Source organism: Neovison vison, chromosome 5 (assembly GCF_020171115.1).
Source record: "Neovison vison isolate M4711 chromosome 5, ASM_NN_V1, whole genome shotgun sequence".
Classification (NCBI taxonomy): Eukaryota; Metazoa; Chordata; class Mammalia; order Carnivora; family Mustelidae; genus Neogale; species Neogale vison.
In genome coordinates, this window is record NC_058095.1 from 163124876 (window position 1) to 163196964 (window position 72089).

At 45.0% G+C, this 72089-nt stretch overlaps 1 protein-coding gene across 1 annotated transcript; it reads left to right on the forward strand.

Annotated features, from left to right (window-relative positions):
* Positions 1-295: 295 nt before the first annotated feature.
* Positions 296-32976, forward strand: TNFSF13B (TNF superfamily member 13b). Its single transcript, XM_044250699.1, has 6 exons — positions 296-646; positions 762-849; positions 17093-17149; positions 28509-28621; positions 28705-28855; positions 32636-32976. The coding sequence occupies exons 1-6, from the start codon at positions 296-298 to the stop codon at positions 32746-32748; spliced, it is 873 nt and encodes a 290-aa protein (XP_044106634.1). The 3' UTR covers positions 32749-32976.
* The last annotated feature ends 39113 nt before the right edge of the window (positions 32977-72089 follow it).

The following is a 72089-nucleotide window of genomic DNA, read 5'->3' on the forward strand; positions in this document are numbered from 1 at the left end:
TGTGTGTGTGTGTGTCTTGAGATGCCATTGAAATTCTTACAAAAACTGAAAGTGAAATGAGGAAATGATTGGGCAATCGGATTGAAGCGCCGGTGCCGGGAAGACCTATCCTGCGGCGGGGCCAGGACGCGGCCGGGCGGGCGGAGGGGAGCGCAGGCGAGCTGTCCTGAGGGCGACCGCAGGGCCAGGCCCCCGAGTCAGTGTAGGACACCAGCGAGCACAGCTCACAGGAAATGAGCCATTCCCTGCGCTTGCTTACTCGAAAGGCCCGAACCTTCAAAGTTCCAGGAGGGCCATGGCTGGCTGCGCAGGCCGGCAGTCACGCCTCGCTCCCTGCCTGGAGAGGGGAGAAGAAATGAAACTGGAGGAGTGTGTCTCCATCCTCCCCCTGAAGGAAAGCCCCTCTGTCCCAGTCTCCAAAGATGGAACGCTGCTGGCCGTGACCTTGCTGCTGGCCCTGGCGGCCAGCTGCCTCTCGGTGCTGGCGTTCTGCAGGGTGGCCGCCCTCCAGGCCGAGCTGGGGAGCCTCCGGGCGGAGCTGCGGGAACTCCACCGGGCTGAGCGGCTGCCGGGCGCCCCCCAGGCCGGAGCCGCAGCCCCCAGGGCAGCCGTGCGGGAGGCCCCAGCTGTCCCCTCGGCTCTCAAAGTGAGTTTGCAGCAGCTGCCTCCTCCGACCTCCGGCCGTGGGTGGGCTCGCCCCGCACAGCTGCCTCCCGCACCTCAGCTGTCTTTGCAGTAACTTGGGGTTTTTCTCTTCTTAGGGGATCTTCGCACCACCCGCTGCAGGAGGGGGCAACTCCAGCCAAAGCCGCAGGAACACGCGTGCCCTTCAGGGTCCAGAAGAAGCAGGTAGGTTTCCGGCACAGGAGCATCTGGGAGTCAGGGAGCCCGTGTCCACAGGTGTGGAGGACGGTCTTTGCTCTGGGGCCCGGGAGCCGGCCCCGGGCACGGAGACCGTGGAAGTTGCATCTAAACCAGGGAGGCTTTTAGGCACAACTGGTGCACAGCACGTCTGTCCTCCAATGAGCAGGGTGTGAGGGCTGAGCTGTCCCGTGAGCAGAGAGGAGGAGGCACGAGCCGCGTAGTCCTCCTCGTAGATCATGCCTGTGTCAGAAACTGGGTCCAGCCCTGCGGGGAGAAAGCGCCGCGTGTTAGTGCAGATTCTGTATACCTGAGTCCAGAAAGCCAGGGCAAGGAGAACACTTCCTGAGGGCGCATGGCGGTCCTGCAGCCCAGGGAAGCTCCAACCACAGCAGGTGTGTGTTTGTGATTTCTTTCATTGCCTTCATTTTTTTTTTTTTTAAAAGTTCATTTTACACACACACACACACACACACATTTTAAAGCTTCTCTTTAAGGCTTTTCCAGGAAATCCACACATTTATAATCTTGTAAGAGTTCTCCAGTGATTCCTGCCTTTGTTCATGTCCCACTTATTCCCAGAGTCCCAGAGTCCCAAGCCTCGGATTGGGCAGGGCCTCCCAAAATGCTCGATTCTAGTTCCTGCACTTCAGAGATGAAAAAGAGCATTTGCATTACATTCAGTAGCATCACTACTTAGGAAATCCGTGGTATCGTTTCCCGTGTCTGGAGCACACAGTGTGTCGGACAGGTATGTGCTACCATAGCCATTGTCACGGCTACTGTGTCCTTAAACACTTACCCTGTGTCACGGCTACTGTGTCCTTAAACACTCACCCTGTGTCACGGCTACTGTGTCCTTAAACACTCACCCTGTGTCACGGCTACTGTGTCCTTAAACACACCCTGCCCGTGAGGCCGCAGGACAGGTGTAGCTGTGTGGGTACAGGTGTGTGTTTGGGGAGGGAAGGGCCCTGACTTACCCACCAAGTGCTTCTCCGTCAGACTACACACTCATACACACTCACACACACTCACACACATACATACATTAGATGCTCTGGCTGGAAACTCTTTTCACTACCTGCCTTGTTCATGGGCAAAATTCTTAACCTATAAAACCATGATTTTTATGTCTTATCAAAAGCAGATGGGTTGAAACATATATAAACTAGGAAGCACTAATATTTTTATTATACTTTAATAAATGAATTACTTTCATACTTTGCATTTTACCTGTATTTCCTACATAATTGAAAAAATACAACATAAACTGTGGTATATTTTTGTGTTTACTTATCATACAATAAGCCTTTTCCCTACTTCTAAGTAATTCCATATTAGTTTGCTATATCATACAGTTATTTAATGTGACCACTTCCCAAATTTGGTGCAGGTCTCTTGTTTCTGAATTACATGTTTCACTTAAATTCTGTAGATAGACTATCAGAGCTAAAAGAGGATGAACGTCTTTACCACCCTTGCTGCCTCTCGCCCTTTAGCTTTCAAAATGACTTATGAATGTACACAGTCAGAAATGTCGTGGACGGGTTCTCCACATTCTTACAGCATCTTATCTGTTAAATTTTATTTTAGCTAATTTAGTGGTTATAAAACTATCTCAAATGTAATTTGTTGCTTGCTTACAAAGAAGAATTTCTTTCTGCATATTTGGATAATTTCTAATTTTATGTCCTGCTAATTTTTATTCATAACTTCCCTCATTTGTCCTAATTTTTCTTTGTAATTTTGAAGAAACTATGTTAGACATACTGCTTATCAAAATTTTGCTGTAAATATTTTCACAATATTTTACTTCTTTTTTTAAATTGTATAGAGATTTTGTCTGTGTATTTAATATGATAAAATTTCCCTTTTCATCTTCTCTAATACATTAAAGCTAAATACATTAAAGTTAAAATTGTATTTATTCAAAATCTCTTACGTAGCCTATTCTTTTTGCTGCTACTTTGACTTTTTTATAACTTGGTGTTTAAGTTTGGTTTTTAACTCCTTAATCCTCCTGGCATTCATTTGGTAGATCATGTCTACTAGCTTTAACTTCCCCTTTTTTCTTTTATTTTCTCCTTCCAAATTACTGCTAAATATCTCAACTAAATTTATTGGATGATTTTTCTAACTTGTTTGCATTGGGCAGCTTACTGTATTGTATTAAGTTTCTCATATATAGTTGAATCTATTTTGGACTGTCTTTTCATTGATTTATTATTCTATTTATCTGTATTAAATAAAATACTCAAGTATTTTGTCATATAATGAGCTTTATATCTAGTACCTCAGTCTTCTTCAACCTCTATGTTAGTATTCCCAGCCTCCGCACATTAGTTTTACAAATAAACCTTAACTTGACCATCTCAAAGAGGGTATGGGGTCTTTATAGCAGATTGAAGAAGAAAGGATATTGAGTAAGAAATTAATTAACTTCCAGAGTTCCACTTCCCCCAAATACCCTCTGTTCTATTTTAAAATTTCCTCCCATGTGCAGATTTTTACAAATTTGTGATTTTATGGCATCCAAAAATTAAGTACTGGTTAAAAATTTCCCTAAATAATTTGTAATTGTTAGAAAGTTTGGAAAGTAATACAAAATTCTATCGAGTGAATGAGAATTTACCCAGTTTCCCAAGTCCAGATGGAATTGCTATTGTCATTATCGTGGTTTGCCTGAGCTGTTTTTTAGACCTTTCATAAAATGCATGTATCTGCATGGTATATGTGTGTACAGTATGTATAAGAATTCATCATATATATGTATGGTTAATGTAGCAGTAAATAGTATCTCTCTCTCTCTACACACGCACACACACACACACACACACACACACTCAACATTCATAGATCCGAGATGGAAGGCTTGAAGAGGAGAACCTCGGGGACAGTCAGATTTACTTTTCCTCATTCATGAAACTGGGTGGAATGCTGTTTTAGACACTATCGTTTTGTGCAGGGAAAATAAATTTTGTTTAGCACGACCAAATTAATGTATCTATAACCAACAGGTTGATCCAAAACTCCTTGATTTTTTTTTCCTCTGTTCAGTACGGTCCTTTTTTGGAATTGAGGAAATTCTGAATCTATGCAGCTTTCTTTGTTTTTTGTTTGTTTGTTTCTATTCTAGTTCTAATTTATTTTTTAAAGATACTTGTTAATTTATTTATTTGAGAGAGAGAGAAAGAGAGACAGACCATGAGCTGGAGGGGTGGGGTCAGAGAGAGAGACACAAGCAAACTCACCGCTGAGCTGGGTGCCCAACTCAGACTCGGGGCTCAATCCCAGGACCCTGAGGTCACGACCTGAGCCAAAACCAAGAGTTGGATGCTTAGCCCTGAGCCACCCAGGTGCCCCTAGTTCTGTTTGTTTGTTTGTTTGTTTTAGTATTTTATTTTATTTTTTTTAATTTATTTATTTTCAGAAAAAACAGTATTCATTATTTTTTCACCACACCCAGTGCTCCATGCAATCTGTGCCCTCTATAATACCCACCACCTGGTACCCCAACCTCCCACCCCCCCACCACTTCAAACCCCTCAGATTGTTTTTCAGAGTCCATAGTCTCTCATGATTCACCTCCCCTTCCAATTTACCCCAACTCCCTTCTACTTTCAAAGTATCCATTCATGTGCTTATTTATTAGTTTTCTATATACATTCTAGAACCATTGACATTTTTTGTTGGAACTTTATAAAAATTGTAACTCTGAAGAAGAAAATGAATTTTCACACTGTTTAATTGCTTAGCCATCTCTTTATTAAATATCAAATTTTAAATTTCCTAATTAGATAGAATTTTCCTTGTATAGGTTTTATTATTCTTTCATAGTTAATTATAAAAGAGGTTTTGTTGTGATTTCAAAGTCCTGGGATTTTCAAATAGGTTGTTAAACTCTTTGAGAAGGTACAGAATTGTCAAGAAATAATGCAGCATCCGATCTCATTGTTAGTTTTAAGCCACATCCACACACTTATTGGATTTATACTTAATAGAATTACAGTATTTTTTCAGATTTTGTTTTTAGGATCCTCTGCTTTCTATACTCAGTATCACTGTGCTGTCACTTTGTGTCAGAAAGGTTCAGAGCTAAGTACTGCTCAGTAATATGCCAGACTGCTGTGCATTTTTACTTCTCTGTAAATCCAACCTTGATGTCAGCAGGCACTACGGCTTTATCGCGTGTCTATCTAATTTGTAAGTAAACTCCGGCGTGTCGGGCTAGAAAGCTGCAGGTCGTCAGCACTCAGCACTCCTGGCGTCACGTATCACCTGCGGGAGGTTTGTACATGTCCTGTCTGTCCAGCTAGAGACCAGAGGCTCCTGTGCTCTGGGTCCTGTGTCTCTGGCGCATTCGTCATGATACTTGCACACAGAGGTGTTCTGTGAATATTTGCTGATGGATTTTGGGCTCGTGAAGCAGTAAGATGCAATGATTTGGCGTCCCTGGAAGGGGGGGGTTTCCCCATATTTCTTCATTTCTCAGGTTTTGATCAGAGGCTGTGTTATGCAGTTCTTTAACTTGACATTTGAAACAGCCGACTCACCGAAGGATGAGTCTGACAGCAAGGCTGGAGTTGCAGGGGGCACCTGGGGACCCCTTGCCCCAGACCTTCTTGGTTTACCAGATAGAGGCACAATTAGGGCTCGCTGAAGAAACTTTCATATTCAACAACCTGTGTGACTAATTTTGTGGATTTCTGTCCTTATTTAATGCTTTGGTTCTAATTGAAATATTATTTACGTACGGAAAAGGGCACAGATCGTAAGGGTACGTCCTGGGGAGAGTTCCCGGAATAAACGTGAGGTGGAGGGCGGACATCACCGTCAGCCCCCAGGCCCCCCAAGGGCGAATTCTGCTCTTCTGTAGTTGTACTGTTTGGGTGCTTGGCTCCGGTTTTGTTTTCCTTAATTGTGTTGTTTCAAATGGAGGCCTTACTAGGTTTCTGTATTTCATAAGATAATTCCTGATTGTAATATAACAAACAGAAATGTGGGGAAATCCAGGATCAAAGAATTGCCAAATGGCTCAGATTAGCCCAAAGTTCACTTTTCAGCCCCTAAGTGTATTTGGAGATATTCCCAATTAAAACTATTAACTAAAGTTATCTAGCTTTGAAATATTCCTGTTAGTTTCTTCACAAATGGAATCATCATGATACCTGTAGTCAGCTCTCATCTAACGGTCCCGTCCACTCAGAGAACGTGGAGATGACCATACTAGGAGCCATCAAGAGAAAGGGTTCTTGCCAATGGGTCGCTACTGAGCTAAAACCAGGTTTTATTAATAAAATCAGGTAACCTTTATATCTTCCCCTTGTTATTCAGGAGGGAATTTAAAAGTTATTAGAATTGCATGTGTTTTAGATTATAGAAATACAGAATGTATTTTTATTGATTGTGTGTATCATACTCATCTCAAGTTATAAGACTAAAACGGTGTTGAAAACATGAACAAAATGTAAAACCAAGAATAGGGAAAAATTATCCATATTTCATCTTGTAAATATCTGTTGTAAGATTTTGGCCAATCTACTTTCAGTTATTTTTCTCCATTTTCAACCCACTGAGCCACCCAGGTATTTTTCTCCATTTTTAAATAAATGGTTCTTGGTTTGGAAGTATTTTAGAATAAAAAAAAAGTTGCAGATAATACAAAGAGTATTACAGAGAGTTACCATATACCTCCCATCGAGAATCTCCTTTAATTTATATTACTATACTTTGTCACAACTAAGAAACCAACACTGGTATTTAACAAGTAACTGAACTGCATATTTGAGGGTTTTTTCTTTAACCATAGTCCATCTCCTTTGCAAGGAAAGATGGGAGATCTGATGGGTCTATAACATCGAGTCTTTGTTTCATTGACATTTCTGGGTTGGCTGGATCTTACAAGACTATAGAAAGAAATTCGAAAGTATATTCAATATAGAACTCAATCATCCAGGCCACCTGGGTAGCTCAGTCATTAAGTGTCTGCCTTCAGCTCAGGTCATGATCCCAGAGTCCTGGGATCGAGCCTCCCATCGGGCTCCCTGTTTGGTTGGACGTCTGTTTCTCCCTCTCCCACTTTCCCTGCTTGTGTGTGCTCTCTCACTGTCTCTCTCTCTCTCTCTCTCTCTCTCTGTCAAATAAGTAAATAAAATCTTAAAAAAAAAAAAAGAACTCAATCAACCACTTTGTACCAGAATCAGGTTAACTGGTGCCTCTTCCCCAGTAAGGGTGTGTTCCCTCCTAGAACAGAAACAGCTGGCTGCTGTCTTGGTGATCTTTGACCAAAATCTTCCCTGAGTGCTATTTCCCCCCACCCCCCCCCCCCCGCTTCAATAGTGACTTCTTTTTCAGTGTTGCAAGAGCTGGCTTCTGTTCAGTTTCCAAAAAAGTAATAAAATAAAATAGTGATCTCATAACCAAATCTCTGAACCCTGTTCTTGTCAAGTTTAAAGTTTTGGGAAACAGAAGAGCCAGGAAGTGAGTCAATCAAATCAGCCAGAAGCGATGTCTCATACCTTCCATGCAGGCCACAGGCCCGTTAGGTCTCAAGCACTGTTCTAGGTGTGGGTGTTGATCAGAAAACACAACAGTTTCCTGCCCACTGGAGATTACGTTATAGCGAGGTAGAAAGACACAGAAAGTAGTCAATAGACACAATTAATGAATAGATTACTAGATACCAGAAAATGGCACAGATCATGGGAAAGTACAGTATCTTGGGCAGGGGTTCATGGAACGGGCAGCATGAAGGGTGGGGAGGAGGGAGAGTGTGCATCAGGGAGGCCGGGATAAGTCTTTCTGTTTCTCCTCGAAGGTTCATTAATTCTTTATACTTTCAACTTTAAAAAGAATTGCAGAAATGGGTTGATATTTTAAAAATAAATTCATAATCTTGGGGAATAAGGTCTCATTAATAATGCTGTAGGATAGGATAATGTTAGTTTCGATGTTTATTATTTTTATGAGTCAAGTCCTATTTAAAAGAATGGTATCAAACAGCTGCACTTTTGTTGTGGTTGGATTTTCTTTTAAAAGGGATTCTTGGGGATCCTCCGTGGCTGTCACTTAACTTTGGGCTTCCGCTCAGATCATGATCTCAGGGTCATGAGATCGAGTCCCACTTCAGGCTCCACGTTCAATGCGGAGTCTGCTTGAGATAATGTCTCTCCCTCTCTTTCGGCCTCTGCCTCCACTTGCATGCACACACTCTCTTTTTCTCTCTCAAATAAATAAAATCTTTTTTAAAATTTTAAAAGAAAACAAAAGATATTCTCATTTCTTAGAAAAGAAACAGGTTTTGCTCAAAACTAGAGGAAACATCCACTGTGCCAAGGTCTGAGGTGGGCACTCCAGAAATACAGAAAAGGGGAGGGAGAATCTAAGTTATTGGGTGTGTTGCACTCACACACTCTGGGTTGGGCTCTGTGGGTCTATGACACCGCGTACCATTCACCTTCTCGGTAACCCCTGTTAGGTTGGCGTTACTGTCTTCATTGTAGGTGAGAGAATTGAAGCCAAGACATCACCAGTCCCTTACCTTCACAAGCTAAATACTGAGTTGGATAAATTTTAAAAAATTAACGTAAATTTTAAAACACAGTAATCAATAAGCTCTTTACCTTTTACAAAGCACATGTAAAGTACGACTCCTGTTGGTTCTCACAGCAACGCAATGAAGTAGATATTTTTATTCTTATTACACAGAGAAGAAAAAATATTTTAACGTTAAGTGTTAATCTCATGATTAAACAGCTAAGTTGGTTTGAGAACTAACATTTGAATCCATTATATACTGACTACTAAGTCTGAGTTTTTTTTTTCCATTGTGCGAGTGGTATGTCTTAACATTCAAGTAATATAACAGATTTGACAAAAAAAAAACAAAACAAAACAAAAAAAAAAAAACTGTTGGGCCCCCAAGAGGCCTAGACTGTTACTAACATGAGTACCAACAGGAGGCCATTAAGCTATGGTATACTAGGATGTGAGATCAGACCACAGACTGACCGATGATGGACACCATGATGGATAAGAGCTGAGCTGAGTTTTGAAGTATGAGTCAATTGGGGGAAGGGGAGACAGTATCCCAGGGAAAGGGATCAGGGATGGCTCAGGCAGAATATAGGCCAGCATCTTGACATTGCTCCTTTGCTTGGATTTTTGCAAAGGAACACTGATGGAAGTGTTTTCACACGTTCAGGTTTCCTCCTCCTCCTCCTATGGCTGGGCCTTTTGGGGTAGACAGGGAGACTACCACAGGTGACTGCGCAGTGACAGCTTCTGACACTGGCTGAGAAGTCACTCTTCACAGCTCATTCTGTTTCTCTTCTGTCTGCCACACTAGGACTTCTTCTGGGAAATAGAGAGTGAGAAATTTTAGAGAAATACTACACAACCATTTGCTTCAAAAAATATTATAGTGTACTATGATTCTACAAAAGAAAATTCAAAATCTTTATTATTGAGGATTATTTGTTATGGAAAATGTTTTTTGTATAACCCTGGGATTATAACCAAGGATTTATTGTTAGATGGTCCAGATGTCAGTGGTTGTTTCTCTTTTATGAAATCTATTTTCCCTAAGCATTAATTTAGTTTGATATAATGTATATTATAAAGTTGGATGTAAGGATGAAGTTTCAAAGAACCATTTGGAAAAGGTGGATATTATTATAATGTCTATTTTTGTTCTAAATGTTTGAACAATATTCTGGTTTCTCTTCAGATAGTATAAATTTTTTTGCCTTTTACTAAATTGTTGCATGGGTTTTCTTTCATTTTTTCTAGTCTGACATAAGCCAGACCCCGTGCAGATTTGTAAATGGTGCTCCTTAACATCAAGTGTCAGCCTAGGGAGAGAGACAGTAATAGAAACAATTAGGATGTATAGTGAAATGTTATTTCAGTAGATGTTTGCGCAAAGTGTAGTGGGATCCAATATTTAGCAGGAAGAATGAGGGAAAGAATGGATATTTTGTCTGAGCCCTGAAGGATGGATGGGTTTCTCCAGATGCCAAGGTGAGGAGTGTGTAGCCAAGGGAATGGCAGACACATAGTCGCAGTTGGAGCTCCGTTCTGCAAGGGGTGGAGGTGCTAAGGTCCTGGGGTCATGAAGGTTCTTGGGTTTGTGTACAAGGGAATCCCACTGAAGGAGTTAGAAACGTTGGAAGGACAAGATCAAATTCAGGCTTAGGAAGGCCAATCTGGAAGAAACGCAAGAAATGGAGTGGAAATGGCAGAAAAGAGAAGAGGCCCAGCTCAGTGGGCAGGTGCTGTCGTCCAGAGCAGTGAGGGTGGAGTTCTGCACCACCTGCCATGCTTGTCCTGTCCTTGCTTATCATCCCCTCCCTGTCTCTGTCTCTGTCTCTCCCCCTTCAGCCATACTAGCTGTGCCCCTCCAACCTCAGCCTTTACGTATACTCATGACGATTAGTTTCGACTGGAATGTTCCTACCCCCTTCTTTCTTCTGACTTCAGTTTAACCACCCCATTCTGAGAAACCTTCCTTATCTCTCTTGAAACTTCAATTCTATATTTGTGACGCTGCTCATACCTGTTCTCCATGGACATAGGGATGCTCCATGGGTATAGGGATTGTGTCTCCTCTGTTTCTTTCCTTTTCCTTTTCCTTATCCCTTTCCTCTCCTCTCCTCTCTTTTCCTTTCCTTCCTTTTCTTTCTTTCTTTCTTTCTTTCTTTCTTTCTTTTTTCTATCTGGAGCACAACATGTGGCCTAAATTTAGTGTTCAGTAAAATTATTGAATGAGATAAATAACAGACAGAATCCAAACTGAGCAAAACTTGAAAATTCAAACCATTAGAACTGGGTTATTTTCTGGGTTTCAAGATGGCAAGGGAAGGACTCAGCATGTTTACAAAGTGTCTCGTTTGGGCAGCTCAGAGGATAGTCATAAGCACTAAGAGAAAACAGAAGAGTGAGAGGTGTGTGTGTGAGGAACATAAAGAAATAGATTTGGGTCATGTTGAGTTTGAATCGTCACTGTGATATCCAGACAGAAGTGTCCAAAGGGGAGTCAAAGGTGTAAGAGCCAATTGGGCAACTCTCCGGTATCTTTCTTCAAACACTCATGTATATTTCTATCTTGGTTTTGAACTTCCTTGACTTCAAGTATGTTTGCGTGTTATGTCATGAAATTAATTTTCTTCTCTGGTAAGTTACTGATATCCAGTGCTTTATGCGTAGACACCATTAATAATGAGAAATATTCTAATAATTCAAAGAAGTCATGGCAAAAGAAAAAAAAATACCCTGTGGAGATGAGGACTCAACTACAAAATTAGTAATTTTAAATTAAAATAGTTCATCAATTGTAAAATGAAATAACCTATGAAGATGGCATTTTGTTTTCCTGGGTTTTGTTTTGTTCTGTTTGTGTTTTTACTCTTGGTGTTTATGAGGCAAGTCAGAGGGCTCCCATTTTACATATCTTACAGTTGCTTTAGACATAAAAGATGCTCACATTCTAAATGGTGTGTGACAATGTTAGTGCTTAGGACTCTGTACACACTCACACATACACACACGTTCCATTCAGATATCTTTATTTACTCCCGTTGACTATCGTGATTTCTGTGTTATTTTATCCACCTCTTTCCAAAACCCCCAAAGAACACCCCCCCCCACTTTGGTACTGCCTGAGGGCCACTGTAATGCTACCTACCATCTTTCTGAATTATCCAGAATGGAAAACTCGTTTTCATTATTAGCTTTTAATTCTCCTACAGACACACAATCGTTAGTCACAGACCTTTAATTCTTTTCCCCACAATCTATCTTGGACGCCATATTTATGGAACTGCTTCTGGGACCCGATCATCCACATATTACTTACTACCACTCAACAGCTGAACCTTCGCTTTCATTCTGTCTGCCTGACAATTGATTCTACACGAGAACGCGTGTATGACCTTCCTAAAGCACAACATGTATCAGATGGGCCCCCTCAAGTTTAAAAATTCCTGATTTAAAAAAAAAATTTCTATAAGGCAAATACATGCTTCTCAATTTAGCTCCCTAGAAATACTTTTAAAACTCCGCCTACTTCCAGTCCCGTCCATATTGCTACAAAAGTTGGGTATTCATCCTTTCTGATGGAGGCATAATACTCCATAGTGTATATGAGATTATGCTGAGTGAAATAAGTCAAGCAGAGAGAGTCAATTATCATATGGTTTCACTTATTTGTGGAGCATAACAAATATCATGGAGGACAAGGGGCATTAGAGAGGAGTAGGGAATTTGGGTAAATTGGAAGGGGAGGTGAACCATGAGAGACTATGGACTCTGAAAAACAATCTGAGGGGTTTGAAGTGGCGGGGGGGTGGGAGGTTGGGGTACCAGGTGGTGGGTATTATAGAGGGCACGGCTTGCATGGAGCACTGGGTGTGGTGAAAAAATAATGAATAATGTTTTTCTGAAAATAAATAAATTGGAAAAAAAAAAACTCCACCTACTTGTGTTGGCAAACTGTTTATCACTGGTCCACTAAAACTCTATAATCCAGTTTTTTTACCCCTAAATTCTTGTTTTCCCATTTCAGTGGAAATGTTTATCCCAAAATCATGCTTTCTTCAATTTCTTCATAAATCTATGTCCCTCATTAGGTCAATATTTAGATCTTTATGGGATTTCTCCTGGTTAGAATTTTCTAGCCACTGATTAATTATTCAAAACTAGTTCAAGAAAAATCAAACTGCATTTCTCATGACTTCCACATACTGAATGGTAAGGTATACAGAAATAGGAGAGAGGCACCTCCTTCAAAGGTTGGTGTGGTAAAGTAAGAAGACAAAAAGAAGAAGAAAGAGACCTCAGGAAAATGCAGGAAGGACATCTCCTCCAGCCTGAAGAGCTTGGGGAAAGTGTGAATGAGATGAGTAAGAAGGACTATGAAGGACAAGTAGGTGTGTGTCATATGGAGGGGGCAGATGTGATGGGAACAGCTTGGCATTTCCCACTGGAGTTACACATAATCTGCAATGATTACATTATTTATGGTGGTTTGTATTAGGTTGAGCTTTGTTGAAATAATGTACAATAAACCCAACTATAGTTTGAAAATGTTTAGTTCCAATAGAGAAGACAAAACAATAGATACTAGCAATTCCATAAACTTCCAAATCCCTTTTCCTAATTAAATGGTGTTTGGATGTGATATAAATGTCGTACTTCAACAGATGGCTTTCAAACTCAAAATGTTTTCTGTATGGAAAGTATTTAAATTCTGTTCTGTGAGGATGGTTGGATTTTGTTATATCAACTATTGAGCAATAGCAATTATTTTTGTTCGAAAACTCTTAATTTAGGAATTCTCTTGCCATCAATATAATATTTTTCTATTAGAAATATTTTACAGGGACCCCTGGGTGGCTCAATCACTTAAGCATCTGCCTTCAGCTCAGGTCATGATCCTGGGATCCCAGGACTGAGCCCCACATCAGGCTCCCTGCTTGCCGGGGAGCCTGCCTTTCCCTCTCCCTCTGCCTGCTTCTCCCCTGTTTGTGAGCTTTCTCTTTCTCTTTCTAATAAATAAGTAAAATCTTTAAGAAAATAGAAACATTTTACACAAAGTTTAATGTTGTGAATAAATTTTAAGCTGTAAATTTGTACTTACCAAGATTAGTTATCCTTTTTTCACACATTATTATAATATAAAATATATATATTTAGAAATATGTGTGTCCCCATCAAACAAAGAAAGGTTTTAACACATGCTATCATGTTATTTAATTAAGAGGATAAATTATTCTCAAAGTTTCCATATTCCCTTCCACTGTAGTAGAGGGAGGGATGCACGCAAGATTTTTGAAAACCAGATACAACTGATAAACATGACAACTGTTACCAGCACTATGTTTCTAACATTAGATTGTGCATTCTCAGAACTCTTGTGAATGACTCTCTGTGCTACTGGGAGATAGGAAACAGCAGTATTTCTATTTGGACTCACTTTTTGTGAGCCATAATCTGTACTTTAAGATCAGACCTGTGTTGAATCGGAAAGTCTTACAGGATTGTGCTAGAGATAAGATGATAATGAACATCGGATTTCCTAAAATGGAAGAACGTGGGAGTGGAAAGCAGCACTGACCAAGTTGATGGGACCTGAGCAGCATTTCATGAGACCAGAGTGGGAAGTCCTCAAGTTAATTTCCATCAAAACTCCTTCAAAAGCCCAGTGACTTTCTCTGGAATAAGAAAAGTTAACGAGGGGCGTCTGGGTGGCTCAGTGGGTTAAGCCGCTGCTTTCGGCTCAGGTCATGGTCTCAGGGTCCTGGGATCGAGTCCCGCATCGGGCTCTCTGCTCAGCAGGGAGCCTGCTTCCCTCTCTCTCTCTGCCTGCCTCTCCACCTATTTGTGATTTCTCTCTGTCAAATAAATACATAAAATCTTAAAAAAAAAAAAAAAAGAAAAGTTAATGAATGGCACTGGCTTCAGCGAGTGTAATTCCAACACTGTTCTTGAACTTTTAACATTCCACTTTTCCTTTCTGAAGAGTATTTCTTGAAATTACTTTTCTCCCCGCAGTGTATTTTCTTCTAAAAGTTAGATTTCTGCTACTACATGAAGGAATAGGTCATTGTTTTTTAATGTGTAGGTTGTACCAGTTTTAGTGGGGTTGCAGAGATTAAAATTCAGATATCTTCTTATCAGTGGGTAGGGTCAAGGCATCACTGTAGGTAACTCTAAATAGAATGTGTAAGTCTTCTGTGGGGTGTTGGGTAAATAGTCAAGGAAAGGATTCATTGAAATCAGGAGTAATGTTTTAAAGATTTTCTTGTTTCTCTTTATCGGGTGGTCTTTACTCATTTGGTCTTCATGGCCTCCTAGTACCCTTCTTTATGTGCCCAGTTTATTAGGTTCAATACTGTGAACGAGAATAATGTTAGCACCGCTCTCATGATCATAGCCAAGACATATCTCGCAAGTATTGTGGGCCACGAAGAGTACTAAATATGCTACATGCTTTATCTCATTTAATCTCCATATGCACGTGCACATACAGCCCAGGAAAGATGGGACATTCAGAAATCTGACCTCAACTTTTGTCAACATCTGTCCTCATAGAACCTATCACGGTGCCCTATGAGTAGGGATTCCTTCAGAAGTGTTTGTGGGAAAGACAGGAACACGTTTAAGTAGGGCTGGGTGGGCTGCCCTAGACACTGTGCCCGTCCTTCAGACTTTCCTGCTATTGGTGTTTTGTTTCTCCCTTCCTTCACACCATCCTTACTCATGCCTCTTAATGATGCTTTTACGGTACTTTTTGTGGCAGAAGGTCTGCCGTAGTGACAGCACCAATGAGTCACATTTTCCCTGTGGCACAGACATGGCCACTGTCATTTTTCAGACCAATGAAAGAATTTCAGAGTCTCCAGAATGTTCTGCTCCTATTGAAATGATGAGATAAACATAAAAATATGTTAGAAAAGTTTCAAGGTCATAAAGGAATCATAGCTTTTTTTTTTTTTAAGACTTTATTTATTTGAGACAGAGAGAGAGCACGCACAAGTGGGGGTTGGTGGGGGGAGAAAGGGGCAGAGGGAGAGGGAGAAGCAGACTCCCCACTGAGGGGGGGATCTGACACAGGACTCGATCCCAGGACGCTGGGATCATGACCTGAGCCGAAGGCAGACACTTAACGACTGAGCCACCCAGGCGCCCCAAGAATGACAGCTTTTAATATTGTGTTTCCACTTTGAAATACCAAGGGTATTCTTCTTAGCAGGTTTTCTGATGTGATTACTCCCTGCACAGGTATCCTTTGAAGGCCTGTGTGCCTGTATAGCTTGGGGGTAGCTTACAACTGTTACATCTATGGGGTGTTGTGTTGTGAGTATTAACATGGAGAACGTTTTCAATTAATAAGTGAAGTAGGAATTCTCTGTGTCAAACTCTTAAAATGTGACCACAGAGACGCCTGTTTTTAAAGGATTACTTCAACTCTGAATAAAATACTTGCGGTAAGAAAAACTCTACACTAATATTTTCCTAATTAAAAATAGGCACGCTTAAATTACTGTTTCATATTTTTCACAGATATTTACTGCTCTGCTTCCTTTTCCCATAGGCAGGGTTCTCATTTTGCTTTCACCTGGGGGCTTCTGTCTTTGTTTGAGAGAAGCGTTCTCTGTGTCCTTGAATGCTGTCTGGAATATCATACACGTGATATGTGGTACAAATTGATGCTTCCCAGAAGCTTGACTGATTCTGCAGTTTCAGGGAAATCTCCCATTTTATTTTTAAAGATGCTCTCTTTCTTCTCTTCTTGGTCCAAGAGATATTACCCAAAGCCTGACTTTGGCTCCAAAGCGAAGCAGGCGGGGTCTCTATCTGGCCCCGTCAGTTTCCACCACAGGCCCCGAAACAAGCTGTTTACACTTTCCGGGACTTAGTTTCCCGTATGTCATTTTTAAGAGTTTTGTGAGGTCGCTTGTATTTATATCTGCTCAGTAAATGTTAGAAATTGTTTTTATTTTCAGGAATAGTCATTGTATTAGCAGTAACAGTGAATTACTATTTAATGTTAATTTTTCTTTGTTTCTGTTTTTGCTTTTTGTTTGATTGGTTGTTTTTATTTGTTTGTTTGTTTGTTTGTTTGTTGAGAGAGAGAGTCTGTGTGAGCTGGGGTGCCCGGGGTGGGGGGGAGTGGGGAGGGACAGAGAGAGAGAAGGAGAATCTCAAGCTGATTCCATGCCCAGTGCAGAGCCTCGATCTCATGAACCTGAGACCATGATCTGAGTCAAAATCAAGAGTCAGATGCTTAATTGATTGAGCCACCCAGGCTCTCCTTCATGATAGGCTTTTCTGAAACAAAAAAATCACTTTCACGTAGTCTGATAGTTTGGCTCATACGTATGATGGACGGGAAGATCATGTGATGATTACTAAACCAGCCTTCTGTCACCGCATGACCTTCGGGCAAGTTAGATTGAACTCTAAGGGTGATATACTTGCCATGTTCCAACAGCACATAGAGTTTTTCTAAACCATGAATTTCAAGAACATACTATATTTTAAGTAAAATTTATAAAAAAAAAATCTGGGCGTGGACATCATAAAGCAGTTTGAGAACAGTGAGCAGGCTCTGTTGGAAGCAGACTTGGTTTGGCGCTTCTGGAGGAGCACCTGTGCTCCCTGTGCACTCTGACCTCTCTTACTGTTGCTCGTCAAGTAACTAAAAGGATGTATTTTTGCCTTTCAGTCACTCAGGACTGCTTGCAACTGATTGCAGACAATGACACACCTACCATACGGAAAGGTAATGAGAGGCCCTCCCGTAACTTTTCTTACACGTTCGTCGCTTGTAAGACGGCATTCAGACTTCATCTCGAATCCACTGTCTGCCTGCAAACATCTCAGAATCAGATGTAGAATAAGAGCCTTCAATCTCTTCAAAACGGTTGAGGAATCCATGTTTAGGCTACTGTAATAATCTAACAAACAGAATTACCTTAAAGACACAAATACTTAGAAATGTAAAATAATTAGCCTATGATAGAACCAATACTAAGCCACGGTTAAGTTTTTGTTTTAAATTTTTAGAATCACTTTGGTTTCTCTGATGACTCAAGATCATTTTCATGAATATTAACTGGTTTTTGTTTTATTTAGGTTTTAGAACTCACAATAGGATGAGGATGAAACTGAACAAGTCATAAACCTTTTATATCAATTATTAGTGAATATGTAATTGTGCAAATGAACATGACACTGTTATGATAATCCAATGTGAAATGATTGCTTTGTATTTTGCGTGTATCAGTTGAAGACATGCGACGTTCTACTTACCGTGTGGGCTTTGGGGCTTCGCGAAGAGTCAGATGTGTACTGTTCTTGACCTTCATGGAATTTACCTTTTGATGAGGGGAAACAGGGAAAAAGCTAATGAACAAGTGAAATGTAAAATGATAAAATTAAGTGCAATGGGGAAAACTCCAGCAGGCGGGGGCCTGGGGAATGTCTGGGCTGTGAACCAGAACAGGGAGTTCATAAGTGTCAGAGGGCTAAGCTAGGAGCCGGGAATGGGGAAGCTAGAAGGAGCCCAGAGGATGGATTTGGATGGGCCTCTGTAATGAGTGCCAGGAGGGCTGTCTTACATCTGTATTTTTCTAAGTGGATGTAATTCTCCCAAATGTAGCACAAGTACTAAACTATTTGAAATCCTGTTATCATTTATCACTCTGCATTTTCCAAAGTTCTATCTTTGCAACTTTAATAGGAAGTGGACTGTTTGCTAAGAATTAAAATAAAGTCCAAAGAAGACCTTAAGGACCAAAGATAAAATTTTAAAAATATAACTTAGGGAAAGTTTGGTTTACACGTTTGGCCAAAACTAAAATGCTGCCCGTCACATGGAAAGATGAAGCTGCTTTTTGGTCCTGAGTGTAAGTCTCACAGAGGACTATGTGTGATGTCCCGGGTTGGTGGCTGCTCTCCACTGACCTCAGGTGCTTATCTGCATGCTTTACCCCTTAGACATGTAGGTTAGCCCGGTGAGACCGCAGGCCTTGAGCAACCTGGGACTGTTAGTCGTTAGCACCACTGCTTGCTGGTACCCGGTAAGGTCTGCTATGTTGTGTTTCCATTTTCACTTGCCTCACTATATTTTTTAACTTAAACTTCTGATTCCATCTGACCCATTAGTTGTTTGGGAGTGTGTTGTTTAATTTCCATGTACTTTTGAGTTTTCCTATTTTTCTCCTGTTACTTATTCCTACTTTCACATCATTGTGGTTAGAAAAAATACTTGATATGATTTCAGTCTTCTTAAATCTGTTCAAATTTGTTCGGTGCCCTAACATTTTATTTATCCTGGAGAATTTTCTTTGTGCGCTTAGATAGGATGCATATTCTGCTACTGTAGGATAGAATATTTGTATATCTGTTAAGTCCTTCTGGTCTGTAGTGTTGTTCAAGCACACCATTTCTTTACTTATTTTCTTTTGGATGACCTATCCATTATTGAAAGTAGGGTATTGAATTCTCCTACTCTTACTGTGTTGCTGTCTATTTCTCATTTCAAATCTGTTAGTATTTGCTGTATACATTAGGGGCTTCAGTGTCTATATATATATCTATATATATCTATATATATATATAAAACAAGTACATATATTCTTGTTATACCCTCTTGATGAATTGATCCACTTGTCATCATATAATGACCTTCTTTATCCCTTGTGACATTTTGTTACTTGAAGTCTATTTTGTCTAATATAAGAATAGCCACTTCTTGTCTTTTTTGTTTACCATTTGTATGAAATCTCATTTTCCAGCCCTTCACTCTGAGTGTCCTTAAAACTGAAGAGAGTTTTTTGTAGGCAGAATAAGGTTGGATTTTCCCTTCAATTCATTCAGCCACTCTATGCCTTTTGATTGGGAAATTTAATCCATTTACATGTAAAGTAGTCATTGATAATGAGGACTTATTATCTTCCTTTTGTTAATTATTTTATGTCTGTTTTTTAGTTCCTTTCTTCCTTTCTTCCTCTCTTCTTCCTCTCTTGATGTCTTCCTTTGTGGCTTTGTGTATTGTTATGTCTTCATCCTTTATCTTTGTATCTTTGTATTTTTGGGTGTCTACTACAGGTTTTTAAATTTGTGTTTACCATATCACTTACATAAAGCCATTTAGTTACAGTAGTTTATTTTAAGCTGATAAGAATTTATCAGCTTTGTGTATTTGTTATGTCTTCATCCTTTATCTTTGTATTTTGGGTGTCTACTACAGGTTTTTAAATTTGTGTTTACCATATCACTTACATAAAGCCATTTAGTTACAGTAGTTTATTTTAAGCTGATAAGAATTTAACTTTGATTTAGATCTTTTTATATTGTGTGTCTATTAACAAACTACTATAGTTATAATTCTTTTAGTACTTTGTCTTTTAATTTTTATACTAGAGTTCAGAGTGATCTATACTCATTATAGCCATTTCTGTCAAGTTTACTAGAGATTTGTTTTATCCCTTTGGTTGTGTTGGATTTTCCTTGTTCTTCACCTTCCTTGAAGAGTTGCTTTGTTGTCTATTCAAGTACCTCTCCTACTACTCACTGACTGATTTTGACTGGGAGATACTTTTACTGGTTAGCAGTGCTTGATATTAGCCACTTTAAGGCTAGGATCAAGGCCCACTTTGCTTCCTTCCTACCCTCCTGGAGGAAAAGAATCTGTTGTCTGTTTTTCCTCAGTCATACAAAAAAAAAAAAAAAACAAAGCAAAGCAAACTGCTGGGTATAAAAGAAAGTCCTCCCCTTTTCTTTGTTTCTTACTGTTGCAGGGACCAAGCTCTTTGAATCATTCAGCACAAAGTATGGGGTGAGATGGAAACCAGTTCCAGAGAAGGCACTCTGAGAGGCTATGTGGCTAGGCATACACTCAGATCTCCCCATCACAGATGGAGGCTGTCTTCTTGGTGATGACCAAAGCCTGTCTGGGGGAGGGACTGATGTGAATAAATTGAAATTGTTCCTCTTACCTATATAAATGTTAACTGCTTCTCAGTTTGTGCTTTACTACGTAACTCCTACTTCTTAGCTGGATTCTGAATTTCTTTTCAGAAAGTTGGCATTTACAAGGTATTGGTACATCACTGTTTCTGTGAAGGGTTGATGTGTAAGGCTTACTATGCTGCACCTTGCTGGCATAACCATTCATCCCACTGCCTTTTGCCTACATGGTTTCAAGGGAGAAATCAACTGTTAATATTATTGAGCATCCCTTATACTGGAATGATTGCTTCTCTCCTGCTGCTTTCAAGATTTTCTCCTTGTCCTTTCTTTTAGCTGCTTAATTACAATTCACCTTGGTATGGATCTCTTGGAGTTTATCCTTTTTATTTATTTTTTAAAGATTTCCTTTATTTGTTGGAGAGAGAATAAGCAGGGGGGAGCAGCAGGTAGAGGGAGAAGCAGGCTCCCTGCTGAACAAGGAGCGTGATGTGAGATTCAATCCCAGGACCCTATGATCATGACCTGAGCCAAAGGTAGATGCTTAACCAACTGAGCCACCCAGGCATCCCCATGTTAACCCTTTTTAGAATTCATTCTGCTTCTTGGATGTGTAATGTAATCTTTCTTCAAAGTTAAGAAGACCTCCTCTTATTTCTTCAAATATTCTTTCTGCTCCTTTCTGTGCTCCTGGGATTCCCATAATGCAAATGTTAGTCTGATTGAGAGTCCCCTGCTCAGTTCACCACTTCCATTTCTTTTGTTTCTGCTCCTCAGACCGGATAAGTTTAATTTTTCTATTTTCAAATTTGTGGATTCTGCCTTCTGCCTGCTTAATTTGCTCTGTAACCTCTCTACTGAATTCTTTATTTTAGCTATTTTACTTTTTAGCTCTCGCGTTCTATTTGGTTCCTTTTTTAATAAAATATTTTTTGTTTACTAATAGTGTCCATTTGTTTATACATAATTCTCCTAGTCTTCTTAAGCTTTTTGTCTATGGTTTCCCTTCGCTCTTTAAGCATATTAAAAGATGTAAATCTTTGTCTAGTAAGTTCAATATCTGGGTTTCCTCAAAATGTTTTTGCCAATTTCTTTTTTTTCCTGGGAATGGCCCATAATTTTCTGTTTGTTTTATTTGCTTTTGTCAGTCTGCTGTCCCTTGTTCCAGAAGGTTATGTGTAGTAGACATCTTTAAAGTTTTTGCTTGACACCAGGCTGGGGATTTGCTCCTATCAGAAAGAAATCTCCAAGCAGGGGCACCAGGGGTGAGAGAGAGCAGTCAGTAAGACATCTGACTCTTGGTTTCTGCTTGGGTTGTGATCTTGGGGTCATGTAATCAAGTCACACATCAGGCTCTATGCCCAGCATGAAGTCTGCTTAAGACTCCCTCTCAGTCTCCCTCTCCCCCTCCCTGTTCTCTCTCTAAAATAAATAAATCTTGAAAAAAAAATGAAAAGGAAAAAAAAAAGAAAGAAAGGAAATCTCCAGACAGGTCAAAATGCATAGCCACGATGATTTGAGAACAAAGTAAGTATTATACTCAATAGTTCTAGCAAGGTGACCCCTAGAACTCAGGGCTTCATCTCCCTAGCTGCTGCTGTGTTGGAGAATGGGAGATGGCAAGTGTGTAAGCAAAAATACAATACTTCCATAATGAAATTTAACAGCCTTTTTCTTTTTTTCATTAAGTACTGTCTTGGTTGCTGTAACTTTTTTTTAATTAGATTTCATATATCCAAAGATGTTTATTCTGTAAGTTTTGCCAGCTTAATTGCTATTCTGGTGGAGGGATTGATTATTTGAGCTTTCTACTCTGCCATTTTATATGACATTACTCTGACATCTATAATTACATCTTTAGGGAATATCTATTGACCACTCTGGTCTAGAATAAAATTAATATGATTCCTCTTAATTCTATATATTCCTCCTCTCCCCTACCATACATTTTTGGGGTACCAATGTTCTATTTCTATATGTTATGTATGTACTATTAAAATATCTATGTTTCTATCCATTGAGGTCAACTTTAATACACAGCCTTGGAGCCCCAGGTATTACAAATGAGGCAGTTGAACAAATTTACTACCAATATTTTTCCTCCTCTACTTCTCTGTATTTGTAAATTTTATAATTTCTACATTGTCATGACATAAAACTGTTTCCTTCTTTTCTTTCAAGTCATTCTCTTTATGTACTTTTGTGTTCAAACCATTCTCTTTATGTGCTTTTTGCTTGGTTTTACAGATAATGTAGTCAGTACCTATCCCAAGTGCTTTTATTGTGCTTTTCTCATTCATGTCTTAGTTTCCTGAATTTCACTCTTGTCTAGTTTACTCAAAATGAGCTCAGGAGAAAAATGTTCACTAAGCTTCTGCATTGATAAAGCTCTATCTTTGTAGTTTCTATATGTTAAGGACAGATGGCTAGATACAAAATCCCCAGTTTCCCCTTTATTTATTTGAGTGTAGGAATTTCTCCACTCTCTTTTGGCATTAAATGCACTTTGAAGAGAACAAAGGTAAGAGAAATATTTCTTCTTATAAGTGGCTTGACTTTTTTGCCTGATTTTACAAACAATTATTTATTTACCTTTAAAAGTCAGCACTTGTTTTACTCTGTATCTCAGGGTTGACTGCTGAGTAGGTAGCACAACAGCTCCCAAAGACATCTACAGCCTCATCCCCGAGACTTTTGAGTATTGTAGGTCACACAGGAAAGGACACTTTGTAGGTGTGATGAAGATAAGAGATTTGGGGGAACTACCCTGGCTGATCTAGGTGAGCCCAGGGTAATGACAAATGTCCTCACAGAGCAACTTGGTCTGGTCAGAGTCAGAGAGGTGATGTGAGGTTGAAATTCAAGATGGGAATGATGGGTTTGGTGCCTGGGAAGACAGAGGAGGCCAGGAACCAAGGAAAGCAGGAAGACTGTGGGAGCTGGAAAAGGCAAGGGTTGGGCTCTGCAGCTTCCAGAAAAAACATAGACTTGCCAACACCTTGATTTTTGCCTAGTGAGACTTCTGATGTTTTGAACTGTGAGATACTAAATGTCTGTTTTTTAAGCCACTGAGTACTTGATGGTTTGTTACAGCAGCAACCCACAACTAATGAAGCTATCTTGAATCTACTTTCCTGACCTGGGGGGCACCCCTTCATCTGTGGTGGCTCTGCTTGACTTCTGTTGTGGCTTGTTTTGTCTGTCAGGGTTCCAATTACTTGTATGTGGTTGTTCTTGACCTGTCTTATAGCTCCTATATACTTTATAGTTCTAGATGTATTTTTCAAATTCTAAACTCTTTATTTCTTTGGTTTTGCAATACCTGTTTCCCATTCTGAAACTTTTATTTTCATTTCAATGATTTATTTATTTATTTATTTATCTATCTATCTATTTATTTATTTAATTTATTTATTTTGCCTCCTCGCCTCCCACATTCTTCTAACCAACATGGAAATTTCCTGGACTGTGAGTTTGTGGAGATTTCTGTGTGCCTACAAGGGCTTCTTCACCATTAGAGAGTTGATTCTTGCTGGTTCTTTGCAAGTTGACCAATGCGAGGACCTTTCACTGTTTTCTGGCTGCGCCCCTCCCCTTCCACACCCAGCCCCAGTGTGAGCCCCTGACTTCTGGCAGCCTGTACAGCTACTCTGGAGAACATGCATCTGCCTGCTTCTTTCACATGACCCAATAGGAGGTAAAAAAAAGACAGATGTTATTTCCACAATCGTGTTGATAGCAGAAGTCTCTTGTTTGTTTCTGCCTTGCCATCTAATTATTTCATATAGGCAATGATGAACTTTACTTTCAATATCCCCGTAGAATTTTAACACTTGATGACTCCCTTCTTGAAATACACACTGCCCTTGGTTTATTTCTCTAATCATTTCCTTACCCTTTGGGCCATTCGTTTTTAAATTTCTTTGAAAACTACTCTTAAATGTATTTCCTCAATAGAGATGTCCTTCAGTCCTCCAATACAATCTTATTCTCTTTTCATTCTTCTTTTCCCTTTGGTGTTTTTCAGTGCTCCTATGTCGTCACTTAGCATGTATGTGCTGATGGTTTAAACATAGATCTTTAGCCCAAACCACTTAGCTCCAAGCCCACATACACTCTGTCTTTTTAACATATCTTCCTTCAACTTGGTGACATCTCAGCCTGGACCATAGGACTTGTCCCCACATTTCCTCCTCTAGCAATCCTATTCCAGTGAGTGTGACGACTGTGTCCTCAGTTGTTTCAGGCAGAATTTTGGGTGTCATTCTTATCTGTTCCCTCTGACTCAGTACATTAATCTCAAAACTCTGTCAGTTATTCCCCATGAACATAACCTGAATTAATCCATTCCCGTAAATTCCCATCTTCCCATCCTGGTACAGAACCCCATCATCTCTCCCCTTGGCTGGTTTCCTTGGCCCCCATTTTGTACCTTTTCTTGTCTGGTAACCACAGAGTGATTATAGCCCAGCCGGGGCCTCCAATGGCCCTTCATATGACTCAGCCTCCATGGCCCTGCCTGGCTGTGTGTGCTCTTTCCTGATTCCCCTGCTCTGTCCCAGCTACAGAATCACACCTGTCATAACTGTGGGTTTCCGTGCCAAAAAGCACTCTTTTTATATTAATAAAATTACTACTTCTTGAATTGGTTGACATAATCTGCCTTCTAAGAAAGTATTATCATTATCTTATCCCCTAAAACTATTTTCAGCAGCTGTATGATACTAAGATTAAAAAATCAGAAAGGTAGCCAAATAGGATAGCTGGGATTGACAGCTTCTCTCTGTAGTGTTTTTTCAGTTACTGTGGGAGGTAACACCAGAAGTATGGATGTTTTCAAGGAAATCTGTTCATAAAGTAAAATTAAAAAAAAAAACAAGTATTCACGAAATACATCTGATTTTTCTTTTTTTTTGGTTCAAGATTTAATTGGGCATTTTTAAATTTCTTAAAATGTGTATTCAATTAGCCAACATATAGCCTCATTTGTTTTTGGTGTAGTATTCAATGATTCATTAGTTGCACATAAGACCCAGTGCTCATCATATTTCTATAAAATGTTATCAACCTAAAATTTATGTTTTCATGTAAGTCAGATCACGAAAGACGTACTCTTCTTAAGAGCAGATACTTTCAAATATAGTGTAAATTATTTTCACATGTTAATACTGGTATTCTGTTGATTTCATTTCATTATTATTGTACACATCCATTTTAAGTTTTCAGAGACATTTAAATACCCCAAGTATTTACAGCTCCATGGAGCTGGGTTCAGGCTTTATACACCACAGCACATCTGTGTTTAGCTGTGGACTAATGGAGATAAAGAGAAGCAGTAACTCTTGGAGTTTACTTACAAATTCTCAAATATTTATTGGTGGCGATGCATTCCAGTTTAGAAAAGCATCCTCTGGAATGGGTTCTTCATACATATTTTCTTGTCAGCCTTTATCCATCGTCTAATTAGTGTGCTAAAAGTCTCAGTAAATTTTAAGATGTAGAAACGTTATAATATTTATGCTTAAGTTATAATCACTTTAGCTCTTAATGTATTGTTTCATCTGTTTTCTTAAAGGTTCTGAGATTCAATCCGCATGTACCCCCCGAGTGCAGACCCCGGGCAGGGCTGTGTTCTTGGCGTTTGGCCTCACGCAGTGCAGTCTGCGGGTGTGCGTGTGGGTGTATGTGTGTGTACACTGTGTGTGTGCAGGGAACAGGAATACAGACAATACATACAAACCAGTAACCACGGACTGTCTCTAGTAAGAATATTTCCAGCAAGGTAGGATGAAATGCCAAAAGAACATGTCAAGAGAACATAAGAATATACCTAATAACTACTTCTTTTGCTTTCTGTTCTGACAATGCGGCAGTGAAAGTTGGTACAAGCTGGCTCACTAATTTTACAGATGTAAAGAAAAGCCTTTCCTCAAGAAATAGGAAATCAACTTAAAGTATTGAAAAAAAAAATGTGCAGCCAAGAAATATCTCCAGCCAGGATATAAGCAAGCAGGTTTGGAAATGAGCCTTTCCCTTCACCTCCTGAGTATGTCCTACGTCTGTGGTAGCTTCCGCCTCGCACAGCTCCGGCAACCAGCTCACGAAACCCTTGCAGAAATAAATGAATAAATAATATGATGCTTTTAAAATGCAGCGGGATGCTTGTGGGCAACTGTATAGCACACCACCATTTTGAGTTAGTTTATGTCTAAAGTTGAGGTCATTAATTCAGTGACGCTTGGCTGCCTGTCCCCGAGGGGCATCATCTCGGGCCCCAGAAGGCAGCAGGGAGCGGACTTACGCAGCCCCGAAGTCAGAGGGGTACCAGTGTCAGGCCTGTGCTGTTTCGGAGGGAGAACATGTGCTCGCTGGTGAGAGCATCCGACAGGTGTCCTCAGGACCACGGAGGCCCCTTCCGTCATCCGCTGCATTTCACAGTAGTCACAACACGAGAATTCATTCTTCCCACGTTTTGGGCAGTCTGCGTTTAAAAACGCGGTGAGCACGGGATCTCACTGAAAGCAACGGCAAGCGATGGTATTGTCATCTTCCACACTGCCTTGCTGCTGTGCCAGAAGGGGATGACACGATGGCCTCTGCGACGTGTCCCTGAGGAGACCTTTCCTCCAGAGACTGTCCCCTTCCAGTGGGGCACCGGAGGGCTTCCATCCAAGTCCTGTTTCCTCACGGGCCTTCCTGGGAACAGCAGGCCTAGCACTGGGGGGCCCTCCTCGCTCTCCATGGGAAACAGAGGCGCGTCCTGTGAGCACACAAGAGGACGCACGAGACCCCCTGTGTCCACAGGCACCTGTGGCTCCTTCCATGGCCTCCCTCACAGCCGCCTGTCTTCCACCTGTGGGCCATGCCGACGTGGAGGGCTGCGGGAGGGAACGGATCTCAGATTCGCAGTGTCCTTTGCTTTGTGTGATCACCTCGGGCTCTTCACTTCTCTGAAGTGCTGAGAAAATATGGGGTTTTTGTTTTATTCTCTTCCCTCTCGAATCCTATTCGGAAAAAGCTCAGACATGATGGGTTTGGAGGAGCTAGCTGAGGCACGGACACTCACTCAGCCGTTCCTACTGGGCCACCCCCTGACAAAAATCCACAGGAAAGTTGTTCTTGAAACTCAACCCAGGACACGTTGTTCTTCCCAGAACTTCTGGCATATCATCTTGTGGACCCTCAGTTTTATTATTTCCCTCTTTGCTGTGGCCGAGGTGAAGCCTGGGGGCATGCATTGTCCAGCATTATCCATTATAAGGAACATTTTTAGATTATTTTAGACCACAGTTTCATTTCACTGTTTTCTCTCCTTATATCACCACTTCCCTAAACTTCTTTTCACTTGTTATATGCCATTTTATTTTTGCCCACTGCATTCTTAACCTAGCCTCAGTTTTATCCTTTACTCTGGTATTACTCTGGTGAGAAATTCAGGGAATTTAATGCTGTGAATTCCCAGGAGAGGGTGTTTGTCCCTGAGCATGGTGTTCCCACACCAGAGTGAGGTCCCCCTCCTGTCTACCCATTTCTGTAGCCGCTGGCGGCTCTGTGCCCTCTTCCTTGGGCTCTTGTCCTTGTGGACACCCCCACCACTCCCCCATGAAATCTGAGGGCTCACAGAGGAGAATGTGTGTGCTGACCTGGAAGCACTTCAACTTGGATATCGCAGAGGACTATCGCCGAGTTCCTTGACCATGTCCTCGTAGAGGCTGTGTCTTGGTCCCTTCCCTCGCTGCCCCGGAGCCGAGTTACGGTGCCTGGTGGGGAGGGGGCCTCCTTTCCTTCTTCCCCCATGCCCCTCGCTCCAGTCTCCCATCCTAACTCCGTCCTCTCCGGGAACCAAAGGAAAACCAGAAATCCTCTGCGAGTGTCATTCAGAGACATGTGGTCCGTTTGGTCGCAACCAGACCAGGCTTTCTGGCGGACGTCGCTGAAATACACAAGATCTGAAGAAAACGTAGACTTTGCCTGAGATGTGCCGGCCCTCGGGTCCCCTCACACAGGGCTGCGGAAGGTCATGTGCCCAAAACCACTGCTGAAACACCCGGGGAATGTCCTGATGGTCTCCTTTGTCTCTTTTGTAAAAGACGAATTTTCAGACTCGGTTTAGCGGCCGAGCAGACGTGGAAAACCGCTCTTCTCACCATGCTCTGTCTTCATCACAGGGGCTTACACGTTCGTCCCGTGGCTGCTGAGCTTTAAAAGGGGAAGAGCCCTGGAGGAGAAGGAAAACAAAATCCTGGTGAAGGAAACGGGTTATTTCTTTATATACGGGCAGGTAGGTTCCCTGGCCCCTGCTGCCTCCGCCTGTGTCTCCCTGCTGTGCTCGCTTCTGACCCGCGTCTCTGGTTTGTTCCTCAGGTTTTATACACCGATAGCACCTTTGCCATGGGACACCTAATACAGAGGAAGAAAGTCCACGTCTTTGGGGACGAATTGAGTCTGGTGACTTTGTTCCGATGTATTCAAAATATGCCTGAAACACTACCCAATAATTCCTGTTATTCGGCTGGTAAATAACGATTCTGTGTAAATAGAAGGACGGTTCTCGGTATGCTGTGTGGCGTTTGTTCTCTGGAAGGATAAGCTAGCTCTTTTGAGTCGAAACGGATACAATCCTTAGTAATGGTTTGATCTTTCTTCTGTGCATGGAGAAGGGGCCATAGCGCGCTGGCGATCAGCACGGACAGCAGTTCCAAACTGCATTTCCTTCAGTAGATAACGCTGCGTAAGAACCCGGGGAGTGATTACCATGTGCCAGGCATCCTTGTCTTATCCTGACCTGGGCTCCTTCGTCCGACCATCGCCCCCCTGCCCCCCTCCCCGCCCCGTTTAAGGGAGGCGGCATCTGAGACACAGAGAGGTAGCTCATGCTGTCCCAAACGCACAGCTTCCAAGTTCCAGAAGCTGGATGAAACCAACAGGTCTGACCCCAGAGTGGGAGCCCCCAAAGCTTTTTTTGTTTGTGTTTTTGTTTTACGTGCTGCTGAAGACATGTCCTTAACCAAATCAAGGGTCTGGTCAGGTTGCCCGGCGGCTTTCTCTCCCTCTCCCTCTCCTTCAGGTGACATGTGCTGCACATAGGCCAGACAGGTGACTTTGGGATGGGAGTTTGCAGGAGCGGGGCTCCTTCGGCTCGGGGCAGTGATGATGAGGAGAGAAAGGAAAGGGAAAGGGAGGACTTTGTTCCCATCCGGTCTTTAGGCTGTTCTTGCAACAGAGTCTTCATTTTATTTTGGGGGTAAATTCATCAAAGCTGGTATGAGGGGAGAAAAAAACGTATTAGCCTTGAACACATTTATTCCTCTCTGGTGATTTGACACATCCACTGAGAACCGTGAGGCATGTCTTCAGTTCTGTATTCCCTGAAACACGGGCCCGAGGCCTGGCCGCCCCCTCTGAAGCCCTGAGTTTCAAAGGCGTTTGCTACCAAGTGCACAATCACTCATCAGGAAGGAAGGGAAATTGGAGGGGGTGTCCTTGTGGACCCGCAGCCATGAACAGCTGTAAGGGGATGATGAGGAAGTGTGTTGAATCCAAACTCCCTAATTTTCATAAAGAGATGTTCCCCTGTGCCCAGCGATGACCAGTATCCTGGCATTGCAGAAAACCCACAGAAAGGCGCGGCCACCCCGTCTGGACTGATTCTAGGCACAGCAGTACTCAACACGGGCTGTGTCTGGTCATTGCCCTTCGGTGCTCCCGCCCTCTGCCACGCTTCCCCGGGGCCTTGCCTTTGAAGACTAGTTTATTGGACCTTTGGGCTGTGCCCCGGTGCCAGAGCTTAAGTTGGGTATGAGAACCGTTCTCCGGGACATTCCGGCTTGCAGTTCTCATCTGTTCTAGGGCCAGTCTGCTTCAAACCAGTTAGTATATAAGAGCCTGACATGCTCCCATACATCATAACCTGGGAAAAAATGCAAATGGTCCCTTGGAAGAGCCCAGCTAACACCAAACACTGGTCTTAAGCACAGCTGGATCTCGCTGTTTCCCTCTCAAATCGAGTGTCTGTTGTAGAAGTTACAGCTCAGCTGCTGCGATCGGGAAGGACTGGAAGAGCCAATAACTCAGAGTTAGAGTTTCAGACAGAACCTTCTTGAAAACTGTCAGTTCACACGGCCTTTATTTTGAGTTAGTATTACTTAATGCTCCGTGATTGATAGCCTTTGTTAAAATACTAGATTCTCTTCAGTCTCTATGATAACAACTGATCTATTCAACAAATAAATTCCAGCTTTTTTTTTTTTACTGTTTTATGTAGTCATCAAATGCTTTGCTAATCCTAAAAAGTGTGCATGTTACCCTTCACAATACCTGAAACTATGTTCTTTTGTTTGTTGTCTGTCATCGTCCATGACAAAAAAACAAGATGCTTGGAGACAAAATCTTTTGTCATTCTGATCACAGCCCTGTACGTGTCTAGAAAGGTGTCTGGTACATCGTAAGTTCCGATAAGTAAACACTGACTGGCTGTCGCCTGAGATGATCTGGGTGCTTTGGGCCTGATGGATGTTAACATACATAACGTCGTTCGTGTAAATACATTTTCAGGGCATCTTCATGAAAATATAACCGCTTTTTTAAATTGTTGGTTGAAAATAGGAACAACATCAATAGTAATTTTTTTGTTACTTTCTTTGTTTCTTCTCCCCTGATCATCCTTTCTTCTCTGTCATCTTTGTCTTTTAAAACGGGTCCCCACGAATGTACCAAGGGTAGTTCCTGAATTGTATTCTGCGTTCCTGAATCACAGAACACATCCTTGTAAAATAGGCACAAGCAGATTTATTAGTTAGTTTTGAGAAGCTAACTAATGCTTTTGATTATGAGGACAAATATGGTCATTTAAGGGAACGTGGAAACATAGAAGACTGTCAAAAATAATTCAAATGTCTCCTAACCCCATGGTCTGGACTCCAGAGAAACACTATGTTAATGGATGGGTTTTGCTGATAAGTGGTGTTTTGTTTTTTGTCTTCCTAGTAATATACACGTATTTATTTATTTATTTATTTTTATTTCTTTTCAGTGTAACAGTATTCATTGTTTTTGAACCACACCCAGTGCTCCATGCAAGCCGTGCCCTCTCTAATACCCACCACCTGTTTCCCCCAACCTCCCACCCCCCGCCCCTTCAAAACCCTCAGATTGTTTTTCAGAGTCCATAGTCTCTCATGGTTCACCTCCCCTCCCAATTTCCCTCAACTCCCTTCTCTCTAACTCCCCATGTCCTCCATGCTATTTGTTATGCTCCACAAATAAGTGAAACCATACGATAATTAACTCTCTCTGCTTGACTGATTTCACTCAGCATAATGTCCTCCAGTCCTGTCCATGTAGATACGAAAGTTGGGTATTCATCCTTTCTGATGGAGGCATAATACTCCATCGTGTATATGGACCACATCTTCCTTATCCATTCGTCCGTTGAAGGGCATCTTTGGAAGACCATTCCATGCTCTTGGATTGGAGGAATAAACATTGTTAAAATGTCTATACTGCCTAGAGCAATCTTTACTTTTAATGCCATTCTGATCAAAATCCCACCAGTATTTTTCAAGGAGCTGGAGCAAATAATCCAAAAATCTGTATGGAATCAGAAGAGATCCTGAATTGCTAAGGAAATGTTGAAAAACAAATAAAACTGGGGGCATCACGTTACCTGATTTCAAGCTTTACTACAAAGCTGTGATCACCAAGACAGCATGGTACTGGCATAAAAAATATACACATTTTATATGCACATTCAGTGCGTATTTATGTGATATCTATGCAGTTTATACATCTGCATAGTGTGTGTGTGTACTTTGTGTATTCTGTTTTGTATTTTTATTTAACATCATTATTTTTTTGTATTTCTATTTTGTTTTTATATAACATCATTATTTTTTAACACTGTTATAAACATTTTTGTCAATAAAATGAAGCAAAATCACTTTTAACCACACAATATCCCAAGGAGGGATGTGCTATGATTTCACTTTTTTTCTTCTTCATATAAAACATTGGTTTCTGTTCAGAGTCTCCATCTTATAGACAGTAGGTGAGAAATACATTTATTTGTATCTGCTGTCTTTCTGCTCATTTGCTTTAGCTTGTTTGTTTGTTAGTTTTTTAATTTGGTCTTAGGCCGGTGGAATTGTAACTGGTTTGCAGCCCGCTGGTGTCCCTTGAAGTGTGAATGCGTAGGTTAACATTTTCCCAAAACAGCATCGTTTTATTTAGTGCACCCCCCACCCGGCCCGCGGCGGGGCACGACGGCTCAAAGTCCCCGTAAATCCTTGTTTTCCAGGCATCGCGAAGCTGGAAGAGGGCGACGAGCTCCAGCTCGCAATCCCGCGGGAGGACGCCAAGATATCGCGAGACGGCGACGGCACGTTTTTTGGGGCCTTGAAGCTCCTGTGACCCGCGGACACCTGCGCTGCGGCCGGTTCCTCCCTTGCTCCGGACCTCGGAGGAGGAGACGCTTCCCGGGAAATGCCCGCAGGAAGAAAAGCAGTCGTTGACTCGCCTTTTCTGGGAGCTGCTTATTTTGATTCCCTGAAACGAGAGCAAACCGGAAATTTCACGGACAACCGCAGCCCAGGGGTGTCCTGGGGGCGACCGGAAGCGGCCGGTTCAGGGCGACACCGAAACGAGGCTGCCCGCTGCGAGCGGGCTGGGCGCGGTCCGCCTCGCGGCCTGGAGGGGCCGGTTGCCGGGGCCGTCGCCCTAACGACCCTCGGTCGTGTCCGCGGGGCCTGAGGACAGTCCTGGGAAGCCGCAGCAGCCAGCCGGAGTCTTCACGCTCCATGTAAATATGCCCTCTCCTTCCGCAGAGAACGTGGCCAGAAGTGTTGTATTAGGAAGCAAGTAAGAAAGAAAAGGAAAAAAGAAATCTTGCATTTGACACATGAAAAAGTAACTAAAAGCTTGCACGGAGATATATTAAGCCCTTGCACTAAAAATGCTGGTACTGTTTAAATTCCTCCCGTTGACTTCAAGTGGGCGCTTTTTATCCGTAACATTGTATCACCGGGTGCACCACCAGACGTTTTTCGCAGGAGCGAAGTCATTCTCTCCGGCGTCTACACTTAACTTGTATATTTGTTCTAGCCAATTTCAGTCACTTCAGAAACTTTACTGTGGCGTAATTCCAGTTCTTAGGTACGCGAGCATAGAGTGAAAAAATAGCTGTGATTGTTCTTATGTAAAAATCAAAGCTCCAATGGAAGTTAATGAATACCTTTGTAATAATGGAATCTATTTGCCCTTTATTTCTTAATCTTCTGTTTTAAACTGCTGCTATTAAAAACACACCCATGTTATTAGGTTTACGGAAGTTGAGCTGTCGTTCAAGTTCTTGGCGTCCGGAAAGGTGTCCGTGCCATGGGCTTGTGACCCGGCCCTGGATACACCAGAAACATCACCTTCTTGCCACCTAAAAGAGAATCGCACTCACAAACGCTGTCACAACCGTCTTTATGACATCAATCTCCCTTGTTCCGGTTCTCTTTTTACAAAAAAGAATTTACTTCATTAAACAATTTCCGTCTCTAGTTTAAACAGAAGGTGGAAAAAAATAGACCCCGGTCTAGACTCATTTTCTCCAGTCCACATTGGAATGGGTTTAAGAATATCCTCTTCCAAACAAAACAAGACGATTTGTACTTTGTGTCTAAGATGTCTAAGATGAAACGTTTAAAACTCTGATTACCACAATTTTGGATTTTTTGTTAAAATCAAATGTATTTTCAAACTTACTGTGTTACAATATTATAGTTAAAAAGTACAGGGAGAGCAGAAGCCCTGATCTAAGAGGTGAGTCATTGTCCTCATGTTGCTGCTAACTTGAATTGCAGAAGAGAAAATCTCAGTGCCTTCTGCCTGGCTTTTTGATGGAGTTTGCTTAACACCCTTCATCTTTCTGTTTCTCTCCATGTAACTAAATGACGTTTTAAAAATTCAGTGCTGAGGTGTCTGGGTAGCACAGCGGTTGAGCCTCCGATTTTTGGTTTCAACTCAGGTCACGATCTCAGGGTCATGGGATCGAGCCCCACAACAGGCTCCACGCTCAGCCGGGAGTGTGCTTAAGTTTCTCGCTCTGCCCCTGCCCTTCCCCTTCCCCTGCTGCGTGCACCTATGCACTCTCTCTCTCAAATAAACAAATAAATCTTTAAAAATAAATAAATAAAACACAGTGCATACCATAAAACATTAAGTAATATGCGTTAGGGAAGCATTTGAGATCATGCATAGCTTATATATTTCAAAAAGGATTTGTTCACATCAGTACAATAGATAGATATAAAAGAAGCAATTCTTGGAGCGTCTGGGTAAAGAAGGTAGTGCTCCGGCTCAGCAGGCTTTCCCGTCAAGCCACTGATCTCCACCCGGCTCTCCCGTGTTCCTCTTCAATAACTGAGTGCAGTCTATGAGCAGATGCTGCCTTCTGCCACATAAAGTATCCTTAACTTTTACTTTGCTTTGAGTTTAAACCAGCATTGAAATGTAAATCACGTCTTCCTCATGCATGAAATTGTGAGGGAAGTCAGAGAGGTTCTCTAAGAGTTTATTTAGCAATGAGGAAACAGGACAAAGAGGAGGTAGTCCCATAGTGGGGAGGGTGGGAGGCGGGGTCTGCCGGGCAGCACTGGGTCCAGCGTCTCCCTTTCCCTAGCTTTCTCCCAATTTTCTTTAGGAAAAATGATGTCATAGTGAGATTTCCTATAACAGAATGTTTCTAAGGTTCACTGTATGGACCCAGACCCCAGACGGTTGTCTTATAAGCGAACTTAGAACGGATGCTGGGAACTAAGTACTTGAGTGTTGACTTGCTCACCTGCGTGGGACAGAGGGACAAGCCAGCAAGCCCCCATGAAGTGACAGGCAGCCCCACCTGGGCCCTGGAGAGACCGACGTACCCTCTCAGCTGGGGTGCAGAGAAAGGATTGGTTTGGGGGATAGCAGTGGACTGTCAGAAGAACTTACGGGATCCTATTGTAATGTAAGCTATGAATCAGGCTTGCTGTCCTGGGACTGAGGTTGTAACCCGTGAACGACGCACCAACACAGGCAGCTGATGCGTTTGCTTTGGCTTCCAATTTGCTAATATAAAAATCTAGACTTGTTTCATGAAAACAGGACATTTAAACATTCTATGAATATTCTCCAAAAATATTTGGGGAAACCTATGTACACATTTCTGTTGGACTGACACCTAGAAATCAAATTGTTGTGACAGAGGATGTGCCTATGTTCAGCTTCAGTAAATACTGCCGGAGAGATCTCTGAATGATAAACAGTTAACGGAAAATCGCACCAAACCAGGCTGTTGGAGGCAACAACCCATTGGGCTAGTTTCCGGTGGCCTGCTGCAGCCACGCAGGCGAGCACTGGGCTTCAGACTGCACGGGACTCTCTTTGTCCACCTGTCCTGTGCCTGGCCCCACACCAGGATGCTGGCGATTATCAAATACACTTTACTGGTGATTACCTTTGAGCATATTTGCTTTCACAAATCAGTTCTGTAACTTTGTGTGCATTGGGCTAAATTTTACAAACTAATCATTGGTTAAAAGGAAGTGGCCTAAGGTCCCCAGTCTTGCTGATATCAGGGCAGCTGCTCCTTTGGGGTTCCTCGTCTTCCATGGGTGAAGCATGGGAGTGAGGGGCCCCATAGGGGGGTCAGCGATGCCACACTTGGGGGCTGTCCCTGCTCAGCTATGGGCAGACCAACTTTTTAGGTTTGGTTTGAGGTCCTCACCATCACCACTGTCCTTATTCAAGTAAACTAAGTCTTTGGTTATTTTAAAATTAATGCAATGAAATTATGTTTTAGATCATTATTAAGATTATTAAAAATAAAGACAAATAAAATCATATATGCATATTAATAATGTAGCACGAGTATGGATTTCTTGCTTATATAGACTTATTTTACAATCTCATTGTAACTAGCCCAAGGGCTAGTTAACTTGTCATTTTAGAGGAATAAAGAAAGGAGAACTACAATGCAAAAATAGTGATACACCTGGGATGCAAGAACAATTTCGGTTCACCTTTTCCCTCTACATAAAACTAGCAATAATTTTTTTCACAAATGCACATATGCGCACACACACCATCACACACACTGCAACACAGGCATGTGCGAGCGCACACACGCACATGCACACACACACACACACACACACACACACACACACACACTAGAAAGCAGCTCTTCTAGAGCACTCCGGAGGCTCCTAATCTTGGTTTAATCCTCTGCTGCTCCGTCTTGAGATTTGTAATAATTTTTGAGCAAGGGGTCTTGCATTTTTGTTTTGCCCTGGGCTCTGCAAATTAGGGAGCGGTCCCGCTTGAAGCTCTTGGAGAGAAGGACAGGATGGCAAGTAAGGGCATGTCTCTAGGGCTGTGCCCTGGAGTTCAAGGCCCTGGAAGGCTGTTTGTTCACTGGTTGTATCCTTTAGAATCTGGGGATAACAGTACTGCTGAACTCCTCCAGCTGCCGGGAGAAACAGATGAACATGTGAAAACACCTAGACGGGTACCTGGCACATTACACATGCTAAATGTTGTTGCTCGAAAGATACACACACACACACACACACACACACACACAGAGAAGGGAGGGATTACAAATGGAATTCGAAAGAAGTAAAGAGACGTGCACTGTTTGGTTTTATTTTAGCAAAAGATCCAAAGCTAAATCTGGTTTTGTTTGGTTTTAAGAGATCTTGAATAGACCAAAAATAAAAAGAGAAGAAAGAAAGGAGAACCAGAAAGCACCTACCCGCCCCCCCTCCTCGGGCTGGGGAATACCACTGTCTATCCGCCTTCAGTCCCAGAAGGACACTTGCCTCTACCTTACAGTGCCCTGAGACAGACAGCACGGCAGACATCGTGCCCTGGGGGCTAAGTATTTCCAGGATTTAGGGGACGGGTGGGGCCAGAATGTCAGTGTGGGAGCCAAGGCTTTCCTAAATTTAACCCCACTGGAGTCAAAGAACCAGGATCCCGGGATCAGGTGGGAGAGGCTAGACGTCGTGGGGGAGGGGAGTGTTGCGGAGAAAGAAAACGCCCGCAGGAAGGAGACTGCCGGGCTCTGGGGACGCCCGTCCCAGTCCCACCTGCAGGTGTGAGCAGGGACCAGGGACTCCGGGACTCAAGGGACAAGGGGCTCTGCCCGCACCCCCGGCCTCGCCCCACCCAGGGTTCCCTCCAAACGCTGAGGAAACAGCTGACCCTCCTAGCGAGTCTCGTCAGGGAGGGCGCGACCTGTGGGGCCCGCGGGCACCCGCTGGGGCGGGCGGACACTCAGTGCCAGCGGGAGTCATGCGGCCATGGAGACGGCCGCGTTGGAGCTGCCTTCCTGCACGGCGGCTGCTTCCTGCGCGGCGCTGGCTCCCGGGGACATTAGGACGAACTGATGACTGGTCACGTGTAGCCTCCGGGCCTGCAGGGCTGTAACCTCCGAGCCGGCAGGGTCGTAGCCTCGGAGCGGACGGGAGTCCTAAAACCGCAGCGGGAACGCACAAGAGGTTTGCAGAACAGCGTGGCCTGCCCCGGACTCCTGTCCGCCACCTCGAAGGCGGTCCTCGGCCTCGGAGCGAGCGCCCGCAGGGAGGCCGTCCGCGTGGCCCTCCGCGTGGCCGTCCATGAGTCCCTGCGACCTGCGCTCCGGAAACCGGCCTCACCACGTGTCCCGGGAGAGAGACGCGCGCGCATGCGCCTCCCAGGTGAGACGGGCGGGGCGGGCCTGCGCTGGAAGGGGGCGCATGCGCAGCCCGACGCCTCGCCGGGCGCTCACCTGCGGCCGCTGGTGCAGGCTGGGAAGCTGCGGGCGTCTTCGTTGCTGGAACTTCAGACCGACTGGGGTCCTGGCTGCTGCCCCATGGGGTCCTGGGGGGTGTGCTCCACAGCCCCCGGGTCCGCAGAGGCCGAGAGAGAGCCCCGCACTTCCGCACGCCGCACCCCACGTGGAAAATAGGGACGCTCTCCGGGGACGAAGCCTGAAGGAAGTAGGAACTGGGCGCGAGCAGGACGCCCGCAACCACGCGCAGGGGCCGGGGAAGGAGCAAGGGGAGGAGGAGGGAAAAAGAAGGAGCATTTCCGACGCGTAAGGACCTGCAGGATCAAGCAGAATCAGTGCGTAGCACTTCCAGAATTTTGTTCTTAAAAAAAAAAAAAAAAAAAAAGCTTATCAAGGTACAAAGAACCTAGTATAAAAGTTACTCGTATGAAGTGCACAATTCAATGTTGTTTTTTTTTTAATGAATCTGGAGAGCTGTGCAGAAAGGTACAGAATTTGGTTTCAAAAACTAGGAACTTGAGATTTCAGTGCCAGGAAGGAAGAGGAGGGGCTCCGGGGAAGATTAAAATAACAACCTTTTATTTATTAAAAAAAAAAAAAAGATTTTATTTATTGGACAGAGATCACAAGCTCGCGGAGAGGCAGGCAGAGAGAGAGAGGGAAGCAGACTCCCCGCTGAGCAGAGAGCCCGATGCGGGACTCAATCCCAGGACCCTGAGATCATGACCTGAGCCCAAGGCAGCGGCTTGACCCCCGGAGCCACCCAGGTGCCCCCGACAACAACCTTTTAAAGAAAATGCGTGAAGCACCTTTTTAAATGTTAGGACGGACGTGGGCTTATGAGAGGACAAAGGGAGCGCGGAAGAGTCTAGATGTGCCCCCCAGGTACCCCCAGCGTTCGTGTCCCGGTTTCTCGCGTCCTCACAACCGAGGAGCGACCCCCCCCAATCCCCGCCCCCCCCCCCCCGCGTTCCCATGAACCGGGCTCACCCGGGACCAGGATCCGAGCGGTGTCCACGGCTGAGCCTCTGCTTTCCAGAACCCCGTCCAGGCCGTGCCTTCGGCCTCCCGCGCTCAGGGTCCTCGCCTGCCCGGTCCGGGCCGAGCTCCTGCCTTTCCTTGGCGTCGTGGCCCCGCAGGTGCAGGGGTGTCTGCCGGCTGTTCTGCGGGGCGTCCCTCCGTCTGGGTTTGCGGCGGGGGTTTCTCAGGTTGCAACAGCTGCGGTGCCTTGGCGGGAAGAACCCCCTTCACGTCCTGTCGGATCAGACGCACCACCACCTGGCCGGGAAGTGTCCGCCAAGATGCCAGGGACCACTTTTAAATTCCCGTACTTCCTCTGATCGTGAAACTGCTAACGATCTACATTTATTTGGAAACGAACCCACAAAATGTTCATTTTAGGCAACGGAGCGTCCCGCCTTTGCCTGGTTAGATGTTATACCGCCGTGCCACCACTAGAGGGAAGCACTAGAACAACGAGCGGACAGGTGCGCCTTCTACTCCAGTGACGGTAGTGCTGTTAGTCGCCATAAAATACATTATTAGTGTTTGATGCATAACACAATAAATAATATTCTGATTTTAAAAATCAGTGAATTAAAATTAAAGTGGATGAATTTTAAGTTTGTGTTATAGTTTTTAAAAAATTGGTCAAGGAATAAAATGTCTTAATAAATTAACTCTGAAAATTACCTTCTCAAATAAAATTTTCACGTTTTGGACAAAAAAAAAAAAAGTAAAGAGAGAAATATTAAGAGCGATAAAACCAGAAACTGGAAGAACGTTCAAAGACAAGCCAAACCTTGCTAAAGCCCATTACTGTTTCCTCAAATCATATTCAATTTCAACAAAAAGGTGCAGTATCACAATTTGTACTCTGTTCTTGCGTAATGAGCATCAGCTCCTGTTGAACTGTAGGAACTGGTTTGCAAACCTGAGAACTTTGGCGAAGGTGGAGTCCCGGAGAATCAGGGCGGAGGGAAAGAACAATGACAAGGAGAGAGGAGGAAAAGAAGCTGTAGGTCAGGCTCTCTCTCCCAGGCTGGGCTGAAGAAATCTCTTCCTATCTCTGACTTCTTAATTAAGAGATGGTTATATTGATATATCCTGATGCCAGCACATAGCAGACTACCTCCATTAAATTTTTAAACTGCTTATATATTCACTGTACTGAACCAGTTTGCATGCATTTTCTAATTTTGATTAAAAAATCAAAGAGTATTTTTAGAGCAGTTTTAAGTTTGCAGAGAATCCAGCAGAAAATGCAGGGTTCCTGTACACGGAGTCGCCGCCTCGCTAATGCCCCTGTGTTCAACTGACTGGGTTAGTGTGGCGAATCAGCGACAACGGATGAACACACACGGACACACGGTTATTAACTAAAGCGCACGGTTTACATTAGGGCTCAACCTTGGTGTTGTAATCTACGGGTTTGGACAAATGGGCGAGGTCACGCAGTATGGGTGTCTTCAGTGTGACACAGAATCTTTCACGGCCCTGAAGATCCCCTGTGCTCCCCCTACTCACCCCTGCACACCCCAAATCCCTGACAGACCACTGATCTTTTTGTCTGCATAGTTTTGCCTTTTCCAGAATGTCAGAGAATTTGGATCACACCCTCTGTAGCCTCCTGAGACCGGCTTCTTTCACTTAGTAATGTTCCCTTCAGGTTCGCCAGGCCTTTTTGTAGTTTTGACGGCTCGTTCCTTTTTGCTTCCGAGTAATATCCCACTGTCTGAGTGATCCCGTTCATCTGTTTATCTCTTGAGGAACATCTGAGTTGCTTCTAGATTTTGGCAATTGTGAACGAAGTGGCTGTAAACATTTGTGTGCAGATCTCTTTGTGGAGACACCTTTTCAGCTCATTTGGGCCAGTAGCAAGGAGCACGGTTTCTGGAACATACAGGTAGGGGTATGCTTAGCTTCGTAAGAAACCACCGAGCTGTCTTCCAAAATGGCACCATTTGCCTTCCCAGGGGCCAACAAGGAAGGTTTCTGTTACTGACATCCTTGTCTAGTATTTCTTGTCAGGTTTTCGCCATTTAGTGGGCGAGGAGAGTTATCTCCCCTGCAATTAGTTTGCGGTTCCCTCAGGACACGGGACGTGGGGCACCCTTCACACGGCCGTTTGCCATCCGTTATCTTCTTCGGGGAGGTGTCTGCTGAAATCTTTTGTCCACTGGCCAACTGGTACGTTCTTTTTCTAATAGTTGAATCTTAAAAGCTCTGTATATCTTTTAAAAGTATTTTATTTATTTGACAGAGAGAGACACAGTGAGAGAGGGAACACAAGCAGGGGGAGTGGGAGAGGGAGAAGCAGGTTCCCTGGTGAGCAGGGAGCCTGATGCGGGACTCGATCCCAGGACCCTGGGGTCATGACCTGAGCCGAAGGCGAGACTTAATGACTGAGCCACCCAGGCACCCCAGCTCTTTGTGTATTTTTAATATAAGTCCTTTATCAGATACGTGTTTTGCTAAGATTTCCTTCTGGGCCGTGATTTCTCTTCTTATCCTCTTATCTATTTTATTTTTTGCAACAACTCTGTGATGAAGGGGTTATGGTCATTAACTGGGGAAACCGGGTCTTGGAGAATTTCTGTATCTCATCTGAGCTCTCAAACCCTACAGTGCAGTGGATCTGGAACGTGAGCCCAGATGGGGCAGAGCCTACTGAACTGACCACTTCTTTGTTCCCATACTCAGTGCCTATTAGATTTGCACACAGGCCATTGGTGCTTGGCTGAGGTCACTTCCGACACGGAGACCCCGACACTTGTCCATCTGCCTTCCGCAGTACGCAGGCTTCTGATGCTCCCTTAGAAATGTGGTGAGTTAGTGCTACCAGATGCTTAAAAGTAGACGTTTAAATACTGTAAAATCAAATCCAGCCTAGAAAGAGTTGTTTTTAGACCAACAGTGGGGATTTTTTAATATCAGAGAAGAGAATGGTTTCCGGAAAGCTTGCATGAAATTCCACTAAAAGTTAAACAAGGGGATTTTAGAGGTTTTCTTGAAGGAAATGAAAGTGAATCTTCAGGAGAGGAGGCCTGGGGCTAACCGGCCTTATTTTAGAACACTTTCGTCTGGAAATTTCCAGGGAGAGAGCTATAAAATCCACTTAATCAAACACAGAAGAAAATGTGGATGAGCAGCAGTGTGAATGCATTATCAACCAATTTTTCTAAAAACGAAACAGAGAGAGAGAGAGAGAGAGAAGAGGACCTGGAAAGTGAGTTGGGGGTGAAGGGGCGGGCTGCCCTCACATACTGGAAATGTTTCCTTGAAGAAAGAGCACCTGTTCCTTCGTCCTGCAGAACTCCGGAGTGCACGGTGAGCCTCCATGGGAGACAAAGTTTTCTTTCCACACAAGGAAAAAAAAAATGTTTTTTTTTTCTGGAGATGCAGCTGCTCCTGCGTGGAATCAGCTACCCTGTCATCAGTCAGAGTCCGGTGGCTGAGCGTCCCCGCACCTGCTGTGGAGCCGAGGTCACCGTCTAATCCGCAGCCCTCGGCCCTTGCGGTCTGGGCCAGCGGCAGAGGGCAGAGGCTCAGGGGAGGAGGCCGGGCTTCCACCGGGGCCCACGGCTGAGCTGGGGCCTGTGAGCGTGGAGCCCAGAGCCCCCAGGCAGCAGGTAGAGTCACGGGTGTTTGCTGGGAGAAACAGAGAAGGCATATTATTGCCACCAGTTCTGGTGACAAGGAGAATCCTTTGTGTGCAGTCTGCTGAGGAGAGGGAAGGCGGGAGGGAGCATCCAGCAAACGCCCAGCCCAAGTCCTGGATCCCGAGAGGGGCCGGTGTAAAGACGGAGAGAGGGGAGGGACGGTGGGATCCTGCGTCACAGGAGAGAGATAGCTTTAGATTTGCTTTACCTGAGGCCTCGGGGATAACCTAAGGACAGAGCAGGCAGGAGGCAGAGAGAGAACGAAGAGCAGCGATGTGCCCCTGGGGTGGGGGGGCGGTGTGGGGGAGGCCTTGCTCTTCTTGTCGGTAGGAGATGCCTGCAAACTGCCCTGAGCCAGCTCTCGCGGAATGTGCTCAGTGTCACCCTTTGGGGACAAGTGGCCCACACTCCAGCTGCTGGTGGCTACCTGCCGGAGAAGGGGAGGGGGCCCTCCGGTCTCCCTGCCCTCCATGCTCCTCCAGCAGCAAGGCCTAGCCCTGGAAGGGGTGGGCTCCTTTGCCTCCCCTGTGCATTAAATCAGTGGGAAGAGGCTGAGGGCCTGTGACCGTCCTTGCTTTCTGAAGGACCCAGTGGTCCTATTTTCAAAGAGTTAAATAAAAGCAAAGGCAAGATCACTTAGAGCAAATGTTTTCAAGACCAGGGTCATGACCCGTGCACAGTGAGCTGTAGGAACGGGGGAGGCCGGGGGGTCCTTGCTCCTGCAGGCCAGCCCCGTCCCTGCTTCCTTTCACTTCTAATTAGCTTTTCAGTTTCATAATGAATTATATTTAACAGACCCTGAGCCTAGAGACAGCCTCGTTGCCTTCCGCTCGCGTTAGTCTGAACTGAACTAGCCATGCATCCCTAGGAGTCAACGGATTTATCTGTATTGTGAATCGTATGAATCATAAACTATCAAAGATGGGAATTTTAATGGTCGTGTTATTAAAATCTGAAATATTATAATTTTAATGATTGTGTTATTCATATTCATCTCGGAGTTCTAAATCATCGATTTTCTTTTAAATTAACGCAGTAGACCAAAACAATGAGACAATACGGGGCATATTTGATATTTCAAGGACCGTACCCATCCTGTGCTTTAATTGAAGGAAACCTATAAATCTGCCCCACACACTCTTCTGTCAGCTTGCCAGCTGTGACCTGATAACGCTGACACGGCGTGGGGATGGAGTCCCTTGTATCTTGTTGTGTTTCATTTCACTTCGAGTCCTAGTGCATCTGTTTGACTCCGAAGTCCCTTTTTTGCCATGAAGATTTCCCATCTCTCTCCATTTGGGATTGCTTATGCCTTCCTCTGAAAAGAGACGGAATTTCGTTTCCACATTTTTGATGTCTCTTCTGACGTTGACTTGAGGAGCAGCGTGGAGCCGTGGTAGGAGCATGTCGCGATCCCCACGGAACTGGTTTGACTTCATCCGCGTGACCGGGGCAGGGTGTCCCGCAGCAAGGCTCGCAGCTCTGTGATGCTCTGTTTCTTGATCTGCGCAGAGCTGGTGCGGGCGTCAGGGATCCGCTTCCACGACACGCCTCTCCGTCCTGCCCACCGTGGCTGTGGCGTCATCGACGCCCACGGGTCCTCTGTCACCAGCTGGTGCTGATCCGGGACGGCAAAGGCGATCACCACTTACCTTCTACCACCATCGCTTAGCTTGGTGTTTTGCTTATAAAAGTTGCCAGTTTACATTTCTTGATTAGGAAACTTATTGTTGAAGAAATGAAGTGTCTTGTAGATCCTTACTTAGGGGAAACCAGGAAAACCACTTTCTTGCCCCAGGCCCATTGCTTTCTGTATGTTAATGTCAGTTTCTAAAGAGAAGGCACGTTCACTGTGCATCGTCTCAGGTCTTATTGGGAGGAATAACATACTTTTTACACTTCAAGTAAATAGAGGGAATTAAGAGCAGGTGCACTGTGACCTGCTGTACCCACAAGTCTCCTGGGGTCAACACAGCAGGCTGACAGCACTTGGCAGGAAGATCGTAATAAAAATGACTCCAGCTGAGTCACCGTTTGGATGACACAGATTTGCTGTAAAGATTTGATGATACTGTCTTTGGCCCTAATGGATAAGCTTTACGAGAGGTTGTGATAATCGTTTCTCTCATCTCTGTTCTTGGATTTAAATGTCCTAGAAAAGGCCGGCTGCTGAAGAGCTGTAATTATCAATTTGGCTGAATTAGGAAGCTTAGGGGGTGTGTACTGGGCTTACTTTCCCCTCTTCTCCGTGCATGCCCCGTCCCTCTGCAGTTCCTGGTAAGGATGGGAATGACGGTCAGAGGTAGTCACAGTCAGGGGCTTCTGTTACAGGATCCCTTATGATGTCTCCACTAAAAGACCAAGTCTCTGCTAGACAGAACCCCAAAAGAAAACAACTGTAGCATCTGGACACGCACAGAGCCATTTCCTGGTGGCTGGTGGTGGGAGAGGAGGAGCTGACAGACGCCCATGGGGGTGAGGGGCGTTCGCGCTTGCTTGGACAAGGGGAGGTGGAGCTATATCGGGAACTTTCTCTGGGAGGCGTGGAGCACATGTGGAAAAAGCCAGTCTTATTCTCTAGGAAGTTAGAAAAGAGCTGATAAAACGCAGCTGCTGAGGAGAGCCAGGAATGTTGAAAGGAGAAGTCTGGGCATGACGTGTGTAGCCAACCTACCCGCTTCTCTCTCGGCGCTGACCGTCGCATGCGAAGAACAGACTCAAAGCACAGAGCTGAAAAGAAAATACCTGAACGGAGACCAGGCCTCTGTCCAAGACACGGTTTTGTGGTTCAAACTCAGCAGACACCATTTTGTGCCCCTCCTGAAGTCCCTCCGGCCACGCACCTGAAGATCTGAATGCCGTCTGCCGTCGCACGGGAGGATTTCCTGACAGAAAAGAAACATGGCGGCACACGAGCATCAGAAAGGCCTGATTTGACAATGACTGAGGATTTTGTCTGTTTTGTAGGTTCATCTATTTTCAATTCGCTTGATCTTTTTTTTTTTTTTTCCAGTAAGCAGCTTCAAAGGAAAAGTGCCGCACTAAATTATATTTTAAGACTTTTGTGGCAGGTTGTCGGTGGATTCAAAAGTTGTAGAATCGGGGCGCCTGGGTGGCTCAGTGGGTTAAGCCGCTGCCTTCGGCTCGGGTCATGATCTCGGGGTCCTGGGATCGAGTCCCGCATCGGGCTCTCTGCTCGGCAGGGAGCCTGCTTCCTCCCTCTCTCTCTGCCTGCCTCTCCATCTACTTGTGATTTCTCTCTGTCAAATAAATAAAATCTTTAAAAAAAAAGTTGTAAAATCATTTTTATTCCCACTACATAATTATTTTTTCATGTATTTATTTTTATTATTTCATTTTATTTTAGAGGAAGAGAGAGAGGGAGAGACGGAACGTTAAGCAGACTCCATACCTAGTGCAGAGCCCAGCGTGGGGCTTGATCCCACAACCCTGAGAACATGAGGTGAGCCGAAATCCGGAGTCAGATTAACCGACTGAGCCACCCAGACGCCCTGCATTTACTTGTATGCAAAACTAGTATGTTTTTGTTTTTGTTTTTGTTTGCCGGACCACACTTAACCTTTACTTACTCTCTTAGATGTTTGAGTTCGCTGCACTCAGTGTCTCGTGCTGGCACAGCTGACCCCCACCCCCCCAACTCATTGCTTCGTGAGCTACAGGTTTCCTGAGACAGGTGTGCGTCCGTTAAAATCTCATGCAAGTTGATTTGCTGATTCATAGTCACCGTATCCTTTTTGGTGGGCTCCGGTAATTTCTGACAGCTGGAGGTGTCCCCCACCACACCCCTCCAGCACACTGTCTACCAGGCGATACGCCGTTGAAAGAGAGAGAGAATTAAGTTCAGCCACAGAGTCAGACCACCGGTTCTCCGTACTTCAGTGAGTGATGTGCATGAAAGCTTCACCCGGTCGCAAAACCAACCATGCTCTGAAGGTAGATACACCGAAGCTTCTGAAACTCTTTGTCACAGGATCAACCAGAGAGTTGGACCTTTGGCACCATCTGGACGGGTAAGAGACTCAATCACCAGGTTTTTGTACATGATCTTTTAGGGGCTGAGATGCCTAAAACTGTTGCCAGCAGCCACACATCCCCGCAGTCGGATGTCATGCTGATTCACAGTCCTCGCGGGCAGAGGTGGATGGCGTTGCAGGTAGAGCTGGACGTTCTGGCCTCTGGAGCCTGGAGTCCTGACGAAGGTCTCAGTCTCCCGGCCACATGGAGCATGTTGCCTGCTTCGTCCACTGTTGCCTCGCGTCCCTCCAGCACAGATGAGAGGCCACATGCCACCCAGACCCATCACCACGTCTGTGCCCTGTGCTGGTTCTGCGAACAAATCACGGGTCTCGTCGCTGCGTCCTCCGGGGAAGCTGTGTCACAACAGCTCCTTTAAAGCACTTCGAACTGTCGTAGAGAGCAGGCAGTTTGGGTCCAGGACTGCCAACCCGGAGGAAGTGAGGGGCCTGTGGGAACCTCGGGAGGAGCGGGGGCACTGGAAAGTGGCTCCTGAGGGCGGAGGTGACCAGACGGAGCTGACCCACTGGCCCAGCAGGTGCAGGACAGAACAGACTGTGACGCTGCTTTGGGAGCTCTCAGGAGCGGACGGCGGGGGTGGACAGAGAGTGGACCACGAGTGTCCCTGTGCCGCCCAGAATAAGGAGAGAGGCAGCTCCCCTTTTTCCTTAGAAAATGCATAGGTTCTTTCTCTGTCCCTTTGAATAGACGTCCCTCATTTTAAAAGGTAATTCCCCAGTTTCCCAATCCCCGTCAATCTTTCTCAAGGGTGGGGGAGCCCTCTCTAGGGAACGCAGCATCAAGGAAGACAGTGACGCACCTCCTGGCGCAGAGATGGCTTATTTTCCTTTGTATAAAGCCGTCTCACTAACAGGGGAGGTCACCCTAGTGACAAGGCAGGTGTAGGATGGACAATGCGAGGCAAGTGTACCGTCATGCCTGGCCACGTGAGGACCAGTTACCGTGTCTCTGGCTCAGCCACACAGAGCGTGGGATTTCCTTCTCTTGGTCAGTCTCTCAGCAGACGAGCTGTTCTGTGACTCACATTCCGACTTAGCCCTTGCTGGGTAATAACACCGCTTCCAGCGTGGACTTCGTGGAGAAGACCTCTGTGTTGGCAGGGACTGTTTTAGGTCCTAGTTCCCCACTAAAGGCTAAAGCTTGGGGCACCTCAAGTCTTTGACTTCTTTTTTATTTTTCCTGCAGCAGGATGATGACGAGACATGTCCCCAAGCATCTTCTCTTTGTTTATAGAAATATGGTTTATTTTCCAGCGGCCGGTGTATTGACCCCCTCGGCCCTGGCTGCAACTTAGATGCTCTCTCAGTCACTGCTGATGCCTGCCTCCGATCAATCGAATTGTTCTCCCTGGCCGAGCCCTGAGGCTTTCAGTCCACCGCCATGTGCCGATTGGTGATGGGATCGATACTGTCTGGCCAAGCGCAATCTCGCCCCCGGGATAATTTAGTCAGAATAATAATGTTAGCGATAATAACAGACACGCATAAATTCTTGGACAAGTGATATTTCTTGGTGCACTGCTGGAGTTCTGAAACTCTGCCTTTGAATACGTTCACCAAATTCTTGGATCTGTATTAATATCTTCAATTTCTTTTTCATAACTTTTCTATTTGATTTAGCTCTATTTTTTTAATAGATCAAGAGAGAAAATAAGTTCACCCACCTCCAGAGAACCCAACACAATATTAATGACCCAGAGATCCCCATGAAGACATCACAATACACAGTGCTCGGGTATCTGGGGTTTTCCACACGTTTGCTATTGCAAAGAAAGCAAAGCAAAAAAATAGAGATGTTTTAAAAAGTAAATTCAAAAATAATAAAGTAGAATTGCCTTCCCCCAAATTCGTTATAGCACCCAGATATTTTAAGAGGCACCACACTTAAAGGACGAGCACATCGTTGGAAGCGTGTCCATTTTCAACGAGGCGTTTATGTTGGCATCATCCCTTCGGTCCTATCACAGGAGCTCAAATTGCTTTGGCTAAATTGCCTTCAGCCCTAATCACACGTCGTTTCTCAACACAGTGCTCTGGGAGACTGTTACGAATTAATTGAAGTGATCGTACAGGATTCTTTTTCATTAGAGAGATTGTCTTTAGGGACACATCCATCATTTGCTTGGAGTTTGTAGGGAAAAAAATTCTGGACAAAAAGCAGTTTCCAAATTGGAAGTCATCCTCACTCTCTGTTGCTTAATACAGTGTAAGCCTTGAACATCACACACACGCGCGCACACACACACGCACGTGCACACACACACACGCACACACACATGCACACACACACATGCACGCACACAGGTCCCTTAGGACGAATACTAAAAATGACAGGTTACTGATCAGAAATCTAACTTCTTGCATTGGAAAATCACATGAAATACACCTTCTTCTGAGAAGAAGAAGGGGCAAAACAATAGTAACGGTGATTTCCTGCCATTCATCGTGGGCTAGCATGACCTTTAAAAATTATCTCCTTTCATCCAAGTATTTGAGGAAGTTGTTTTCTTCATGAAGCACCAGGCTCCAGGGTCACCAGCCAATACTCTCACGGGTTAAAAAAATCACTTGTTCAGGTGGTTTAATTTCTAGCAGGGAGCCTTTGAAGTCTCTGGAAAACTTGGCTCCTTCCCAGCCTGATCCTCCCCTGGAAGGACAAAAGGCTCCTCCCGTGTCTGGTGGCGGCCACTAGATGGGGCGTGATGACAGTTCTAGAATGCTTCCCTTCTCCGGAGGCCCAAACCCTCAGCTCAAAGAGTCCTGTAATTTACACACTGTCTTTTTAAGGAGGACTCGATCATTGACTATCTGTTGGGCTGACCTCGTGCCTTCCCAGTTCTGTTTCCGGCTGGCCCTCTGTGCCTGCCTCTCCTGGTCCGGGCTGCAGCCAGGCCTTCTAGATCCTTCTGAGAAACAGCAGGAAATACAGTACAGACAACCAGTGGGTGCAGGGCAGTGGTGACCTGCGGTTGTCAGCCATTTGGGAAAATAAGACTAGGAGGATGTGGAATACAAATGTCCTAATATTTTCTCTAACGGCCCAAGAAGGGAGACATGAGCCTTCAACTCACCAAAGCGATGATCCACCGTAAGGTCCTGTCTTTGCTGCCAAGGACAGAAAAGAAAAATCGGAAATGCAGGCACGCACGAAGGAGCAGACACTGTTGGCCAACGTTGGGGACGCTTTGCTCTCCCCATAAGAACACCCATGCCTCCCCACCAGAAAAAACAAACCCAAACAAAATTCCACACCTTGGGGAAAAAAGGAAAGTAAGAGGTCATCCTGAGGGTTTCCCTCCCCAGAATGATGAAACCTCGACTCTTGAGCCAAGATCGGAACCTCAACGCCTGAGAACGTGAGTCTAAAGGCCGGTGGCCTTGAGCTCTGGGAGGTCACGTGTGCTGACCTCAGCTACCTTTGAGGCCGGTGATCAGAATTTCTTCCAACTACACCCAGACTCAGTCCACATATTAGATCCACTCAAAATTGGAGCATCTGGGAGGTTGGGGTACCAGGTGGTGGGTATTATAGAGGGCACGGCTTGCATGGAGCACTGGGTGTGGTGAAAAAATAATGAATAATGTTTTTCTGAAAATAAATAAATTGGGAAAAAAATTAGTGAGCTAAATATATAACAATTATATATATATGACAATTATAATACAATTATAATACCCTACAACTGAAAAAAAAATTGGAGCATCTGTCCTCCTCATGGCGAGTCCCATGAGTGGTATTTGCAACGTGAAACTATAGAGCCCGTTTCAAGAGTGTGCTGTATATTCTCCTCCTCCAAGGGCAGGCTTTGAAAGCAGCCTCCTCTGGGATCCCCTCTAGATGCTCGGGTTCCCAGCACGACGTGGGATTTCCATGTGGGCTTTCTCATGGGGCCAGTCACACTAGGCACCTTCATCATCTTGAGGATTCACTGAAACAAAATATGTGAGATGCCTTTCAGCCTGGCCCATCACGTGTTCCGTAAATGTTAGATGCGTCTCTTTATTGAGCTACGCACTTCAGTTGGAAATTACTTATTCACCTACAGGTGGGACTGTTGAGACCTAATGGTCACGGTTCTCATGTCTTCTGTCTTCTACCAGCGAGAAGCATAGAATCTAACACTTAGGGCTTGTTAAATACTGTTGTCATTCTTCTCAAATGACAGCCACAATTCTGAAGGTTTTCGAGACGTCTTAAATCAATTCAACCAACAACCATCGAGCATTTTTTTTAAAGATTTTATTTATTTATTTGACAGAGAGAGATCACAAGTAGGCAGAGAGGCAGGCAAAGAGAGAGGAGGAAGCAGGCTCCCTGCTGAGCAGAGAGTCTGATGCGGGGCTCGATCCCAGGACCCTGGGATCATGACCTGAGCCGAAGGCAGCGGCTTAACCCACTGAGCCACCCAGGTGCCCCACCATCGAGCATTTTGAGGTTAAGCCTGCAGACCTTCTGACGTTCACTCAGACACCTACATGCTGGTATTTTTATGCTCCTGCAGGCAAAGAGAGTGACGGTACCAAGTGGTGGGACCCTCTCAAAGGGCTTACGTGTTGGGGTGGGTGGGGGGAGGCCCCACGTGACAGGGGTGTCTGACTCTGCCGAGAAAATGGGGAGACGCGGTCAGAGAGTGCGTCCCAAGAGGATATGTTAAGGAGGCTCAAGTTCATCTTGGTGGCAATGGGAACTAAACGACTGATTTATTTGTGAACTGGAAGAGATACTATTATTGTCACTTTTATTATTGTAAGATGGCGTTGGTAGCTCTGCTGTGGTTGGTTTGTCGCAGTGAGAGAGGAAACAAGAAAACTGGTGAAGGGGGCCTGCACCCAGCAGTCGTGCAGAGGAAGTGACGGGGCCTGTGGGCAGAGAGGATGTGTGGGAAGTAGAGCCATCCATGATGGGCCTTGGCCTGGCATTGTGGGCCGTCCAGCTCAGAAAGAAAGAACTAAGGGAGACACGACCTGGGGGTCCCGGCGGCCTCCTCAACCTCTGATGGGCAAAGGGGTCAGGCTATAGTCCTGGGCCTCTCTGACTGCAGAAGAGAGAGCATTGATCATGCACTCTGGCTTCCGAGAGCCCTGCAGGGTGAGAGGACACGTGTCCACCTCAAGCCTTGGCCCTGTTTCGTGGCTTACTCACAGTGGGGAGTAATGGAGCCAAACGGAAGCACCCATCCTGCCCTCAGCCCCTACCAGCCTCAGGCCGCTGAGACCCACCACCAGACCCACCAAGATCAGATAGGATAGGATAAGATAAGATAAGACAAGATAAGATAAGATAAAGGCCAAGATAAGCTAAGAACCAACTTCCCAATTGGGAGATCTTTACCGCCCTTGGAGAGAACAGTTTTAGTCCTTCTGGAGCATCCCTGGATGGCGAGATTGGGCTAGGTAAGGATGCGCGGGCTGGAGCGCCATTTCATTTCACTCAACAAGCTTGTCTGTGGAAGGAAAGAGAGAGAAGGAGAAGCAGCCCAACGTGTCTCTTCACTTTGTCCGTGGAAGTGTTCTTTATATTTGGGGAGATAGATGGCACTTTGTTTTAATGTTTTGCTACAAAATAAGCCATTGATTACGTGATTAAGTATGAGAGGCCAGTAAAAATGGTCTTTAATTCTGTTATTTTCCAAGTCACCCAAGTGCTCCCTCGTGTCCAATAATCATAAATCTGGACTTGCCAGCAATAACGGAACGCTGAGTGAAGACAAGCCCTCACACGAGGCCGGCCTTCTCCAGAAAGGGAACAATTACATGCTGGGCTCTGAGGGACCTCCTTCAGAATGCGCCTCCTACCTCATCCGGCGTGGACCGCAAAGCACCCCGCAAACAGCAGACACCGGAGCGGTGCTGGGGCGCCAGGCTGGCTCACTCAGGTAAGCATCTGCCTCTGGTGTGGCTCATAAGCCCAGGGTCCTGGGATCGAGCCCCGCATCGGGCCCCCTGCTTAGTGGGGAGCCTGCTTCTCCTTCTTCTTCTGCTGTTCCCCCTGCTTGTGCTCTCTCACTCAGTGTCTCTCTCAAATAACTAAATAAGCCCCCTCCCCCCCAAAAAAAAGAAAGAAAGAAAAAGAAGTTTCTTGCTATTGATGGGGCTGAGATGCTGGGTCTCAGCTCTCTCCCATGATTTTTGTTGAATGTGTGTGTTTTCCATTACATCATTTTGCTAAAGGCATACTATTGGGGGGGGTGTCTATCCTTCTTGGTGACGTGCACAGAGTTTTGGAGGATATACAAAGTGACTCAGATATAAGTGACTGCAGTTACCTCTGTCACCTAGAAGTTGTCCATCCATATTTCCTTTTAACATTTATCATTCCTTCCTTATTCTCATAAAAGCTATTAAAAGCTGAAATACCTTTGGGACCTCGAAAAATTCTACTTTTTCGGCATGTCCTTTTTGTAAAATAATTAATAAGGCCTTTTATAAAGAAATTAGAATGCATTTTCTAAAAGCCAATCATAATAAAGAACATTATCTATACCATAAAGTCAACTCTTTTAATAATTTTGGTAATTTTCTTTCAATAAAATTCACAATTAAAATGACAAGCGTTTATCCAATTCGAAATTGGATGACATGATCTTAGGATGAAGATGCAAATGTTTGAGTACAGCCAAGAAAAATATTTTTTATTAAAGATTTTATTTATTTATTTGTCTGAGAGAGAGAGAGAGTGAGCACAGGCAGGGGGAGTGGCAGAGGGAGAAGCAGGCTCCCCACTGAGCAAGGAGCCCAATGCAGGTCTTGATCCCAGGACCCTGAGACCATGACCAGAACCAAAGGCAGACACTTAACCGACTGAGCCACCTAGGCGCCCCAAGAATACTTTTTTAAAAGTCTATGTGTCAGATGTCAGCAGATACTACAAAGCCAGTGGAATCAACTCAATATGGTGTTGGCGTAGGGACAGATAGAGAGAGTAGTTGAACCAAAGAGCAAACCAAATAATTTTGGCCATATAAATCCAGGAATCCCACCCAGGGTACACGAGATAAAACATCAGACAAAAATGGTATCTTAGCTCAGCAGGACGGGGCGGCTTATGTGACAGGACGTGCCGGCCCAGCTGCCCATCCTTATGAATGAGGGGGTCTCAGGCCCCAGAGCGGCGAGTCCCAGCAGTGGCGCATGCATCCACGGACACACGGACACAGGGAACGGTGGCCAAGGCCGGCAAGTGACGTGGTTTTGAGACTGTGGAAGTCTTTACAAGTCGCAGAAGGAGTGAACTGCAACTTGTAGGAAAATGGGGACCATTTTTCCTATGACTGTTATACGTATGTTTTAGGACAGAGTTGGCAGACACTGAAGGATCTGGGGGAGGGCAGAGACTCAGTGCGGTAGCTGGGCCAGAAGGTCTGCAGGAGGCCAGACGTGGGAGCGCGGGGCTGAGAACTCCAGCGATGACCTCAGACAGCTGGGGAGCAAACCCACGAGGCGGACTTGCCCGCTTGACCCTTTTGCCAAGAGGGTCGTTCTCTCGCTTTGCCGTGTGCGTTCTCAACATACTCCTGGTCTCAAGGTCTTTCCCCTCCTGTTCGGCAGCTGTAGGGACCCACAGGGAGCCGAAAGTGTGCTTACCGGCAAGCAGTTTCCCTAACAAGGAAGCCCTGCCTTTTTCCAGTTCCCGGAAGCAGCTGTCATTGCACTGACCTCCATCCTCTTGTTGTAACCAGATTGTGGCCATCAGCTCCCCCGTCAAGAGCTCTCTCAAGGGAAACCGCAGATCTTGTGGTTCAAAACCCACCCTGGAGTGTTTCCAAGCCTAAGAGACGAGACGAGGCATCGTCTAAACACTGCTTCTCGTCAGTGAGCGGTGGCACCAGCCGGCAGGGGACGTTTCTCTCTGCGATCACGCTCACTGCCCGTTGTCTGAAGCAGCAAGTGGAGCCCAGACCCACAGACCCACAGTTCTCCGACTAGGATGACTGGGGTGTAAATCTTTTCAAAAACAAACCCTAGATTAGGCTTGAAGTCCATTCAAACTTCATTGTGCAAAAAGTTGCTGCAAAACATGGAACATAAGCAAAGCCGAGAGCAGTGTGGAAAAGGAATGTCTTCTTGTCTTCACATCCTTGTGAGGATTTCTGTTTCATGCTTTGCAAACCGTACCATGAGGATAGGCTTGAAAGATCGAGGAAGCAGCACCTGTCTTCCCTCTTGGGCTTCTGAGCGTGACTATTTCTACAATTATTCTTCTTATGTTAATTTTTCAGTGAATACTTGGTGCTGGGAATTCTAATAAGAGTATCTATTCTCATTTTATTCTTCATTCTCAAATCATGTTATTCCCAGAACAGCATTTATCAGCAAGATTAGTCCTTTCTCCATAGTCGCACAACAAAAAATGGAGAATTCGTCATCTAACTCAAGCATACACGGCCCCAAGGAGCTCGCTCTTTCCACAGTATATATCCTCCCAATTAGGCCAAAGCAACTCATGGGAAGAGGAAAGCCTGAGTGATTTTGGTGATGCATTTTGCCTTGAATGCAAATTGCTTTTGTGCCCGTGATCTTCAATTAATTGGATGAATCTTTGAATCACGCCGATGTGAGCCTGAGTCTGAAGAGCGTGACCCTGGTTTCAGCAGTTGCCTTGTACCCAGACTTATGGCCTGGCTTAGAATGTGGTAGTCGTGACATTCTTATTTAGGACAGGCTACTTTAATTTTCTAACCCTCTGTTTGCTTGTCTGTACAATGGTGTCTAGACGTTAAGACTCAATGAATCTAGTGATTAAGACTCACTCATAAAAAGCAACAATCTCCTTCTTCTCCATCATATGTCTCCCCCTCAGATCTAGAGTGTTCCTAGACTCCTAATAGTTTGCACCTTGTATTTTAGATAATGAGTTTGTGGTGAGGTTGGCATTCAACCCCCCAAATAAATACCTCATAGTGGAATTTCAGGACTACCGTAAACAAACAGGAAAATGATAGGTTGTAAGATACTCTTGAACATTTTCAAATCTCAGTCACCTGGCATCTGTTTCTTTAAAAAGCATTGTGAAGGGTACCTGGGTGGTTCAGTCCATTGAACGTCTGACTCTTGGTTTGGCTCAGGTCGTGATCACAAGGTCATGAGATGGAGCCACAGGTTTGGTTCCACACGAGGCTCAGAGTCTCCTTGGTATTCCTCCCTCCCACCCTTTCCCTCTCCCTCTACTCCCTTCCCCCCATCCATGTTGCTCGCTCACTCTCCAACAAATACATAAAATCTTAAAAAAAAAAAAAAGAAGAAGCGTGGGAATGTAAGTGTGGGCTAGCATTCACGGATGCAGTCTGGCACGGTGCAGAAGGGAGGAAACCTTTGGAAAGGAAAGAGAAGGACAAGCAGACAGAGAAGTGAAGACAAAAGTTTTCCAAGTGAAAACAGTACAAAAGTTGGTGAGAAAATGGTGAGGAAATTAGCCATTTTGATAGATAGCTGTGAATGTTGTTAGTGGTTAATATTGTCGTTTTATCCCTTGAGGTCTAGGGTTAATAATGATTTTCACATCCGCGTGGTTCGATGCGAATCCAGTAGTCACTGTGGACTGCACCAGCCAGAGCGGCAGAGGCTGGCGTGGAAATAAGGGACCCTTCACCACTAAGGCGCGGGAGATGCCTTCCCTGTCACGTGACCCAGAGCGAGAAGAGACCCAGAGAATGACGCGTTCAGGTCCCATTTTTCAGGAACGTGACACTGGCGCATTGCAGTTGTCGGCAGAGGGAAATCATGCCCTTCCTCCTCCAGAGATTTCGGTAAGCTTCTGCCAGAAAACGATGTGCTGCCCCCGCCCACACTTTTGTCCTCCTGCCGTTTGGGGGTACGGTGGCTCATTCCAGGAGAACAGGTTTCGTTTGGCTGCGTTGCGAAGACTCTGCAACTCTATGAGGACCGCAGGAGAAAGAACGTCCTTGTGCTTCCGCGACGTGTTAGCTGGAAAATAGAACTTGAAGTTTCTGTCAAGTGCTCCTCTTCCCTGGGAAATCCTCTGAGAGCCATTATATTAAAGTCAAAACAGAGCCAAGGATGCATTTAACCTGTCCCCGGTGACTCGGAGACGTCTCTCCGCTGAGAAAGGCACTGATGTCCAAAGCGATAGACACAAATGTTCCAAACTACCTAATGTCAAAGAAGACAGATTGTTGGAAGCATCTGACATATTTTGGACTTTGATGTACAGGAAACAGGCTGGTAAAAAGTGTCCTGTCACGGAGTCTAGGACATTGAAGAACTGCGACGTGGAAGCCTGAGCAGAAGAGAAGACAGGAAGATGAATTGAGCTCTTCCTCTTCATCAATATGCTATCGACAGGATGACTAACAGTACAGCCCCGGGACGGGAGACCCCAAGCGAGGCTGACCGACCCGCTGGTGAGGTCGGCTCCCCTGCCTCGTCCTCATGGGCTTCCCCGGGGGGCTGGGGGGGCCACATCAGCTTTGATTTAATGTAGTAAGCGGGGAGCTGCGGTAAAATCGTGGACTCTGCAAGCGTCACACGTCTCCTTCCATCAACGGTCAGTTTTAGTTCGTGCGAAATGCATGTCACACTCACAGCTCTCAAAGGGGGACGGCCAGGGGCCCTCCTTCCAGTGAGCGCTCGTCCCTGGGACGCCGGCTTCGGTCCCCACAGGATGGAACCTGCTGGGCGTTGGCGACGTTATGACCTGGCTCTTGCCCGTGAGTGGGCAGTAGTCCGGGAGGACCCCGCCGTGGTGTGTGAGGGCTTCCCCACACGGCTGCGTTAGACTTGACCTTCTGCTCCAGGAGAAACGGGAGGAGGAATCGTGTGGAGGGGACGGTCCACCCGAGGGGGGTGTCCTGACCTCCAGGGCAGGCGGCCAGGGCTCGAGGTTCGCCGCGGCCCAGAGACCAGAGACGCCGGGCGGGATGCCCGCGCCCTGCCTCCAGCCATTTGAGGAGCCGCTGCAGCCCAGAGCTCTTGGCGATGAGCAAGTCCACGGCGCCACTTGGCTTCGTGGGGAGGCTGTGCGAGGCGCAAGGGCCGCCGCCATGCGTTCATATGCCCCCCAGTCCCCCCGCCTCTGAGGGAAGGTCAGGCACATTCTGCGTTTCTTGTGGTAAGAGCAGAGAACAGGAGATGCACCTTGTTAACAAATCTTCGCATATCATACAGCGTTTTCCACTAGAAGCCCCGCGCTGTCCCCCAGGTCGCTGGCGCTCACTCCTCCTCTTGCGTGACTGGAACTTCTGTCCCGTAAACAACTAACTACGCCTCCTCTCCCCCTCCCCAATGCCTGGAAAGCACCGTTCCCCTCCCAACTCACTCGACTCACATCTACGATGGTCCCCCTCGTGGAAGCTCCCGGTGTTCCGGAATCACAGCCAGTCGCCTGATTCACAGACTGAATCACAGCAGTCGCCACTCATACCTGAAAAGCCATATCCAGTGTCCACAGGCTACTGAGTTAACCATCACGGCAGAGGATACAAATGTGACTTAGCGTTGTTGTTTCTTTGTTCATTCATTTAGCTGATTATACTCCCTTGATCTGCTGTCCTGGTGTGGTAAACCCACAGTCCTGTGCCTTACCCGCTGGACCACAGCGCCGGAAGACCCAGCTTCAAAGCCCCACGTGGGAGCGGGAGACACGGTTCAACCCGCAGCCTGCTAAGTGTCCCCTTGTTTTAGTTTGGGGAGATGTAGTGAGGGAGGAACCAAACAAAACTTTCTGCCCAGGAACTTCTCTTCCAGGGAGGGAGACGACGGCGAGTTGCACACGTAAAACACACAGTATACGTAACAGTAACATGTGCTTAGGAGAGAAGATAAAAGCGGGAGGAGGCGCAGAACGTCGCTCCGAAGCAGGAGTGAGCCCCGACAGTCTAGTGACACAGGGGTGGCAAGTGACAGAGAGCGGGTGGCCTCTGAGCGAGCACTGCGTGTCACGCATGGCGCGTGTGCTGTGTTGAATGGGGTCGGGGAGCAGCCGGGGAGCAGGTGCTGGCCAGGTGCTGGCAGAGGGCCAGGGGTGTTCGGGGGACGGAGCGCTGGCCTGGAGGCCACGGGAGGAGAAGCAGGGAGGAGAGGTCAGAAGGGCCAGGGGAGCCTGTGTGGAGCGGGCCTGGTGCGGCTGGAAAGGAATTTGCCCTTTTCTCTGAAATGGGAATGTCTGTAAAGTCGTCACAGAGCAGGGCCAAGCTAGGCTTGACAGGTTCCGACGGAGAGCGGAGAAGGCACTGGAGAGAAGCCGCAGCAGAAGCAGGCGGGAGGTTAGATGTCAGGACGGTAATGAAACCGAGGCTTAGCGACGGCCTTGCCCGAGGTGTTGGCTGCGAGGACCCAGCGAAGGAAACAGCACTTAGAGCGGGAAGGAATGTGGGTGGGAGGGGGAGACCCAGAACTTGCTAGGCTGGCTGCCTCTGCCTGGGGCTGGGAAAACTCACGGGGCGAGATCCCGCGGGCGGGAAGAGACAAGTCTGCTTCTGGGCAGAAATTTTTGACATTAGTATGATTCTATATGGAGGGTCCGTTCGACAGGGGGATTCATGGTTTCTGGACAGAAAGTCTGGACCAGAGACGTACCTTGGGGACCCATCGGCAAACGAGCAATTTCTAATCCTGCGAAACTGAATGATACCAGCGAGAGCATGATTTTTTTTTTTAAGCCTCATGGAAAGAGACAAAGAGGCAGAGATCCCAGCAGAGGCTTGGTCAGTCTGGAATGTTTGGAGGGGGCCTGGGCCAGCTCCTGGAATGTCAGAGGAATTCCAGGCTCCACCTTGGGAACCACTTCTTTCTACTCAAGCCTCACGGCGTGTCACCTGGCGTGGGTAGTGGTGAATCTTGGGTCTGCGTATGACACACCTGCAGAATCCACGTCCTCACAGGACAGAGGAGGGGGGTTGGGGCAGCAGAGGTGCGGTGTTGGCTCTGCTGTTCCAGGATTCTGTCACACGCGGAGCTAACTCTATCTGCCACTCAAAATACTTCCCCACAAAACTCAGTGCCTTATTGTGTTCTCAGCTCTTGGGTTCACACCACTAGGTTACAGCCAGACACTGAAGTGTTGTTCCTTTTGTTTTGCTTTTTACAAACAAAGGATTTTTTTTGCACAATTCATAGGAGTGTTAGACACCGGCTAAGCAATAAATACTTCTTGTTATGAGACAGTAATTTTATAGTCATTTTTTTTTTCTTTCACCAGAAAGTATCACAGTCCGGGTTTGAACTTGGGTCACACAAGAGAGTTAGAAGATACCCGCACAGTCTTCGTTTGCACAAGTGTATCTTGGCGCTTTCTTATGGAAGTGAAGTATGCTTTTCAGCTGCCTTAGGGTTCTTTCTTGGCAGAAAACAAAAATTAAAAAGAAAAAGCCTAGCTCCTTTCCTGACGCCTCCCAAACAATATTATCTCTGAGCTATCTTTTGACTCTGCCTCCTGTGTTTAGAGAGTGTCCTGCTAAAAATACCATCTGGGACAGCTGGGTGGAGAATTCCAGAAAGTACAGCTGCTTTGGGGTAAACTTTTGATCTTTGTCATCAGAGGCCCATTTGCTAATGACTACCATAGCAAAGGTTTTCTTTGCTCTGAAATGAAAGCGACAACATTGGGCCTTTCGTGCAGCATGGAGTACTTTGAAGAGCCCTAATGGGCCTCGGCCACCGTGCTGTGAGGTCTGGAAGTGACACGTCCGAAGAGAGCAGCACAAGAGGAATTGACCGTTAGAAGCCAAATACAGGTAGCAGGCCACGTAAACCGCGAGCGAGGGTCACATCATCGGGAAGCCAGGATACATTTCTGAAGCAGATTTATAAATTCATTTACAACAGGGCAAAATACACACGGCAAACACAAATGCTGATCATCCTGAATCAGCCTTTCTGAATCGATCTGGGCCCTGACTGAGTGCTTTCAAATCGCATTTACTGAGCACAGATGGCAGCCGCGGCGTTCGCTGGAGACTTTGACATCCATGAGCTCACTTAATCTGTGCAACAATCTTTGGAATATATACTATTTTCCACTCTTTATAGGGGTGGGAACTTCGGCTCACATAGGATAAAGAACCAACCCCAAATCACCCAGTAGTTCTTATAGATACACTATATAAAATATTATAAAATACACAAAACGAATATGCAGAAACTTGTTGTGTTCCTATGACTAATGAAGTAGCAGGAAGAGAAGTGAAGAAAGCAATCCCATTAAAAATTACACCCAAAAGAATAAAATACCTAGGAATAAACTTAACCAAGGAGGTAGAAGACCTGAATTCTGAAAACTATAAGATATTGGTGAAAGAAATTGAAGATGACACAAACAAATGGAAAGATATTCCAGGCTCGTGGATTAGAAAAACCAATGTTATTAAAATTCCCATATCACCCAAAGCAATCTACAGACTTAATACAACTGCTACCAAAATACCAACATTTCTCATAGAACTGGAGCAAATAAACCTAAAATTGGTATGGAACCAAAAAAGACCCCAAGTAGCCAAAACAATCTTGGAAAAGAACAAATCTGGTCTCAAGATACACCACAAAGCTGTGATCATTGACACAATCTGGTATAGGCACAGAAACAGACACATGGATCAATGGACCAGAATAGAAAACCAATGCTTAAATATCCAATTATTTTATGGCAAAAGAGACAAGAATATACAATGGGAAAGAGTCTCTTCAACAAATGGTGCTGGGAATGCTGGGGATCTACATGCAGAAGACTGACACTGGACCAGCACACACAAAAATAAACTCAAAATGGATTAAAGACCTAAAGGTGAGACCTGGAACCATAAAACTCCTGGAAGGAAACTCAGGCAGTAATTTCTCTGACATCAACAGTAGAAACATTTTTGCAAATGTCTTCTCAGATAAGGGAAACAAAAGCAAAAATGAACCATTGGGACTACACCAAAATAAAAAATCTTTTGCACAGTGAAGGGAACCGTCAACAAAAGGACAAAGCAACCCACTGAATGAAGAAGATCTTTGCAAATGATACATCTGATAAGGGATTAGTATCCAAAATATATATATATATATATATATATATATATATATATATATATATATATATAAAACTTTATACAACTCAACACCAAAATAGAAACAAATCTTGATTAAACATGGGCAGGGGATTTGAATAGACATCTTTCCAAAGAAGATATCCAGATGGCCAACAGACATATGAGAAGATGCTCAACGTCACTCAGCCTCAGGGAAATGCAAATCACAACCACAGTGAGATACCACCTCACACCTCTCTGAACGGCTAAAATCAAAATGACAAGAAACAACAAGTATTGGTGAGGATGTGGGGAAAAGGAAATCCTTGTGCTTTGTCAGTGGGAATGCAAACTGGTGCAGCCACTGTGGAAAACAGTACGGAGGTTCCTCAAAAAATTAAAACTTGGAATACCATATGATCCATTAGTTCCACTATTGGGTATTTAGGAAATGAAAATACTAATGAGAAAAGATACATGCACCCCTATGCTTATTACAGCATTATTTACAACAGACAAATTCTGGAAGCAGCCCAAGTGTCCACTGATAAATGAATGGATAAGGAAGATGTGGCACACCCCTGCGCACCCACACAGACACAGACACACACACACACACACACACACAGAGGGCTATTACTCAGCCATTGAAAAGAGTGAAATCTTGCCATTTGCAACCACCTGGATGGGTCTAGAAGGCATAATCCTAAGTGAAATAAGTCATAGAAAGTCAATCACCACACGGTTTCGTTCATATGCAGAAATTTTAGAAAAATGAAACCCATGGGGGTTCCTGGGTGATTCAGTCAGCTAAACTCTGGTTTTGGCTCAGGTTATGGGGTCCGCGTCGTGAGACCGAGCTCCATGTAAGGCTCTGCACTGGGCACGGAGCCTGCTTAAGCTTTTCTTTCTCCCTCTTGCTCTGCCCTCCCCACCCCTACTCACACTCTCTCATGGTCTCTATTCTCTCTTTAAAAACAAATAATCAAACAAATGAACAACCGAAAAAGAGACAAACAGAAAATGTGCTCTTAAATACAAAAAATGAACTGGTGGTCACCATCGGGGAGGTGGATGGGGAAATGGGTGAAATAAGTAAAGGGGATTAAAAGCACATTTTTAATTATACTTCAATTTAAAAAAAGAGTTTCAGGGACACCTGGGTGATTCATTTGGTTAAGTGTCTGCCTTCAGCTCAGGTCAGGATCCTAGGGTCCTGGGATCGAGTCTTGCATCAGCAAGGAACCTGCATCTCCCTCTGCCTGCTGCCCCCCTACCTGTGCTCTCTCTCTCCCCCTCTGATTCTCTCTCTCTGACAGACAAATAAATATAATCTTTTATTTATTTGTTTGTTTGTTTGTTTATTTAAAGATTTTATTTATTTGACAGAGAGATCACAAGTAGGCAGAGAGAGAGGAGGAAGCAGGCTTGATCCCAGGACCCCGAGATCATGACCTGAGCCGAAGGCAGAGGCTTTAACCCACTGAGCTACCCAGGCGCCCCAAATAAAATCTTTAAAAAAATATTTTCAACTTAAAAAATGGAATTGTAAGCAGCACAAACTATGGACAAAAGAAATGAGGACAATTCACGTGGTGGGATTGGCAAATCCATGCTCTGTACAAATGAGACTGCAGGGCAAACCCTCCAACAGTGGGTCAGATATGTCACCCACATGCCAGAGACAGGGCACACTGAAGCGAACAGGTTGTGATTTTTGAATCACAAATGGATTGGCACTACTATTTTTAACTCTCAAAGGAGGTGACAATGACATTCATGTGGCACAAAATTAGATAACTGTCTTTATAACTATTAACGTAGGTACTTAGAAGGCATTTCAACAACAGCAAAATATCCAGAATGATGACACTCTTTGTAGAGTGCCCATATATTTGCTCTGAATTAATTTCTGCTAAAGCTGTTTTGCCGGAACGCTAATGTATTCGTCTAGGGCAGAGGTGCGGCAACTCAGAACACAACGGCAAGGATTTGCTCTGAGGGCCTCATGTGTTCTCCATTGTCCCTTACTTTAATGGACCTGGGGTTAATGATAACAAATGTGTAGAAAAATCAAAACAGAAATGACAAAATTGGGCCTTAAAGGAAAAAAGGAAGCTTGTCTTCCTGACTACTAGCCAGCTGACTTGTGACTAGGGCTGAAGGTGACATCTCCTACGTTGTCCGTGCTCACATGTGTCATGGTCTTGAGTCCTGCTCCTTGACTGCCAGCCTCTGCTTTGGGTATATCTGCTGCAAAACCCAGAGTCTCTAGGGCCACGTGTCCCACTGTGGTGAAAAGAAGAAGACATGGTTTGTCTTGACTCCTTCTCAAGGATCCTGTAGGAGTCGAACAGGGAGGAGGCGTGGGAGGCAACACCCAGATCTTCCACGGTGGTGTGACAAGCAGGGACGGTTCCCAACCCCCCGGCTGCACATTTGAGACATTGGGGAACAGGGGGCCTTTAATATTCCTGAAGCCCAGGCCACAGTGTAGACCAGTTCAGCCAGAAACTCTGGGAGTGGGGTCCTGGCATTAATGTGTTAAGTCTTGGTGCTTGGGTGGCTCAGTGGGTTAAAGTCTCTGCCTTCGGCTCCGGTCATGATCTCAGGGTCCTGGGATGAAGCCCCAGGGTTCATCACATTGGGTTCTCTGTTCAGCAGGAAGCCTGCTTCCCCTCTCTGTCTGCCTCTCTGCCTACTTGTTCTCTCTCTCTCTCTGTCAAATAAATAAATAAATAAAATCTTTAAAAAAAATTGAAAGAAATGTATTAATTCTTGTTAAAATAGCCCAGGGGATTCTCCTGTGTAGCCAAGGGATTGAGACCCATGGGGTTGGGGGATGGTCAGAGTACCCCTACTGCTTGATGTGCTGTCTTCTGACATGCTTCCACGGTCACTGGAGGCAGGTTCCTCACCCCAAAGACTTCAGTTTATGACATCTCCTGACTCACACCCAACCATGTAGCCTTCCCTCCAGTGGGTCGGCGTGGATTACAAGCCAACACGGACTGCCTGACAACCTGAGGCCTGATGAAATGACATACAGAGGAGGGAGAGCATGATGTCTTGAAGATGAACACATGCTACACATTTCTTCCCCAAGAGCCAGTTCAAAATCCGAACTGTCTAAATCATGAAATGGTTTTGACCATGGTGAAGTAGCCGCTTATTTCATTTACGTGCATATGTCAAGATGCGATTGTTTAAAACATTTTCTTTCTTTACTGAGCTGTCCTTGACATGCACTTTATGTTGGCTTCAGGTGTCCAAAGTCACGAATGACCTGCGTTCATATGTATTGTGAAATGGTCAGCACGATAAATCTGGTGAACGTCACCACCCATGGGAGATGTTTTAAAAAGAGAATCCCAAAGGCAGGGAGTGGAGGTAGTTAAGACACAAGTATGGAATTCAGAAGCAGAGGTGAGCTTAGGGATTGTAACCGTCCTCTTAGGATGGTGAATCACTTATTCTTTGGGATGGATGTGGTAGGCTGTCTGAATGGCATGCGAAGCTTTAAATTCTTACCTCCTGAAAAAGAAAAATGTTAACCCATTCACTCCCAGAAAGTCCACATTATGAAAGGAGGTTTTAAAAACAGACGTGACAGAGATCAACGTATTTCTGGGGACTCAGCCCGCAGCTCCATCTCCATCAGGGGAGCAGTTGGCGGTTAGCAGTCCCATTCCCAAGACGGGGGTTTTAACACTGCTATCCCGGAGTCTGTTGGAAGCATGAGGAAAAGCAATGTCAGGTGGACTTTGCCTTCCCGTCTTCATGGTTCACCAAGTACAGCTACGATATTCATGGAAAGTACACGTACCTCACAAATATGACGAAAGCGGGCCGTCGACCCTAGGATGTCAGTCTGGCAGGGGTCTATCACCGACCTGCGGATTTCGTTCTCGGAAAGAGCAAATAGCACAGTAATCGGAGAAGCAAAGGCTGAGCACCTACGACTTACTGTTTGCCCAGGCTCCGTCAGAAAGACAGTGCAGGCTTATGAGCTGTAATAAACCGGTCTCGCAGCCGAGGCCTACTTGTCTTCCACACACGCGAAAACCCCTCTTCGCCCTGAGTGGGTGAGACAGGCACATACCCGAAAATTACTGAGATAATCCAGGCTCTCATGACTGAGGATTATCTGAAAGTATTATTACTCATCATCGTCATGTTGAGCTCTGTCCGTCATAGTCTCGACCCGAGACCTGTGGGCCAGCACAGGAGATCACACACTGGAAGCCCCAGCTTTTAGGCATCCTCCGAGGGGGGCGGGTACAGAGGGCATCGGGATTTCCTGTTGGAGGAAATGTACTGAGGATTCTGTGTTTCTATTCTGAAAACACACACCAAGTCCACCGCAATGTATGTTCAATAACGGAGTGGACAGCCGCCTTCTTGGGTAGACATGTGAGATCGAAGGAAGTAGATTCTGGGCCGGAGCAAAGCCAGTGATGATGCGGAGGGCACAGGGGGGAAGACCGGTCGAGGACACATGGGGGACGGTGTGGGAGGGACAGGTGAGGTGCTGGCTGCCGTCAGCGCACCTGCCGGGCTCAGTGCAGGGCGACCACACCATCTGCTGGCATTACGGGTGGGACAGGTGGGCAGCGAGGTGAAGGCGGAGAAGAGCGGGACTGGCTTTGTTCTTACGTACTTCTGTCGTCCCTGCAGGAACGTATTTGCAGAGAATGGGTGGGTGTGCATACGTCAATGCACATTTTCGTCCGCAGTGCTCTGCTTCAACCCTCCGTTCCCACGAAGAAATGCAGCAAATGTCTCACGGAGGGACTGAGTGTGCCTGGATTGAGCGCGTGGGTCCCACTCCTTGAAGCTCTGCTGCTGCCCGGATGTGTGACCCTTAACACGACATTCCTGTGTCTCCATTCTGCCTGTGGGCGACTGGGGTGAGGACAGTAACCAGCCACAGGGCGGTTGTAGGGATTAAGTACACGGATTCCGAAGAAAAACACGAAACCAGGGAATAATAGCAGCTACTACTCTCTCCAAAGTCTCTTAACCAGGTGGACTAATGGAAACCATCCTGAAGCCACGGGCTCGTTGCTGTTGCCCATCCCTGCTGCTTCATCAAGGGAGTCAGCGCAGGGCAGAACTCTGGGTCTCAGAGCTCACTCCAGTTAACGGACCGCATTCCCCCCATGACCAGGAACGCAGCGAAAACCTGGAAAGCTTTTCTAAAATACATAATTAGGAGGATCTCAAACAGGTAATACACTTGTTTGGGAAGGGAAATACCGCAGGAAGACTTGAAGGAAGGGGAAGCTGTCGCTGATTCCATGTTCCTTACTCTCAGCCTTTACTCCAAGGCAATAAATTTTTTCTTAATTTGAAGAATAACATGGATATAGAAAAAGGCACACACTTTCCATGTGCAGGTGGATTTTTGCAAAGTGGACACATCCAAGTAACTAGCAGACAGGCCGAGCTGTGGAACACGTGTTTCCCACCAAACAGCCACGGGGCTTTGACACGGACCTTGTTCGCCCAAACTGCAATTGGCTCAGTTATGGACAACACACGTGTAAGTACATTTGGAACAACCTGAGTGTTTGAATCTACTGTTCTATCTGCAAAACGTAAGGACAGGTTAAGAGTTCCTGTTGAAAAATTAGCATCTGAACGGAGGAGGGATGTTCACGTTAAAATGACTGATAGCAAGACTTCATATGAAAAGATCTGAAATACCTCAATCATCTTATACTGGTTTCGCATTCGGTTAAATAAAGTATATAAAAATAATTTCATCTGTTTCTTTTTAGTTTTTAAAACAAACTCAACTCTCTGTCCGTGTGTGATGGTCCGTGCTGACCTACCGTTCAGTAACGCCCTTGCCTCACGCCCACGGCTGGCTACTGCTGGGGCTTGGTTCTCTTCACTGTTCTTTAATATTTCATTGTTTTAAAACCCCATATTTTATTTACTTATTCACTCTACTGTGAATGGGCCTTTGCCCCCCGCCTTTTTTGTCTTACCGTTTACGATGCTCTAGAAACTAGACTTCTGTAACCCTTCAAGGACTGGTTTTCTTGGAATTTCCTTATTCCTACAACTTCTGTCTGTGCATTGCTCTCCCGTTGTCTCCCGACCTCGTTTGTTTCTTGCCCTACGCGGCTGAACGCGCTTCACCTTTCACCCAGATCCATCCGTTCCAGGCCGCGGTTTTCCCGACGCTTCTCCATTGCCCAGCACGCGTCTCCTGCGATCCACCTGCCAAGTCGTGTCCTGACTCCCACCCTCCGTGCCACGTCCCGGTCCCATATTTCCAGCATGAGCTCAAGTCTACAAACTGATTTCTATTTTAGCCACTGTGTCTGAACGGCTGAAAAAAACCCCCCAAAACTCAGCTTAACATAATGCCGGTGTGTCTGTTGCCCCCTCTCTACGCTGGTGTGGCGGTGGGGGACTGGCTGAAGCCTGTCTCTGAGCTCAGCAGTTTGTCCCAGGAGAATAGGAAGGGCACGGGTAGTAACGACCCCACATTCTCAGCGGCAAAGTCCCGTCAAATCCCCTGCGGTGTCTCCAACTTTGGAAATGATCATACTTCACTCTGATCATTTATTCCCCTCTTTTGGGGAAATTGTTAGCAATGGTCCATTGTACCTCCCACAATGACGGTCTGTGTCGCTTATCTCCTGCTCTGATTTTTTTTCTTTTTCCTCTCATTTCTTGAATTTGTATGCACCTCCCAACTAAAGCTTTTCTTTCTTGTTGTTCTTGTTTTTATTTTCTGTTCCTTGAGTTGTCTTCCTGGATATTTCATGCTTTGTCTTGGATTTTCCCCTTCCTATGAGAGGGATTCTTCAAATCACTGGTTCCTCTACTGTTTGCAACACAGAAGACGGTGACAAAAGAGCAGGACGGAGTGTGTCTTTGTTGCTGGGCTGGTTAACTGGACAGACTTCACCTCTGGTAGTCAGAAAAGTGTCAGCACCTTTAAATATGGAAAATGCATCGTCTTTATCCAGGGATTCTAAAATCACCTCCATTTTCCTTGTTCTCCCCTCAAAACATCTTCAGAGAAGAACTCCAACAGTTACCCGTTTTCTCTCATTTAAGCTTTAGATGTTATCCCTGTGCACGTGTTCCATGTTTTGTTTCCAGAAAGATCCTTTGACTACACCCTCCGTGCTCTGCCTCATCGCACACCGAAAACCTTCTGTGGGCTCTGTCCAGCAGGGTGGCTGCCCTCTCTGGCCCTGAGCTCACTCTACAGCCCGCTGAGTCATTTGGATCTCCTTTGTCTACTTTCTGCCTTTGGTTACTGGGTCACATGACCTGTCCTTTGCGGGCTCATACCTGTTATCTCTTCCACTTAAGGAGCTTGTGGATTTTTGCCCCCTTCATTTTCACTTAGAGCAGGGAGAAGAGAGACGACTCTTGACCTGTCACTTAGACAGAAGTTGCAGGTCGTTACACTTAAATGGACCCAGCCGAGGACCCGTCTTCTCCTAGAGGCCAATTCAGTGGGAAGATGGAGCGAAGAGCCAGACGGATGTAGAACATTAGACGGAATGCTGACTTCACCGGGCGACTCCGGTAAAGTTGGGTGGGCCGACAGTTCCCTCCTATATTCCTGTGTTTCGAGGGCTCATTACACAGTCTATTCGAACTGAAAGCTGTGAAATGACCCTGTATTCATGGAACTCAGGTATTAGTGTAAATTTAAAAGTGTGTTTTGCCCTGGATTTTATTTAGAAGCCAATGACAAATGCTGTGTGTGTGTGTGTGTGTGTGTGTTTGTGTGTGGTTTTTTGATTCTCGAAGGACTACATTTACTTTCGGTTTTTTGATTCTCTGGGAAAATTCTCAACTACTCCCAAATCTCAATAATCAAAATACTTAAAAACCACCAATTGATGGTGGTTTAATCTGAATTGTTGCCAAGTAGCTAATAGACAGGAATGTTGGCTTAACAAGAGATCAAATCTTGTTTTGTGTACTCTACACTAGAGAATACAGTCTGTGGTTAGCTCTTCTGGCCAGCACCTACTAGACGCCAGATAGCTGACCAAGGGTTTCCCATGAAAGGTCATGTTTAGTCCTCTCAGTAGTCTTATAAGGTAAAAAGCATGATTAACTCGGATTTACTGATGGCAAAGTTGAGTGCTATAGGATTTATTTGCCTAGGATTCCAGGGATGGTGAGTATGAAACCCAGGAGAGAAGCAGAGGAATTATGGGTCAGGGTCCGCATGCGGGACGGGCACACGCGTGTGTCTGCAACATGGGTTGCTGCAAGCCAGCCTCCTGGTCTCCGCCACGCCCATCCCATGGGGCACCATCCTCACGCTCGTCGGCTCTGTTTCCGCAACCTCAGGCCTGCTGTGTACTCAACACTTTTACTGCATTCGCTTTGCTCTTTGACTTAAATTCATTTGTTTTACCAAGAAACCTTCTATCTCCAGCTCAGAAAGAAAAACGGTCATTGTTTGTTGTGTGTTACCAAGGCGACAGCGGCACGATTGAAAAAAAGGCACAGATGATCAAAGGACTAGAATTTTATTTGGCCAATGATGGGAAATCGGAGTATGACACAAAACAAAAGAGAATTCAACATATTTACAAATGGAGTTAGATGGCTTTGCCGGATCTCACAAAACTGCCTGTCGCTTAGGAGAATTCTTTGAGGTCAGAGGCTCAGTTTTTCCATTCTGAAGGCTTTTTGTTTGTTTGTTTGTCTGTTTGTTTTTTAATGCCATCCTGGGAGAACAAATGACAGGCCTTTCTTCTCTGGAGACCCCAGTTACATGAGTCTCCACAGACAACTAAGGCCAGAAACCCCCAATGTGCCCCAAGTTTCCCTGCAGACAAGTGGCCATTACAGCAAAGTAGGGTTAATAGATTGAACCCAAGGTCAGTGCCCGGGTGCAGCATTTCACGGTAACCGCAAGCTTCAGGCCAACCTGAGGTTCCCCACCTGCACACGTGATAAACTGAAGGTGTCCCATAGATAGTTCTGCTCAGCTTTAGCTCAAGGTTATCATCAGTCAGTGCTCTAAGCCTAAAGCTGAGTCTCTTTTCTAGAAAGGGAGTTAAGGACGTTAATACATACTAACATCCAACGTAGACTTATTTCTCGACATTATCTCGGGATTTTAAAGAGAAGTGAAATTGGTTTAAAAAGATGTTTCACTTGAAACATTTATTATATTACATAACATATTATATTGAATGACCCGTGTATGTGTATGTCTTGCTTAAATTAGCAGAGACACCCGCTGTGTTTCCTGTCTTGCGTTTTAGGAAACTCCACTCAGCTCTTACTGTTCCTGTACCCACCGAACTCTCAGCCGCACAGTGAGACACGCTCGCAAACTATCCCATGAACCAGCTCGTTACCGTGCATTTTCGTTTTTTAAAAAGTTACGTAAAGTAAAATTGATTTTTTGGGGTACATACGTTTTATGAGTCTTAATACACATATATTTTTGTGTAAGTTCCATCGCCCTCCAAATGCACCCACATTGCTTCTCTGCAGACAGACTCTATCCCCCCGGCCCCCATGCTTGCCAACCACTAGCTCATTTTTTGTCCCTAGAGTTTTTCCTTTACCAGAACGTCGCACAGTAAAATCACACCATGTGTAAGCTTCTGAGACAAATTCTTTCACCACGTCTATGCCTTTGAGACTCATCCACCTTTTTAATGTATCAGGGGTTCATTCTTTTCCATTGTGGAATCACACCGATCAATGGACCATGGTCTGCCCATTCACCCGATGACTAGAGAACTTTTGTACCATTTTTGTTTTTTGACCACTATGAATAGAAATGCTATAGACATTCACGTACAGGTTTTGTGCGAGCGTAATTTTATTCCTAGGTGTGGTATTGCTGGGCACAGCGTAGGTGCATGTTGGATTTTATTAGCGATTACCAGACTATCTTCCAGAGTGGCCGTGCCGTTCCGCACCTTCACAGGCTGCAGGGTTTCCAGGCACCGCGTATCCTCACCAGCCTTTGTTGGCTGTTACCCATTCCCTTACTCATCCATTCACACATTTGCTTAAAGTTGCTGCGATGCCAATGTGTCATCCTATCTCATTATGATTTTAATTGGCATTTACCTAATAGCTAGATATGTTGAACATCTGTGCACAGTTTGCATATCCATTGGTCAAGTGTCTATTCAAATTTTTTGCCATTTCTTTTATTGGATTATTTGTTTTCCTACTGTGGAGTTTAGAGAGTTCTTTAAATATTTGGACTACAAGTCCTTTGTCACATGCCTAATTTGCAAATGTTTTG

What these genes read in the sequence shown, in the direction of transcription:
- TNFSF13B (XM_044250699.1), top strand. Translation starts at nt 296, where the DNA reads ATGGCTGGCTGCGCAGGCCGGCAGTCACGCCTCGCTCCCTGCCTGGAG. An exon ending in CTGTCCCCTCGGCTCTCAAA is followed by an intron (nt 647 to 761) that starts GTGAGTTTGCAG and finishes TTCTCTTCTTAG; the next exon opens with GGGATCTTCGCACCACCCGC. An exon ending in TCAGGGTCCAGAAGAAGCAG is followed by an intron (nt 850 to 17,092) that starts GTAGGTTTCCGG and finishes TTTGCCTTTCAG; the next exon opens with TCACTCAGGACTGCTTGCAA.